This window comes from Halictus rubicundus, unplaced genomic scaffold, assembly GCF_050948215.1.
Source record: "Halictus rubicundus isolate RS-2024b unplaced genomic scaffold, iyHalRubi1_principal scaffold0526, whole genome shotgun sequence".
In the NCBI taxonomy this organism is placed as follows: Eukaryota; Metazoa; Arthropoda; class Insecta; order Hymenoptera; family Halictidae; genus Halictus; species Halictus rubicundus.
The window spans coordinates 48,796-120,884 of NW_027489067.1; the positions used below are offsets into that span (position 1 = coordinate 48,796).

The window sequence follows — 72,089 nt, forward strand, 5'->3', positions numbered from 1 at the left end:
AATCTTCTAATTTCCTTTAAAAAAATTGCAGACTGAGGCCTACAACCTAGTTTGATAGATCACAGCAAAGTAAAATTCTAATACAGGCAAATTTAACTCGTACAATTTTAAGTATTTTGTCTTGGAAAAAATAAGTTTTATGCTCCAAGCAATAGTACAGATGTGTGCAAAATCCTAGACCAATCAATCTTCCAATTTCCTTGAAAAAAATTGCAAACTGAGGCCTACATCCTAGTAAATCGTTTGATGGGTCTCAGGGAAGAAAAAATCTGATATAGGAAAATTTACCTCCTGCAATTTTAAGTATTTTTACTTGGAAAAAATAAGTTTCATGCTCCAAGCAATAGTACAGGTGTGCAAAATCTTAGGAAAACTAGCCTTCTAATTTCTTTTAAAAAAATTCCAGATTGAGGCCTATACACAAGTAAATCGTTTGATAGATCACAGCAAAGTAAAATTCTGATACAGGCAAATTTAACTCGTACAATTTTAAGTATTTTGTCTTGGAAAAAATAAGTTTTGTGCTCCAAGCAGTAGTACACATGTCTGCAAAATCCTAGGAAAACCAGTCGCCTAATTTCTCTTTAAAAAAATTGCAAACTGAAGCCTACATCCTAGTAAATCGTTTCATAGGTTCCAGGTAAGTACAATTCTGATACAAGGAAATTCAACTCGTACAATTTTAAGTATTTTTACTTGGAAAAAATAAGTTTTATGCTCCAAGCAGTGGTACACATGTGTCCAAAATTCTAGACAAATAAATCTTTTAATTTCCTTTAAAAAAATTCCAGACTGAGGCCATCATCCTAGTAAATTGTTTAATGGGTCGCAGGGAAGAAAAATTCTGATATAGGAAAATTTAACTCCTACAACTTTAAGTATTTTTACTTGGAAAAAATAAGTTTTATGCTCCGAGCAGTAGTACAAATATGTGCAAAATCCTAGACAAATCAGTTTTCTAATTTCCTTTAAAAAAATTCCAGACTGAGGCCATCATCCTAGTAAATTGTTTAATGGGTCGCAGGGAAGAAAAATTCTGATATAGGAAAATTTAACTCCTACAACTTTAAGTATTTTTACTTGGAAAAAATAAGTTTTATGCTCCAAGCAGTGGTACACATGTGTGCAAAATCCTAGACAAATCAATCTTCTAATTTCCTTTAAAAAAATTGCAGACTGAGGCCTACAACCTAGTTTGATAGATCACAGCAAAGTAAAATTCTAATACAGGCAAATTTAACTCGTACAATTTTAAGTATTTTGTCTTGGAAAAAATAAGTTTTATGCTCCAAGCAATAGTACAGATGTGTGCAAAATCCTAGACCAATCAATCTTCCAATTTCCTTGAAAAAAATTGCAAACTGAGGCCTACATCCTAGTAAATCGTTTGATGGGTCTCAGGGAAGAAAAAATCTGATATAGGAAAATTTACCTCCTGCAATTTTAAGTATTTTTACTTGGAAAAAATAAGTTTCATGCTCCAAGCAATAGTACAGATGTGTGCAAAATCCTAGGAAAACTAGCCTTCTAATTTCTTTTAAAAAAATTCCAGATTGAGGCCTATACACAAGTAAATCGTTTGATAGGTCGCAGGTAAGAAACATTCTGTTACAGGAAATTTTAACTCGTACAATTTTAAGTATTTTGTCTTGGAAAAAATAAGTTTTGTGCTCCAAGCAGCAGTACACATGTGTGCAAAATCCTAGGAAAACCAGTCGCCTAATTTCCCTTTAAAAAAATTGCAAACTGAAGCCTACATCCTAGTAAATCGTTTCATAGGTTCCAGGTAAGTACAATTCTGATACAAGGAAATTCAACTCGTACAATTTTAAGTATTTTTACTTGGAAAAAATAAGTTTTATGCTCCAAGCAGTGGTACACATGTGTCCAAAATTCTAGACAAATAAATCTTTTAATTTCCTTTAAAAAAATTCCAGACTGAGGCCATCATCCTAGTAAATTGTTTAATGGGTCGCAGGGAAGAAAAATTCTGATATAGGAAAATTTAACTCCTACAACTTTAAGTATTTTTACTTGGAAAAAATAAGTTTTATGCTCCGAGCAATAGTACAAATATGTGCAAAATCCTAGACAAATCAGTTTTCTAATTTCCTTGAAAAAAATTGCAAACTGAGGCCTACATCCTAGTAAATCGTTTGATGGGTCTCAGGGAAGAAAAAATCTGATATAGGAAAATTTACCTCCTGCAATTTTAAGTATTTTTACTTGGAAAAAATAAGTTTCATGCTCCAAGCAATAGTACAGGTGTGCAAAATCTTAGGAAAACTAGCCTTCTAATTTCTTTTAAAAAAATTCCAGATTGAGGCCTATACACAAGTAAATCGTTTGATAGATCACAGCAAAGTAAAATTCTGATACAGGCAAATTTAACTCGTACAATTTTAAGTATTTTGTCTTGGAAAAAATAAGTTTTGTGCTAGAAGCAGTAGTACACATGTCTGCAAAATCCTAGGAAAACCAGTCGCCTAATTTCTCTTTAAAAAAATTGCAAACTGAAGCCTACATCCTAGTAAATCGTTTCATAGGTTCCAGGTAAGTACAATTCTGATACAAGGAAATTCAACTCGTACAATTTTAAGTATTTTTACTTGGAAAAAATAAGTTTTATGCTCCAAGCAGTGGTACACATGTGTCCAAAATTCTAGACAAATAAATCTTTTAATTTCCTTTAAAAAAATTCCAGACTGAGGCCATCATCCTAGTAAATTGTTTAATGGGTCGCAGGGAAGAAAAATTCTGATATAGGAAAATTTAACTCCTACAACTTTAAGTATTTTTACTTGGAAAAAATAAGTTTTATGCTCCGAGCAGTAGTACAAATATGTGCAAAATCCTAGACAAATCAGTTTTCTAATTTCCTTTAAAAAAATTCCAGACTGAGGCCATCATCCTAGTAAATTGTTTAATGGGTCGCAGGGAAGAAAAATTCTGATATAGGAAAATTTACCTCCTGCAATTTTAAGTATTTTTACTTGGAAAAAATAAGTTTCATGCTCCAAGCAATAGTACAGATGTGTGCAAAATGTTAGGAAAACTAGCCTTCTAATTTCTTTTAAAAAAATTCCAGATTGAGGCCTATACACAAGTAAATCGTTTGATAGGTCGCAGGTAAGTAAAATTCTGTTACAGGAAATTTTAACTCGTACAATTTTAAGTATTTTGTCTTGGAAAAAATAAATTTTGTGCTCCAAGCAGTAGTACACATGTCTGCAACATCCTAGGAAAACCAGTCGCCTAATTTCTCTTTAAAAAAATTGCAAACTGAAGCCTACATCCTAGTAAATCGTTTCATAGGTTCCAGGTAAGTACAATTCTGATACAAGGAAATTCAACTCGTACAATTTTGTTGGAATGTTCAAATTATGCGCCATTCCAGAAAATTCGTGGACCTTCTTTCGTTCTAGTTTCTTTTGTTTTTGACCGCTGTATTCAGAGAGTGTGTGTCTTTTTCGTTTGTCTCTTGTACGACGCGCGCGTATTTATTTTTCTTTATATGTATCCAATATGTAAAACTAACATTATTCAAAATAAAACTAACAGGTTATGGGCCCAGGAGACCCTGAAGACTCAAAGTCAGGTAGTACATATGAGTAATTAAATGTGCGAATAGTGACCGAAAAAAAAAAGTAAGGTTATCCTACGTGCCACGTGTTCGACAAAAAGAATCGAAAATGAATATTGCTAAGGTAGACCAAGTTCAGAAATTAAATTCTGCAAATTACGATACATGGAAAATCCAAATGAAGAGCATACTTCGCTACAATGGATTATGGGGGTACGTAGATGGAAGCGTTACAAAACCTGCAGAGAACTACCAGGCATGGACTATAAACGATGAGAAAGCTCTGGATTCGATTATCCTCAGCGTACAACCTGACCAATACAACTATGTCAAAAGGGCAGAAACCTCTGCAGATGCATGGCAAGTATTGAAAGAAAAATATGAATCTAAAAGCCCAATGAGGCAATGCGTTTTGTTTAAGCAGTTGTACCGTCTAAAGAAAGCTTCAAATCAAAGCATGACACAGTTCATAAATGAATTTATGAACATAGCGGAACAACTAGAGGAATGTGAGCTAAAATTGCCAGAAAATCTATTATCTATTTGGTTGTTGAATTCATTGCCTCATGAATATGAAACTTTGTGTATAGCAATTGAATCAAGAGAGCAAATGCCACCCTTAGAAGAATTAAGAAACAAGATACTCGAAGAGGAGTCAAGACGAGCTGAGAATACAAGGGAACACGAAGGAGGCGCAGAAGAAGCACTACTGTCGAGTAGAGGTAATTCATATAAGAAAGGTACACACAAAAGCACTACACACAATGAACAAGGAAAGAAGTTTGAAGTTAAGTGTTTTACATGTGGTAAAGTAGGACACATTGCTAGAAATTGCAGATCAAAAGCAAAATTAGGAAATAAGAGAATGACACAGGATGCATTTACAGCCACTGCTTTCAGCACTACCACACGAAGAGCAGGAGTTTGGTGCTTGGATAGCGGAGCAAGTACACATATGTGCTACGATGAAAAGAAGTTCCACAATCTGGACAACAATGAGAAAACGAGAATTTATACAGCAGCAGAAGATAGCATTAATTCGCAGGGACAGGGAGAAATAAACATAAATATAAAAACTCCCAAAGAAACAAAAAGTATCAAATTACAGCAAGCAATGTATGTTCCAGAATTTAAAAGCAACTTATTATCTGTGTCGAGTATTACAAGCAATGGATATTCTGTGGTGTTTTATGAAAATCATGCACTCGTGAGACGCAAAGATGGATCAACAGTAATGAAAGCAACGATGGAAGATGGCTTGTATGTGATAAAAGAACAGCAAGTGCAATCGGCTATGATCTCTCAACAGTGCAATAAGAATCTAATGAAATGGCATCAAAGAATGGGCCACTTGAATTTCGAGGATTTAAGAAAACTTAAAAAGAAAGAAATTGTAGATGGACTGAGAGACGAATTGTGTTTGAAAAATGAAAACCCAGTATGTGAAGTATGCATGAAGGCAAAAATTCATCAGCAACCTTTCAGGCAATCAACAAGAAGAGAAAACGACGTCTTAGATTTAATACATACCGATATTTGTGGGCCATTTAAAACCTGTTCGCTAGGGGGAGCGAAATACTTTGCAACCTTTATTGACGACAAAAGTAGATACATTGAGGTAGCAATTTTGAAGAAAAAGTCTGACATCTTCGAAGCATTTAAAGAGTATAAAGCTCGCGTTGAAAAGCAGACAGGGCGTCAAATAAAGAAGATTCGAAGTGACAATGCCAAAGAATACCTATCTCGCAATTTCAATGAGTTTTTAAAACAAGAAGGTATTCAAAGAGAGTTGAGTGTGGAATACACACCGCAACAAAACGGCGTGGCTGAGCGCGCAAATCAGACGCTAGTAGAAATGGCGCGTTGTATGTTGTTGCAATCTAATTTACCATACGAGTTGTGGGCTGAGGCGGTGTGCGCAGCCGCATACATTAGGAATAGATGCCCAACCAAGGCGTTAAACGATGCAACTCCTATTGAAATATGGACCAAAAGGAAGCCATACGTAGGATATTTTAGAACATTCGGAAGCCGAACTATTGCACTCAATAAAAATAACAGAGGAAACAAGTTCGCAGCAAGAGGAGAAGAATACATTTTAGTCGGATATTCTCAGGAAGCAAAAGCTTATAGATTATGGAAAAAGGGAACAAACCAAGTAGTGAAACGAAGAGATGTACGTTTCACAGAAGAAATTCCAGAATCAACGAACTTCGAAAAGGAGAAGCAACCAGAATCTGAACTGGAACATTTGACCTACGATATGATTGAGAATTCGAAAGAGCCCATGTATGAGGACCTGGACAAGAAAGAAGAGCAGCATGAAATGATAAATGAAGACAACTATAAAGATGATCCTGAAGATTCTCAAGAAGAAGAGGAAGAAACAGCAAGAGAAGAACAGGAAATTAATCAAATGTTGGAACCTACCCCACGAAACAGAGGTTGCGGACGACCGAAATTGGAAAGAACCGGACGGCGTGGTAGACCGCGAAAATTGTATCATAGCGCTAATGTTGCAAAATGTCACGAATGCAAAGTACCGAAAACGGTTGAGGAGGCGATGCGCTCGTCAGAAAAATCATTCTGACTAGAAGCTATGGAGTCTGAGTTCAACACTCTAAAGGGCAACAATACCTGGAGTTTGGTAAGTAGACCGTCGAATAAAAAGGTTATAAAGAATAAATGGGTTTACAGGATAAAGCGAAACCAGGATGGAAGTATTCAAAAATTTAAAGCCAGGTTAGTTGCACGCGGAGACCAACAAATACCAGGACAGGATTATGACGAGACGTTTGCGCCTGTAGCAAGATTTGAGATGTTGAGAGCACTTTTGGCTATAAGTGTTGAAAATGAAATGTTTGTCCATCATATGGATGTCGTTTCGGCCTATACGCAGGCTGAGTTGTCCGATGAGATATACATGGAACAGCCAATATTATTTGTAAGGAAAGGACAAGAAGATAAAGTATGTAAGTTACAGAAATCATTGTATGGATTAAAACAGGCAGGTCGCGAATGGTATAGTAAATTAAATAAGTATATGATAAGTATTAACTTTATTAAGTCCGAAATAAATCCGTGTGTATACGTTGATAACTCAAATGGAAGTGATGTTATAATAATAATCTACGTAGACGACTTGCTAATAGCCTCTGCTGATTTTAAGAAGTTAAAAGTTGTAAAAGACTTACTAAAGAAGCAATTCGCCATGAATGATTTAGGGCCAGTATCAAATATCTTAGGCATTCGCGTTGAAAGACAAGGTCAAAAGGGTAAGATAAAGTTAAATCAAAGTTTGTATATAGAAGATTTACTTGAGCGATTTAATATGAAAAATTGTAAAACTGCGAATACACCTCTAGAAGCTAATGTGAACCAACAGGTAAAAGATTTGAAACCACCAACAGATTCGGAAATCGACGAAATGAAAGAAAAACCATATCGGCAATTAGTGGGAAGCTTATTGTATTTAGCAAATACAACTAGACCAGATATAATGTTTGCGGTAAATTTTCTATGTCGTTTTTGCGAAAACTCAAGAATTATACACTGGAAAATGGCAAAGCACGTATTAAGATATCTGCGAGGGACATGTGATTATAGTATTAAGTACGAAAAGACAAATAAGTTATTACAAGCGTATGTAGATTCTGATTGGGGTGGAAATCTTGAGGATAGACATTCGAGTTCCGGATTTGTGACGTTTTTGGGTGGAGCACCGATAAGCTGGGCGACGAAAAAGCAAAAATGTGTCGCGCTTTCCACCATGGAATCGGAATACATAGCCCTCTCGGAAGTAACGAAAGAGATTGTATACTTGCGAGAGTTATTGAAGCATATGAAGCAGTCCAAATTTGTTTCCAAAGAGACACAAGTATATTGCGACAATCAAAGTGCAATCGCGTTGTGTACGAATAATATATATCATGCTAGAAGTAAACACATCGACATACGATTTCATTTTTCTAGAGAGGCCCAGGAACAAGGGCATATTAAGGTTGAATATAAACCTACGAATGACATGGCAGCTGATATACTGACGAAATCACTGCCAAAACTGAAACATGTAAAATGCGTTGAATTGTTGAAACTATGTAATTGAGAGCTTAAAGCTTATTTGTAAGACATGTACCTTGCGAATAGAATTATTCTGCGTCGGCCCACGAATTAGGGGGAGTGTTGGAATGTTCAAATTATGCGCCATTCCAGAAAATTCGTGGACCTTCTTTCGTTCTAGTTTCTTTTGTTTTTGACCGCTGTATTCAGAGAGTGTGTGTCTTTTTCGTTTGTCTCTTGTACGACGCGCGCGTATTTATTTTTCTTTATATGTATCCAATATGTAAAACTAACATTATTCAAAATAAAACTAACAAATTTTAAGTATTTTGACTCGGAAAAAATAAGTTTTGTGCTCCAAGAAGTGGTACACATGTGTGCAAAATCCTAGACAAATCAATCTTCTAATTTCCTTTAAAAAAATTGCAAACTGAGGCCTACATCCTAGTAAATCGTTTGATGGGTCGCAGGGAAGAAAAAATCTGATATAGGAAAATTTACCTCCTACAATTTTAAGTATTTTTACGTGGAAAAAATAAGTTTTATGCTCCAAGCAGTGGTACACATGTGTGCAAAATCCTAGACAAATCAATCTTCTAATTTCCTTTAAAAAAATTGCAGACTGAGGCCTACAACCTAGTTTGATAGATCACAGCAAAGTAAAATTCTAATACAGGCAAATTTAACTCGTACAATTTTAAGTATTTTGTCTTGGAAAAAATAAGTTTTATGCTCCAAGCAATAGTACAGATGTGTGCAAAATCCTAGACCAATCAATCTTCCAATTTCCTTGAAAAAAATTGCAAACTGAGGCCTACATCCTAGTAAATCGTTTGATGGGTCTCAGGGAAGAAAAAATCTGATATAGGAAAATTTACCTCCTGCAATTTTAAGTATTTTTACTTGGAAAAAATAAGTTTCATGCTCCAAGCAATAGTACAGATGTGTGCAAAATCCTAGGAAAACTAGCCTTCTAATTTCTTTTAAAAAAATTCCAGATTGAGGCCTATACACAAGTAAATCGTTTGATAGGTCGCAGGTAAGAAACATTCTGTTACAGGAAATTTTAACTCGTACAATTTTAAGTATTTTGTCTTGGAAAAAATAAGTTTTGTGCTCCAAGCAGCAGTACACATGTGTGCAAAATCCTAGGAAAACCAGTCGCCTAATTTCCCTTTAAAAAAATTGCAAACTGAAGCCTACATCCTAGTAAATCGTTTCATAGGTTCCAGGTAAGTACAATTCTGATACAAGGAAATTCAACTCGTACAATTTTAAGTATTTTTACTTGGAAAAAATAAGTTTTATGCTCCAAGCAGTGGTACACATGTGTCCAAAATTCTAGACAAATAAATCTTTTAATTTCCTTTAAAAAAATTCCAGACTGAGGCCATCATCCTAGTAAATTGTTTAATGGGTCGCAGGGAAGAAAAATTCTGATATAGGAAAATTTAACTCCTACAACTTTAAGTATTTTTACTTGGAAAAAATAAGTTTTATGCTCCGAGCAATAGTACAAATATGTGCAAAATCCTAGACAAATCAGTTTTCTAATTTCCTTGAAAAAAATTGCAAACTGAGGCCTACATCCTAGTAAATCGTTTGATGGGTCTCAGGGAAGAAAAAATCTGATATAGGAAAATTTACCTCCTGCAATTTTAAGTATTTTTACTTGGAAAAAATAAGTTTCATGCTCCAAGCAATAGTACAGGTGTGCAAAATCTTAGGAAAACTAGCCTTCTAATTTCTTTTAAAAAAATTCCAGATTGAGGCCTATACACAAGTAAATCGTTTGATAGATCACAGCAAAGTAAAATTCTGATACAGGCAAATTTAACTCGTACAATTTTAAGTATTTTGTCTTGGAAAAAATAAGTTTTGTGCTCCAAGCAGTAGTACACATGTCTGCAAAATCCTAGGAAAACCAGTCGCCTAATTTCTCTTTAAAAAAATTGCAAACTGAAGCCTACATCCTAGTAAATCGTTTCATAGGTTCCAGGTAAGTACAATTCTGATACAAGGAAATTCAACTCGTACAATTTTAAGTATTTTTACTTGGAAAAAATAAGTTTTATGCTCCAAGCAGTGGTACACATGTGTCCAAAATTCTAGACAAATAAATCTTTTAATTTCCTTTAAAAAAATTCCAGACTGAGGCCATCATCCTAGTAAATTGTTTAATGGGTCGCAGGGAAGAAAAATTCTGATATAGGAAAATTTAACTCCTACAACTTTAAGTATTTTTACTTGGGAAAAATAAGTTTTATGCTCCGAGCAGTAGTACAAATATGTGCAAAATCCTAGACAAATCAGTTTTCTAATTTCCTTTAAAAAAATTCCAGACTGAGGCCATCATCCTAGTAAATTGTTTAATGGGTCGCAGGGAAGAAAAATTCTGATATAGGAAAATTTAACTCCTACAACTTTAAGTATTTTTACTTGGAAAAAATAAGTTTTAAGCTCCGAGCAATAGTACAAATATGTGCAAAATCCTAGACAAATCAGTTTTCTAATTTCCTTTAAAAAAATTCCAGACTGAGGCCATCATCCTAGTAAATCGTTTGATGGGTCTCAGGGAAGAAAAAATCTGATATAGGAAAATTTACCTCCTGCAATTTTAAGTATTTTTACTTGGAAAAAATAAGTTTCATGCTCCAAGCAATAGTACAGATGTGTGCAAAATCTTAGGAAAACTAGCCTTCTAATTTCTTTTAAAAAAATTCCAGATTGAGGCCTATACACAAGTAAATCGTTTGATAGGTCGCAGGTAAGTAAAATTCTGTTACAGGAAATTTTAACTCGTACAATTTTAAGTATTTTGTCTTGGAAAAAATAAATTTTGTGCTCCAAGCAGTAGTACACATGTCTGCAACATCCTAGGAAAACCAGTCGCCTAATTTCTCTTTAAAAAAATTGCAAACTGAAGCCTACATCCTAGTAAATCGTTTCATAGGTTCCAGGTAAGTACAATTCTGATACAAGGAAATTCAACTCGTACAATTTTAAGTATTTTGACTCGGAAAAAATAAGTTTTGTGCTCCAAGAAGTGGTACACATGTGTGCAAAATCCTAGACAAATCAATCTTCTAATTTCCTTTAAAAAAATTGCAAACTGAGGCCTACATCCTAGTAAATCGTTTGATGGGTCGCAGGGAAGAAAAAATCTGATATAGGAAAATTTACCTCCTACAATTTTAAGTATTTTTACGTGGAAAAAATAAGTTTTATGCTCCAAGCAGTGGTACACATGTGTGCAAAATCCTAGACAAATCAATCTTCTAATTTCCTTTAAAAAAATTGCAGACTGAGGCCTACAACCTAGTTTGATAGATCACAGCAAAGTAAAATTCTAATACAGGCAAATTTAACTCGTACAATTTTAAGTATTTTGTCTTGGAAAAAATAAGTTTTATGCTCCAAGCAATAGTACAGATGTGTGCAAAATCCTAGACCAATCAATCTTCCAATTTCCTTGAAAAAATTGCAAACTGAGGCCTACATCCTAGTAAATCGTTTGATGGGTCTCAGGGAAGAAAAAATCTGATATAGGAAAATTTACCTCCTGCAATTTTAAGTATTTTTACTTGGAAAAAATAAGTTTCATGCTCCAAGCAATAGTACAGGTGTGCAAAATCTTAGGAAAACTAGCCTTCTAATTTCTTTTAAAAAAATTCCAGATTGAGGCCTATACACAAGTAAATCGTTTGATAGATCACAGCAAAGTAAAATTCTGATACAGGCAAATTTAACTCGTACAATTTTAAGTATTTTGTCTTGGAAAAAATAAGTTTTGTGCTCCAAGCAGTAGTACACATGTCTGCAAAATCCTAGGAAAACCAGTCGCCTAATTTCTCTTTAAAAAAATTGCAAACTGAAGCCTACATCCTAGTAAATCGTTTCATAGGTTCCAGGTAAGTACAATTCTGATACAAGGAAATTCAACTCGTACAATTTTAAGTATTTTTACTTGGAAAAAATAAGTTTTATGCTCCAAGCAGTGGTACACATGTGTCCAAAATTCTAGACAAATAAATCTTTTAATTTCCTTTAAAAAAATTCCAGACTGAGGCCATCATCCTAGTAAATTGTTTAATGGGTCGCAGGTAAGTAAAACTCTGTTACAGCAAAATTTAACTCGTACAATTTTAAGTATTTTGATTTGAAAACAAAAATAAGTTTTATACTCCAAGCAATAGTACAGATGTGTGCAAAATCCTAAAAAAATTAGTCTTCTAATTTCTCTTAAAAAAATTAGTCTTCTAATTCCTCTTAAAAAAATTTCAGAGTGAGGCGTAGACCCTAGTTTGATAGGTCGCAGCTAAATAAAATTTTGACAAAAGGAAGCTCGTACAATTTGAAGTATTTTTGTGCAAATGAAATAGGCAATCAATCAAACATTTCAATAATGGAGGTAGGCGGCGAACGTGTTAATTTCCTTCGAACTGAAACTAGATTCTATTCTGCCGACGTACATAGCCACCGGGGAGCATTACAATAAATATAAACTTTCCTCTCCTTCTAGGAAATTATGCAAGAGGTTAATAAATTCCTATGTCAGTCTTACTGCAATTCAGGTAGGAAATATTGAAGAAATTCGAATCCGCCGTCTGTTAACAATGAACAGGGACCGGTGAATTTTGTCAAGTTTTCTGCGATTCTGGCCCACTGCGCGCAGCATCGGGCTCCTCCCCGGTCGGGAGTAATAAAGGACTAGTTAACGGAATACAACAGGATAATTCAGTGAGCCGAAGCCGGTTTTCCATGGCGGCCTATCACGAAACTCGCGAGGTACGACGAACCAGAAGGATGAGTCACTGCTCTCTTCCCACTCTCCAAGAAGAGGCTGAGGATGAGGAGGCTGGTCGCGCGGCGAACTCGCTAAAAAAGAAAGGGAGTCTGCGGCCAGCAGAACGCGACGAACAGAGACGAGGAGGAAGATGAAGAAGGTGGCGAGGAAACGAGGAGGATTAGTACCGAGGCTGCGGATCGCCTACACGCGCAGCCTAAGCTCGACAGCCGGAGTAACGAGAAACAGTCTCGGCCCGACCCGACCCGGCCCGACTCTGCTACTCGTACGAGCTGTGACGGAAAAATAACAGGGACTCTGTCATTTTTTAACATCTAAACTCGACATTTGGACAGTTTATTTCGAAAGAGGTGCGAGTCCACATTTTTTGTTGACAAAAAAAAAATACAAATATAGAAATTATGTGATATCTCATTTCTTTTAATGGACTGACACCACTGTCAAAATAAACGGTCCATTTTTCTGATCAAAACGAATCCAAACACGGCACAATTCGGAGCACTTTGGCTTGTACGGTGGGACCTCGATTATCCGAACTAAATCAAATTATATCTAAATCAAAAACAGAGTCTGAATCTCCAAAATTCTGAAATCTCCAAAGCGTGTCGTTATTGGAGTCATTTTAATCGGGAAAGAGTTGCAAATACTGTGGAAAAAGTTACTTTGAGAAATAATTCAAGACAAAAAAATTTCTCACAGAGAACTGACAGAGGAAGAACGATCGACAAGGAGAGGGCCGAGAAAAATTGAAAACTAGGAAGCAGTTGAACGGTGTAAGTTGTAATTGACTCGGTCCTCGCACGGATTCGCTCCGGTGTTCGCTTATCATTTTTCTCGAATAAATCTCTGATAACCAGCGGAGGCCGCGGAGAATTTATTGGACGTCTCGAGGCCAATTAAACACCGGCGCGCGGCTCTCGATCCGTGACGGTTATCGCGCGGCCGTTCTCGATTATACTGCTATAGGCAGATTGCTATACCTCGGATCGAGGAGAGCACAAATCACGGCGCAGCTGCCTTCGTCGCCCTCTTGGACTACTTCCATTATTCCTCGATGATGCTAGTCTGTTCTGCTCGACGCGTAGCATCGCCAGGAAGAATGGAGAAGAGTCCCCTTATCACCGATCGTTTCTGTCTCGTATTTCAACAGAAACATTTCGAAAATTAACACACTTCACATTTCAGTGGTTCAAGTACCTAAGAAAAGCAGCTTATGCAATCCTCAATTTTTTTAGGAAAATATGCTCCAATAGTACATATGTGTGCAAAAGGCTGGACAAACCAGTCTCCTAATTACCCTTTAAAAAAATTCCAGACTGAGGCCTACACCCGAGTAAATCATTTTATAGGTCGCAGGGAAGTAAAATTCTGTTACAGGAAAATTTAACTCGTACAATTTCAGGTATTTTGACTTGGAAAAAATAAGTTTCATGCTCCAAGCAATAGTAAAAATGTGTGCAAAATCCTAGACAAATCAATCTTCCAATTTCCTTGAAAAAAATTCCAGACTGAGGCAATCATCCTAGTAAATCGTTTCATAGGTCGCAGGGAAGTAGAATTCTGATACAGAAAAATTTAACTCGTACAGTTTTAAGTATTTTGACTTGGAAAAAATAAGTTTTATGCTCCAAGCCATAGTACAAATGTGTGCAAAAGCCTAGGCCAACCATTTTTCTAATTTCCCTTTAAAAAAATTCCAGACTAAGGCCTACATCCTAGTAGGAAATTCTACAAGAAATTCTCAAACACAAAATTTTAACTTGTACAATTTTAAGTATTTTGACGTGGAAAAAATAGGTTTTATGCTCCAAGCAACATTACACATGTGTGCAAAATCCTAGGAGAACCAGTTTCCTAATTTCCCTTTAAAAAAATTGCAAACTGGAAAGCTTACACCCGAGTAAACCGTTTTATGGTTTGCAGCGAAAAGAAAATGTTGGTACAGGAAATTTTAACTCGTACAATTTTGAGTATTTTGTTTTGGAAAAAATAAGTTTTCTACTCCAAGCAATAGTACAAATGTGTGCAAAAGCCTAGTCGAATCAGTTTTCTAATTTCCCTTAAAAAAATTTCAAAGGCCTACACCCCAGTTTGATGGGTCGCAGCAAAGTAAAATTCTGACAAAGGGAAGATCGTACAATTAGAAGTATTTTGGTTGGAATGACATACGTCTTCGAGCAGCAGTAAACATGTGTGCAAAAGTCAAGGCGAAACGGACTTCGGATTGCTTTCGAAAAAATCCGAGACAAAGAACCGCAGAATACACTCTAGACAAAAATAGCCGGCCGATCCTTATCGTTGTCAATGCACCGGGCGAAAAAATCGTCGGTCGAGTCGGGACCAAGTAAAATTCCACTACCCAAGAGTCCGTAGTGCAAGGGTGAATCGACCCCACACGGGTCACGCGATGAATCAACGGGACGCTGCTCGAAGCAACAGGTGGACGGTCCATTTCTGTGTGTTTCGTGCTTCGAGATTGAAACTTGGCTGTCAGGAGTCCTAAATAAACGAGGGAATCCATAGCTCCTCGACCAACTAGTTTCATTATCTTACAATCGATCCAAGGTCAGCGAGCTTATTACTTATTTAACCCTTAACAATATTTTCTACGATAATCAACGGTGTTGCACGAGGAGAATAGAACGAAGTCTGCTCTACTAGTGATTTCTCTTGAATGTTAATAACAACAACTGTGGATTTTATATATTTATTGTGAGAGGTTACATTCGTTGCAGGTCGCTTTTTTTTCCTTGCTAAAATCGCAAGGAAGGATGAGACATCCGTGGCAAAGGCCATGGAGTATAGCCCCGTAGGGCTGTAAAAGGAACTTTTTGCCCTTGGTTCCGGGAGGGCTCGTGGTACAAGCCCAGGGAAGAAGTCGGGAGTGCATCTATCTATAAGATAGGATAATATAATTGACCTTTTTTAAGAAGCACCGGAATATTGGTGACATTATGTGGATAGCACCCATAAAAAGGGGGGGGGGCATGCAGTGATAGTTGAGCTACGAGCACAGAGCATGGATTTTGTTCGCCGTGCATTGGTAGGAGATTAATTTAAATGAACAATATTACAAATTAATATAATGACAATAATATGAAATATGGTAAAGTAATACCAAAATAGTTTTGGAAGAACGTGGAGCGTAACCACACGGACTATAATATTTAATTCTAGGATGAATAACACCTAGATGTATATACATAAAAGTTATGATAGTGAGAAAAGAAGATAACGTAAAATAAAGATATATATTTTATCAAGAATAACAAAATAAAATAGTAAAAGAAGTATGTTGAGTATTGTATGACTATTACCTATTGTGACGAAGGTTATGTTTCCCACGTATTCAGTGGGATAGCAGGATACATAAATTATCAGTATAACTGAATAATAACGTGATGTTTAATAATGTAGATAGAAACATAAAATAAAGGATAGAAGATAATAAATTTTTGACTCCACCAGTTCGGTAGAAAAGGCACTTCAGCACAATCTTTAAGGTGTGAAAAACACCCGCGATGGAATGAACCTACCCCTTTTAGTCGCCTCTTACGACAAGCAGGGGATACTGTTGGTGAATTCTGTTCCCCACCAACAGGGACGTTGCTGCGTTACAGGTCGCTTTTCAAATGTCGCGCGTTTTTATAGACGAATCGTCGATGTCGGGTATTATCGGGTGTTGTCGGCTCTCGCCGTCGTCATTGTTCTCGTGAACCGTTTTTCTCTGTTCTTAAGTTATGTGTCTTGCAGATTTCTGCAGAGATCTGACTCCTGTCTTTTGCAAACGCTGCAGAAGATTTTTATTTTGCGTTAAAATTCACGGTCTGGTTATTACTGGACTGTGGATGTTAACCTATCCCCTTACGAGAACAACAAGATTGAATTTGTTTAGGCTACATACGATTTTTATGGTACCAGGTACTCCAAAGAAGAGATATATTAACCCTTTGCACTCGAGCGGCGCCGATACGGCGCCCGCCAGATTTGAATCGGATTAAAAATCAAAGAACTTTCGATAAAAATGAGATAGAGTGATGAAATTTTGTTTAAATTAAAGCTGAAACTTTGTAGAATATGGCAAAAATAAGGAGATTATGGTACGAAGGTTTTTTAACCCTTTGTACTGGACAAAATAAAGTACGCACCTCGAATATTTTTACAATTACGTTTATAACTTTGTAGTTTTTACAGATATAATAATTATGTATTTGCACAAAAAGAAGGTTTCTTAGTCTACTTTTAAACTCAATGAGAAATAATTCGAAAAACATGAAACATCGTACATTATTCAAGCCCGTTACGTCTGTTGTCATATTTTCCTCGGACAAAATAAAGTACGCACTGGAGTGTTTATTTACTTTCAGCAATAATGGCATGTAGGATACCTTTTCTTGCCGTTGGAGATACAAGAATGTTTACAAATAAACGTATTAATACAGTTTCAGTTACCCATCAGTGCTCTTAGAGGCAAGATTGTATCATTCAATTGCGAATAACATAGAAATGAAACAAATTTCCGTACAAATTCGAAAATTAATAGTTAACGACCGGAAAAAGGGTCTCTCGAATAGGAAAATCGGTGAAAAGTACAATGTTAGTGAAGCAGCGGTCAGAAAGATCTACAAAAAATTTGTAGAGCTTGGCACAGTAGCCGATAAGATCGGTCGCGGACGGAAGAGGAAGACAAATTCAGTCGAGGATCGTAGAATTATCCGGGAAACGAAGAAAAATCCGACTGTTACTAGTCGTGTAATCAGGGAAAATGTGCAACTCAACATTTCTGAACGAACCGTGCGCAGGAGACTTCGGGAAGCTGGGCTGCGGAGCAGTTTTGCACAGCGTCGCCCTTTAATTCGAAAAGTTAATCAATTGAAACGTCTCCAATTTGCAAAAAAAATACGCCGATAAGCCAGTGGACTTCTGGAAAAAGATTATTTGGAGTGATGAGAGTAAGTATGACTTGTTTGGTCATAAACAACGAACACGGGTTTGGCTGAAGCCCGGCGAGAAGCTTCTGGATAAAAATATCCAAACAACTGTCAAGCATGGAGGAGGCAGTATTATGGTGTGGGGGTGTTTTGCGTGGTCGGGTGTGGGAAATCTCGTCAAAATCGATGGTATTATGACAGCAGACAAATACATTGACATCCTCAACGAGAATTTAGAGGAATCTCTGCTAAAGATTGGTCTGGAAGATGACTTTATCTTCCAACAAGATAACGATCCTAAACATACCGCGCATAAAACTGCTGCTTTCTTCCGTGCTTCGAGGATCAAAGTGCTAGATTGGCCAGCACAATCGCCGGATTTAAATCCAATCGAAAATCTGTGGTCCATTTTGGACCAGAAAGTTGACCACAGTGACGCAACCAATAAATTAAAGTTATTCGAAGCTTTGGAAAAGGCGTGGGGAAACATCGACGAACAGCACATCCGGAATCTCGTCGAGAGCATTCCTCGGCGTTTGCAAGAGGTCATACGAGCAAAGGGCGGCCATACAAAATACTAGTTCTCAAGTAGAACTTAATTTTGACTGTTATTATCACATGCGTACTGTATTTTGTCCAAAGAAAATATCCTTATAAATGTAACGGACCTGTCTATTGAAAAATGTTAAATGTTTTTGAAATTATTTTTGTTAAAACCTAAAAGTAGACTAAGAAACCTTCTTTTTGTGCAAATACATAATTATTATACCTGTCAAAACTACGAAGTTATAAACGTAATTGTAAAAATATTCGAGGTGCGTACTTTATTTTGTCCAGTACTGTAACTCTCAGTACGACTGAGGCAGAGTATGTTGCGGCGGCCACGGCAGCTAAAGAGGCCGTTTGGCTGCGAAAGTTGTTAAAAGATTTGGGGCGGATGGGAGACGATCCTATTGTTTTGTTTTTGGATAATCAGAGCGCGATTAGATAAGTCAAAAACCCGGAGTTCCATAAGAGAACAAAACATATCGACATAAAGTACCATTTCATCCGGGAAAAGGTCGATCAGGGGGATTTGATCGTCAAGTACGTGTGCTCGAATGAACAAAGAGCGGATATATTCACTAAGCCTTTTGCGAAGCAGCGTTTTTCTTTCCTACGACAGAGTCTTGGTATGATTACGCGCGCAGAGTATTCAAGCGGAGAGGCTGTTGGAATGTGAGCTTTTCATACTCTGTGCCGTGACAATAGCCAACGAGAAGGCGCCCACCGATTTGTCTAATCGGTGTGCTCTCTTCGTTGCTTTTTTGTTTTTACGAGGCAACCGATGTTCGTTTTGCGATGCCACCGATGCTCAGTTGAAACTCTGACCGGGCAACCGACACGACGTGTTGCTACCATATTTAACACCTTTTTTGTAAAGCGGAAAATAAACCATATTATTAAAATATAAACGCGTTATTTTCAATAGGGCCAAAAAGGGACTGCAAGGTTTGTTCTGACCGTAACACGCCTGGAGGTAGGCGGGAAATTTCGTATTACTGTGATACGTGTCCTGACAAACCAAGGATGCATCTTGGAACTTGTTTTACAAAATATCACACCAAAACTAATTACAGAGTGTAATATTTATCAAAGTTTGTTGTTTTCGACTTATAAATGAATAAACTGGTGAAATTTTATTATTTGTATACGTTTGTTTGTTTATAAATGTTTTTAAAGTACTTGTAAAGTGTTTGCCGAATTTGGCCGAAATCGTCTCGAGTTGCTGGTTCGCGCAAGCGAAAAAGGCCTCGAGTGCAAAGGGTTAAAAAATTTCTTGTGGATATGTAAAAATCCTATCCTATCACATATCCTACATGTAAAAATTTCAAGTTTTCAAATTTTCATGGATCAGTCGTTTTGACTAGTAATTCTAGTGTCAATGCAATTTTCAATTTCTGTCGACAAATTTGAAGAGACATAAATAAAATCCTATTTTCATTGGCAGTAGTATTTGCAGATCCAAAATAATTAAAAATCGCAATAAATTCTATCGAATTTGATACTCCAGCATTTTTAACAAATTTCCATGAGCCATAAATGCATACAGATCCGCAGTCTAGTTATTACTCCCACGGAAACAATAGTAAATATTCAATCACCGAGATTCCAGCGAACGAGCTGGGAATTACAGTTCCGGACAAGCATAAGCGATAAAAGCTTGAGCACGCGCGATCGGCGTGTTGTCCGCAGATAATCGCGGTCTCGCGGAGAGCTTTTTCTCTCACACCCGGGTGTGCCCGTTGTCGACGATTAATCAACGAGACGGCTCCGTAATTAAAAAACGGACCGCGTTCAAGCGGCCAGGACCGACTACGAAGTCGCCGGAGAGTCTGGGGAACAGGGCCGACCGTCGCGATCGTCTTTATCACGACACCGGGGAGAATCCACCGTGGGGAAAAAATAACGCAAGAAACAAAACAACACAACAACGACCTGGTCAATTAACGGAATATCGTCGGTTTTATTCAGGGCGCGACACGGCTCCCGATAAGGTAAGACACTCCTGACTCACCTCTGCGAGGGTATCCTCCTTGGTGACATCTTCAGGATTCGGCGCTTCTTCGCGCGTTGGTTTATTCTTGTCCTTCTTGCTAAAACTGATGGACCTGAAGGACCATTTCTTCTTCATCTATGAACGAGGAAACGGTATCAATAATGATCGTAAGGACTCTCGTTACGAGGTGCTACTCGCGTCTTCCTCTCCTAAGGGGGTTACACGCGCGATTCACCCGTCAACAGGTCGTGTGGTTCACTTGTCTCCTTGCGCCCCATTGCAGTCTGGAAACCCGTTCTTCAGGGCCAAAACCGAATTTTTCAACTTGCATATTACCAACGAATTTTTCTATACATCCATCGACAACTCTTCCACGACACGAAATCCAAAATACAGTGATTTCTTTATATATGTCGCCAAGGCCTTGACGATAAACGTCGCGAAATTATCCCCACTACCGCAGGGTACACCCCGTGAGGGGCCTCCAGGCTCGAGAGGCCTCGGTCGCCACAGAGGACGATACATGACGCTGACAAGACCCGCATTGTTGACATATATCGAGAATTCACTGTATTAGCCATTTCAGTCAATTCAAATTCAAAGGGAAATTAATTACTCTAATTCGTTATAGGGTAAGGGTGGTCCCAATTACTGTGCGTATATTAATTATTTTTTAAGCATAATGAATATTGAAAAAGAGATATATAACATCTATATTAACTGATTTTAATGAAAACATTTAATATGTGGCGGACCCCTTGGAGAAGGGTTGATCGGACCCAGGTAGGAGCGTCGTCTGCGGGCTGGGACCTTGGACGCACTTGGTCGCCAGGCCCAAGCTCTTCCCGGGCGCACACTTAAGGTCGCCCCAAACAAGACGGGCAAGATGCCGAAGTTGTTCGAACGGCCGAAGTCGCTGTCCATAAGGACCGAGCGTACAGTCGCGTGTTGACGTTCGAAGAGTCAAGACGTCCGTCTTGTTCCACGAGGTACGCGTGTTATGATCTGCTATTGGTTACAGTGAGTGTTGTGTTTCCTTGTACCGATGCTCGTCGCGATTGGAATCGCGAGTTTGTATTCCTAAATTCTAATTGTCGAGAGATATATTCCTGTGTACAGGAATCTCTCCCACAGAAATCATGATCACAGAAAATGTACTGTAAGTTAAGAACGCCACAGTAGCTACATACGCCAGTGTAATGCAAAAAGTTTGTTTTCCTTCGAAAGAATATGCCATAGTTCTAGACGCACATGATGACATCACCATCAAAGAATACATAATTGCAGTGGCAAAGGTCACCGATCCTATCAATATAAGGTTTGGCTCAAGAATCTCTAATAATAGAGTATGTATATAGTTATCTGAGAAATCCTTAGTAGCCGAGATCACGTCAAAAAATGACTGTATAAATATTAAAGGCCGTCTAGTATCTGTTAGACCTTGTATCATGAAATCTAAACGCATTACTCTTTCTAATGTGTGCCCTGGCATCCCACATTCTGTGATATTGGACTCTTTTAAACAAATGGGAATTAGAACAGTTTCACCCATGTCCTTCATCAGAGTGGGGATTCTCCGAACCAGGATTCTCACATATCCTCAGTTTTCGTCGACAAATCTACATCCATCCAGATGATGTAAGCAAACTTACAGAGAAAATACAAGTTAACTTCGAGGATACTTCATACTGGATTTTCATCTCAACGGATAGTCTAACTTGTTTCCTGTGTAAGAAGGAAGGTCATGTGGCTAAACACTGCCCGACCTCTATCTATAATCCAATTCAACGGTATAACGCTCCTTCCTTATTGACTCGTGTAGAGGATCCTGACGTGGACACGATGAACTGTCCTCAATTAATCAGCCAAAAAGACTTGCAAGAAACCTTTCCTGATCCTGGTGAAGCTAAAAATCTTGGATTAACCAAAGGTTTTAGTAAAAGACCTCTCTCCTCTACCATGTCAAATACTTCACACGGCATCTCGGAGAAACCTAAAAAAGTACACTCTACTGTTTTTTTGAACATTACTTCAGGTAATGACTTAGCTGATGCAAACTTCTCAAATCCTATCTCAGCTAAAAGTTCAGTCGTTCCAGTTAAGAAAAAGAAAAAAATTGAGAACTCTAGTGAAATGGTTAGCTCTAAGACAATGGATGAATTGGACCAAGCTTTGGATCCAATTAGGCATATTCTTAGTCAACATCCTGATACATATATCTTACGATACGATCAATACAAAGAATTTCTATCAAAAGCCAAGGGTAATTCAAACATCGTTCAACTGGCCCACTCCTTCACTGACGACCTATCTCAACTTGTGAAGATGCTTCGGGAAACTTACTCTAGTCTCTCTAGTAGATCTATTAAAAATAGAACCTCTAGAATTATCAAGAAATTGGAACTTAACAACAGCTGGTCCGAAGATAAGGAAAAAGATATCTCCAACACATCTCTAGACCTTGGAACCGACTCCGATGTGACCCTCTCTCTCGAAGATCTTGCTCACACTCCACAGAAAACTTAAGCTTATCTACACTATTCATGAATATTAATATTTCGAGCTATCGCATTAACACTAACCTCAAAGCTGTCTTTGGAATTGCAGAGGCATTTCTACTTGCAATGTTAAACTCCAAAAATATTTAGAGGATGTTGACATGTTTATTGGCGTGGAAACTATGCTTAATAGTAACAAAAAATTCGATCTTTCTCATACATTCATTTCTTTAGTCTCACTGTTTATATCCTTAGTGTTATTATTGTATTCGAAAACGTTCATACTATTGTTTCAATCCTAGTTATAAGCCACCTACGTAATATCATCTACGTAAATCTACGTGTATCTACGTAAAATCATATAATAATAATTTCTATGCATAAACAATTTTGCAAGGCAAAAATTAAAAAATTGCGGCCAGGTAAGACCGGCGAAGGACGCGGCGTTCGGCGATTCAGGTAGCTAATTGCAAGTGCACCGACTGATCGGCCGCTATTCACCGGCAGGCTTGGAAAAACCAATGTCCTTTGTACTATGGATGGCATTAACCTTTTCTGTACACTCGGAGTGTACAACACCCTAACAACAGTTTAGGTAAAATATGTAAATGACCTTCCCCGTGCTCTTCATGTCACTACGTGAAAATTTTTATTTTAGGACAGACGCTGTCAACCCTCACTTCAAAATGTCTAAAGAATATCCAGCAACTTAATGGACACAAAACAATAAATAGTTCGGAAAAAAACGGAATTTCAAACAGGAAGAATCGTAAAATGTGGCCATATTTTTTCAAATTTTTTAACACTTGAACCGATGGCAAAATTTGCAAAACAAAGATATTAGTAATATTTTTGCATTAAGAAATCACATTCGAATATGAAATGATAAATTATTTAAAAAGAACAGTCTTTTGCGATGGTGATTAAAAAAAGAAAATGTTTTTTATCTTTAATAATAACTGTGGTATAAAATGTGTTGTGTAGGCAGTTTTCGTAAAACTCATCCCAAATAGCAAACTTTGATGGTCCGTATCCTTTAAACAATTTCGAAGATTACAAAATGATGGCTCAATCTTTCAGTTTCATCCAAATTCGAAACATGGTCCCAAAAAAAAAAAGATTGAATTCACATGGAATGATCCCCTTCCTAATTTGGATATTTCCTTTAAAAAAATGTGTAATTTACGTACAGTGACTCCCATAAATATTCGGACACTAGGTACAACTAACTTTATGATTTAATAATTCGTTTGTTGTTAAAGCAATCGCCCTGGAAATTGTTTTTAGCAATAAAACATTTATTAAGGATGATAAACATGTATGATTTATTTGAAAAATATACATACGTTTCGTAATAAAAATTATTAAACGAAATAATGGACCATTTGTGGCTCACAAAAATATTCGGACACGTATTATATTTCTCTGGCAATCGCCTTCCGGGGACGCGATATTCGAAGATCGGGAAAACGTTTGTTTATAAACAGAATCTCGTTGATGTCCATGCCACCTCACTGCTGTCAGTAGTAAACGTGAATTCGTTCAAAATGGGTCGCAAAGGAAAGAATACGAGTTTCGATGTGCGACAGCTTGTAATTTTTCATCGAGAAAAAGGAAAAACCTATCGCGAAATTAGTGCAATGCTTCGTATAAGTAAGAGTACTGCTGCAGATATCTGTCGACGATTTTATATTGAGAATCGCATTGATTCTATTCCGCAAACTGGAATACCAAGTCTCTTATGTACGAGGGAGAAGAGCAAAATTATTCGGAAAGTGAAAAAAAAATCCGCGCTTAAGTGCTCCAAAACTAGTTAGTGAACTATTAGGAGAAAGCTCCAAAAATGTTTCAGCCGAAACAGTTCGGAAAGTGCTGAGGCAAGCTGGTTACAATGGGAGAGTAGCTAGAAAGAAACCATTTATCAACGAAAAGAATATTGATAAACGAAAAACCCTTGCAAGAGAGCTAATTTCTAAGGATGAGGCATGGTGGAAGGATGTCATATTTGCTGATGAAAGCAAATTCAATCTGTACAATTCCGACGGAAGAACTATGGCGTGGCGGAAAGCGAATAAAGAGTTTAATTTTGAAAATACAAGAGGTACAGTGAAACACGGCGGAGGCAGCGTAATGGTCTGGGGTTGCATTTCGTCATATGGAGTCGGTAACCTAGTGTTTATTGACGGTATCATGGACAAAAATCATTATTTAAATATACTTAAAAATAATTTAATTCAAAGTGCTAAAAAGATGGGGCTTAATAATACTTCTAAGTTTTACCAAGACAACGACCCCAAGCACAAGTCACGTATTGTGCAAGAATTTTTATTATACCGCTGCCCCAAAATTCTTCATTCGCCGCCCCAATCACTGGACCTTAATCCTATCGAGAATTTATGGGATGAATTGGATAGAAAAATTCGAAAAACCCCAATTACATCGATAGCTGAATTAAAACAAAGACTTGCAACTGAGTGGTCGAATATAACTGTTGAATATTTAAAAAAAATTACAAACAATATGCCAAACAGGTTAAGACATGTTCTTAAACAAAATGGTTATGCCACGAAGTATTAAACAAATGTTGTAATGCTAAATTACATTATCTAAATTGAAAAATTAATATTGTCCAAATATTTTTGTGAGCCAAAAATGGTACATTATTTCTTTCACTAATTTTTATTATGGAATTTATGTATATTTTTCAAATAAATTATTTATGTTTATCAACATTAATAGATCTTTTATTGCTAGAAACAATTCCCGGGACGATTGCTTTATTAACAAAGGAATTATTAAGTCGTAAAGTTAGTTACAGCTAGTGTCCGAATATTTTTGGGAGTCACTGTATAACATAAGGATGTGTGATGCTGTTTCCCCAAGCGACAGGGACGATTCCTATCCCCATGATGTTGTAGAGGAGAGAGATACCGATAGTTTACCTAAGGAGCTGTGGAGCCCCTAAAAACATTTTTTTTGTGCCATGCAGAGCAGGGAACGTGTCAACGTGCTCTCGAAAGGCCATCTATACGTTCAAAGTTATGGTCCCAACGACGTCGGGGCGACGCCGGAAAGATTTCGAGCACGAAGACCAATTCCCGACCGGCAAATTTCTAGCCCGTGTTCTTGAATCTGGCCGCCCAAACAACTTCGGCATCTTGCCCGTCTTGTTTGGGGCGACCTTTAGTCGCCGGAAGTCTGTTCCTACCTGGGGTGCACATTTGGCGACCAGGTTCGGGGTTTTTCCTTTGCGTGCGCATTTAGCCGCCAACCCTTGACTTTCCCCAGGACACGGATGTTCGGTGCAAGGATACGAACTTTCTCCAAGGGGGCACGTACAGGAAGCGACATCCCCACTCCAGAAGTTTCCTTGTTCGAAGGAAATTCCTGGAGGCGCGGGGAATAGATATAAGCGCGGATTCTGACGAATGACAGGGTCAGTTCAAGTCAGTCAGTCAGTCAGTTCAAGTCAGTGAGTTGTAGTCAGTCAGTCGTTGTCAGTTATCGTCAGTTGTTCGTAGTCGTCTATCCGAAGTTTTTGTTTCATTGTTATTCCGTTTTCTTTGTTCTTGTTACGTTGTTGAGTTTCGTTTTGTTAATAAATGGTTATCGTTGTATTGGGTGAATCCTTACTTAACACCCAAACCACAACACATACCAAAAATATTTCTTTTTTAATATTCATTATGCTTCAAAAGGAAGTATAGTTAATTAATATACGCACAGTAATTGGGTTCCTTACCCTAGTTTCAGTCATTACACTTTTTTATAGATTCGAAAAATATTTTTGACTTTGGAAGGTCACCCGGATTTTTTGCAATATTTTTGAGTTCGTGCGGGTGTCGAGACGAGTTCAACGACCTACTGTAAACCCCCCAAATAATGTTGAAATAATTTTGGCCCGATGAAAACGGGGTTCCAGGACATTGTGCGCTCTGGAGTCCACGGACGTGGTAACATTAGGGTTGAACGAGAACCTCACCTTTTCCTTCTGTTTGGTCTCCTTGCTGTCTGGGGAGGTGACAGCGTCCGAACTGGTGGGGCTGGTGGCATTTGTGGCTGTCGCGGCCTCAGCCGATTCCGCGGGCGAGTCTTCAGCAGACTCTTGCTTGGTCTCCTCGACTTTCACCTCTTCCGGCTGAAACAATGCGAGGTCAATTTAGTCGGTTGTCAAGCGCACCAGGTCATTTCAGAGGGAGTTATAGGGAACCTACCTCCAATGATTTTTGGATCCACTATAAATCTCAAGATTTTCAGAAACTTTCTCCTCTGCATGACCATTTTAACCTCTTAAGCACTGTACGCCACTATAGTGGCTTTCCGTGGAAAGCATTAGTTTGAACGGTACGCCACTACGTTGTGGACGAGCGCGCCGTGCTTGAGAGGTTAAGATGAATAATAATAATCACAATAACACTAAGTATAATCATTCTGTATGTAACCTTTACTAACACGTTCGCCACATTTTTCCGGTCAAAATGAGTCCAAACATCGCATCGTTCGGAGCATAATTGCTTGTTTAACCCTTTATTTACTGAGGCGACTTATAAGTCCCTTGAGACCGGTTAGGACTTAGAAGTCTACTTCTATGAAGTTTGTTTTTCAATTGTTGAATGGTAGCTAAAGCTTATTTGTCTTTGGAAGCTTACTAGAGACAAGTATATAAGATAATGCAAAGCTTCCAACATGGATGCGACGCTGGAGTCTGGAAAATTGAAAATGGTCCACGTGTTTGCATATACAGTGAGTGTAGAAAGTATTCGTACACCAATAAATTTGACACAAAAGTTCGTAAAACTGTTATTTACTAATTATTTTGTTATGAACAATGAGTATTAACATATTCTAAAATATCTATAGAATAGATGCAGTGCTGAGAAAAATGATTTACTTGTATAACTTACAAAATTAACAAGAAAAAACACAAAATCGACGGAAATACACAAGCAATAACTATTCGTACAGTTCTTAAGTTCCCAGAAATTGACGAAACAAATGCAATTTAAATTAATTTAACATTAGAAAATTATAGAAAAGAATTAATTAATACTTTGTAGGATATCCTTTTGAGTTTATAATTGCTGCAATCCTTTTAAGCATCGAATTAACTAAATTCGATGTTACGTGTGGCGGGATTTTGTTCCACTCCTCTATGAGAGCATTTTTTAGGTCTTCTTTTGCGGAAATTTCATGTTTTTTGATCTGACGATCCAAGTAATCCCACAAGTGTTCTATGGGGTTGATGTCGGGAGATTGCGGAGGAGTTTCCAGCACGCGGGAGTATTATGTAGTATCCACATTCTGGTATTGTACGCAGTGTGCTTGGGATCATTATCTTGCATGAAAACAAAATTATCTTTAATGCCCATTTTTTCTGCACTGAAAAGAAGATTGCACTTTAAAATGTCAACATAAACCCTGTGGTTCATTATTCCGTCGATAAATTGCAATGTGCCAACACCAGCTGCACTCATGCAGCCCCAAACAGTTACGGAACTTCCACCGTGTTTCACTGTAGGCCGTAAGTTTTCTGGATTCAATTCTGTATTTTTTTTTTCTCCAAACAGTACAGTATCCATCTGATCCAAAAATGTTGAATTTTCTTTCATCTGTGAAAATCACTCTATTCCAGTACTCCATTGGCGTGGTGACATTATTATTTGCGAATAGTAATCTCTTCTTTCTGTTCGTTTCACTTACGAAATATTTTATACGGGCTACCCGACCATGATATTCTTGATTTCGTAAAAAACTACGCACAGTACTGACAGATATATCCGTATTTAAATTATTTTTAAGGTGTTCAACTATTTTTATTGCACTTATTTTTGGATTTTGTTTTACCGTTTGAATAATAACTCGGCCAGTATGATCATTAAATTTCCTTGGACGTCCACTTCTTGCGTTATTTTTCAGTGTTTCTCGAAGTCCGTACCTATCAACTATGCTTTGTATCGTAGATCGAGGTCTACTTGCAATGCGTGAAATCTCTGCCAAATTTTTACATTGATTATGCAAATTAACAATAATTTTTCTTCCTGCTATTGTAGTTTCCGCACGCTTTCGTCCCATTTCTAAACTGTAACTGACAATACTACGAAATTTTCAATGCTACTGATATCACCAATGTTGACAAACATACTGACGATCCACGAAGGACCATGATCGACGGTCCACGATCATCGATATTGTATGTTTACATTATAAATACTCCTGTGAGCAGTTCAAATTGAGAACTGTACGAATAGTTATTGCTTGTGTATTTCTGTCGATTTTGTGTTTTTTCTTGTTAATTTTGTAAGTTATACAAGTAAATCCTTTTTTTCTGCACTGCATCTATCCTATAGATATTCTACAATATGTTAATACCGATTGTTCATAAAAAAATAATTAGTAAACAACAGTTTTACGAACTTTTGTGTCAAATTTATTGGTGTACGAATACTTTCCACACCCACTGTATAAAATACTCATTCGTTTTGCATTCTGGTAATTTATTGTTTTTAGTTATTACTATCATTTACATGTAACGTAAAATTTTATACATACATGTAAAATTCTCTATATATGTTGCCAAGGCTTTTTTTTTTTTTTTTTTAGTAAATGTATTTCCTATATTTTAAACTTTCTCTATACGATGCTTAAATTTATTAGTGGCTGTCTATCCTTATTAATTAATCTAAATTTAATCTAAAACGTTTCGCTTATATCTAACTTCGCATCTTAATCTATACTATTGACATTTAAATTATCTTCTATAGTTTGTGGATTGGATTTTTGCCGAGGATGGGTGTCACGGGGCGAAATAACGAACTGCGAAACTTCCCAAAAAATATCTTTACTCGTCGAAGTGCTCGAAACGGAGGTTGCTCGGAATCTGTCGAGTCTACGGTTCTCCTTAATTTTCCTAGAGGCTATGGAGGGGTGAATCCTAGCTTGCCCCGGCTGCCTGCCGGGGTGCTGGAAAAACCCAAGGGTTGTAAACTTCGGGGGCCCCGGGCACTGCTCGCCACATGGCTTGGACCCATCCACATTTGGGTTGCAGATTCCCGGGAGTCCCGCTCCATGAATTGGGCCCGCCGAAGGTCTCCGGTTTACGATCCCGGCGCAATAAAATGTACCCTCGTAGGAAATATGCCCACAAGTTATTACTAAATTATTTGCTTAGTCTATTTCTTTCCTCCTATTTATTATCTTCTTCTTCTCTCTCTCCCTTTCTCTTACTCCTAAGTTTTCTCTGGTTCTCTTATTTTAGTTTTAATTCGGGCCTGTTCGGTCCCACACAGACCGAACGTGAGTTATCATAAACACGGTCGGCTGGACTTGATCCCAGGATTTGGAGTGTCATCGGACACCACTGCGAGACCTCCGTGAGCAAGCCCATTGAAAGGGCAATATAAAAACAGTTCACTTTCCAGACCTCTTTCCCATATCTCTCACACCTAATCCATTCGGATCATCGAAACACAATTCACATAATACATCTAATTTTATTTATTTTACATCTATTTATGCTAACCAGCTACCTAACTTTCTTGTTATTGTGTAGTACGCTAATTAATCCTATCTTCTAAACGCTTTAATTGACTTATCTACCATCTAAGTGTTAAAAATCCGAGAATTTTCCAGTTTATTGGGTGATCTCAAGAGGGAAGTGGGGGTTTTTGTATTACTACCCCCCCCCCTTATTTTGGTGGCTCTGGATAGCCCTGGGGCTACCCAGCAATCGTCCCTTGTTGAGTTTTTTCGAGACTCCACTCCTTCTCGAAGTGGCTGCCGCTATCTCGAAAAAGGGGGGGGGGGGCTAGGGAAAGATTTTTTTACCTGGGGGAACTCCGTTCCCCAATACCAAGTAACTTCTTACACTACCCCACTGAACCTACCCACGTACTCAGAAAAAATTTTTTCCCTGGGTTACTTATGGGTCACCCGTTAGATGTCAAATCTGAAAGTTATCCGAATGTATCGTGCGGCAGCTAGTTGCAAAGCTCTTACCGAGCACCAGACTTTCCTCTAAACACTTTGTCGAAATTCCTAAAAACTGATCAAAAATTTCTTATATATATAAATATATATAAATTTTTTTAGGGGGGAGAATACTTCTCCCAATCTGCCCCTGTACACTCGCCACCCTCTGAAATATAACCCTACCAATTTTCACCTCGATCGGGGTATATGGGTATTCCTTTCTTTCCTCTTCTTTTCCTTTTTCGTCCTTTTTTTCCTTTTCCAAATCCAACCAACTCCTTGTCTTAATCTTTTTTCTTTTTTCTCAGCCTTCGCCTCTGCACCAGCACTTTTTCACTAATTCACTCTATTGTTCACCCGGACTCTAACTGATTAATTGTTGAAATTTATAAGAATGAAAGTAAAAAATGAAACCAAAATTGCAAACTGTTTATAGAATTAATTATTACTATTGAATATCGAAATTGTATTATTGAATTGAATTGAATTGTACTGACTTCAATTGAGCTAAACTGTGTACTATTGTTGAACTTAATCGATTGATTGAAATAAACTGAATTGAAAACTAACTGTTCGAACTGTTCTGTTCTGTTCTGAATTTATTTTCCCTACACTCCGATTCCTAATCTATTAACTACTTGGACTTTTGAAACCGAACTGTTCGCTATCGCTTTCCACGTCTTTCATGTCTTTCATGTCGCCAAGGCCTGGATGATAAACGTCACAGAATTATTCCTTCTACTGCAGCATATACACCGTGAGGGGCCCCAAAGCTCGAGGGGCCTCCTGCTGGCAAGACCTGTGTTATTGACGTATACCGAGAATTCACTGTAATTAATAACCTTGGGGACGACTTACAATGAAAATTGTGCTACAGGGTGTTTAGTTGCGCCCACATTAAGTATTTAAGAAAGTTCGCAGACATTTTAAAATCTTTTAAGACATTCAGTGAATGAACGGTTGATCCACGATTGAACGCTCGTCTGTTGGTTCGGATAATCGAGATTCCACTATATTGGGGATTAAGCGGGTAAAAATGATCGGAATTGTGTCGTGTTTGGTATCGTTTTAAACAGAAAAACGCGACAAATGTGCTAGTGAAGGTTTCGTAGAAAAAAACGGAAAAAAATTTCCACTGAATCAGCATTGTTCGTTTACTCGTGGCGTGTCTACACGCGACACGAGTGACATTTCGGTGGCGAAAAGTTTTCGCGTATATCGGGACATAACTGCGGTGTCAAGTTGCGGAACAGCGTCGAGACTGGTGACCGCTTTCGCATCGGCTTCGATTCGCTCCGCGTCACTCGTAAACCGCGGATCGACGGTTGGGAAAGCTTCTTCTCCGAACGGAGCGTTTGTTCTTTTTATTGTTCTTTTATTGTTCGACGCGCGGCACCGCCCTCTTTCCTCTCGCAGGAAGCGTTTCTGTTGTTCGAGGAGATGAGCGTCCACCGTTGGAAACGACTTCACCGTTGTTTTCAAAGCCGGGGGCAGAGAGAACTGCTCGACAATTTTCCGGGTGAGAAAACGCTCGCGGCCCTTCCGCGTCTCCTTTCCAAAGAAAAGATCGTCTACGTTTCGCGGCGGATGGATCGCCTTTCGAGCTGATATCGAGCAGAACGAAAAACCAACGGAGAACCGCTCGCCGGCGATAACGGTCGAGAGACTTATGCGAATCGGACAACCACGTACGAGAGGAAACCGCGAAACTCTCGGATTACAGAGGACGAACAGTGGTTCTCCGACGGGGACCTGTCTTTGCTCCGCGGTTTCTGCAAGGGAGCCACAACGAAGTCGATGAACAACGTCTACTTTTTTCGATTAATAATTATTTAATGCGAATTTTGTGCATTCATGAGAGAATTGATTAGATAAAATATAAAATTGCCGGGAGATTACAGAAGATTTTGAGCGCAATATATTTTCAATTTATTCAAACGATTAAAGAGAGAATCAATTTTCAAGGAACGACGAAGATAATTTTCTAAAGCTAGCTATACGGAGCATTAAAAGTGTTAAACTAAATAAATAGAAAAATAAATTTATTAAATTTTCAATCTCAGTAAATGAGAAGTATTAGAACGCGTTCCGGTGAAGCTACCGTTAAAAGATTTGAGTTGCTTGTCGCGGACCACCGTGCGCGCGAGGTAGGCGTGGCGCGAGCCGAGTGGGCGTGGCCTCGTGGCCCTCGGTCCTCTCGGAGCGGCTCGCAGAGCGATTCTTCCCTGTCCGGCGAATTATTAAACGATTCCCGGCGTGCGAAAGGAACGCGTTATCATCGTTCGGGCGCACACTGTCATCGGGTCAACGTTAGCGAGAATAAGGAGCGAAAGCTCGCGTCACTCGCTCGATCGGTTAGTAATTCCGAGAGGCGTTCGTCAGAGTCGTGAGCAAACAATCGGCGAACGCGTTATCATCGGATTATGCGGCGACAGCGATCGTCATACTCGCGTCGTCGCGTCGCGTCGGCCAAACAGAGATTCCAGCTAATAAAACATATACACTGACGGACAAAATAATAAGGCACCGTTGTACACATAAGAAATTTCATACGTATTCAGTAATATCTTAAAGTTATTAGCAGTAAACTACGTTATAAGTGAGAAACTTCCTTCCAAGGCCACGTACCAGTGTAAACAAACGAAGCACGGAGCACTGTGGCCTTAAGCTTCATTGTTTCGAAATTTCAAGTGGACAAAATGTTAAGGCACTTGAAGCAGTCTGTTGGAAAACGTTGAAGTGTGCAGTTCTGTGCAAGTTTATCCGATAGAAATTACTTATTAATAGTTAGTTTATAAGTGTTTAAATACTTTTTAACCCAAAATTACATTATGGGACGAGGAAAAACGTTAAGCGAAGATGAGAAGATTAAAATACTCCAGTTAAAGTCCAATGGAGAAAATCAAGTACAGATTGCAAAAAAACTAAAAAGAAGTCGGTGTGTTATACAGAATTTTTTACAAAACCCCGAAAAATATGGGAAACAGAAGTCGAAGGGAAGACCTACAGCCCTTTCTTCAAGGGAAAAAAGATTAATTTTGAGAAAAGCATCGAATTCTGGACTTGCGCCTCGACAAATTGCAGTGGATTGTGGAGTTAACGTATCCATTGAAACAGTAAAAAGAGTAATTCAAAAAACAAGCTACTTAAAACGGAAGAAATTTGCTATAAAGCCGCCGTTAACAGACAAACATAAGAATGTCCGATTAAGTTTTGCAATAGAGCATATTGAATGGAAAAACCAGTGGAAACGAATTATATTCACGGATGAAAAAAAAACTGAATTTGGATGGTCCAGATGGATATAAATACTATTTCCACGATTTAAGAAAGGAGCAAAGGGTATTAAGTCGGCGACAATGTGGTGGTGGTGGAGTAATGATATGGGCAGGTATCGGCTATAGAGCAAAAACGAAAATAGAATTTATTCAAGGCCGTATGAATAGTACTGATTACTTAAATTTAATTAAGAGACACATAGAGACTTAGGCTCGCAGAATTGCTGGGACAAAATATATATTTCAGCAAGATGATGCAGCTGTGCATACCGCTCGCATAGTAAAAAATTATTTTGAAACGGAAAATGTAAAGGTTTTAAATTGGCCAGCAAGGTCTCCTGACCTAAGTATTATCGAGAATGTTTGGGGAAAACTCAGCCGAACATTATATGAAGGTGTAAAGCAGTATAATACAGCGTTCGAATTAAAATCTGCAATTTCAGAAGCTTGGGAAAGCTTGGATCAAAATTATATAAAGGATCTGTACAGAAGTTTACCAAGAAGAATGATTGAAGTGGTACAACGTCAAGGGCAGTCGACACATTACTAAAACGTAAAAAAACTATGTAATCTTATCTCATTTTAATACTTTTGTTCTTTTATATTCAAAGTGCCTTATCATTTTGTCCACACTCAATTTCATTTTCTTTGTATAAATAATATATGGATTGAACGATTTATTTAATTTTTTCACATATTATGTCAAAACTAGTACCTTATTTTACTGTGTATTCATTTTCCACGTATATGTACAAATAGATGTTCGTTCCCAAAAATGTTGAGGTGCCTTATCATTTTGTCCACCAGTGTATATATATATACAGTGACTCCCATAAATATTCGGACACTAGGTACAACTAACTTTATGATTTAATAATTCGTTTGTTGATAAAGCAATAGCCCTGGAAATTGTTTTTAGCAATAAAACATTTATTAAGGATGATAAACATGTATAATTTATTTGAAAAATATACATACGTTTCGTAATAAAAATTATTAAACGAAATAATGGACCATTTGTGGCTCACAAAAATATTCGGACACGTATTATATTTCTCTGGCAATCGCCTTCCGGGGACGCGATATTCGAAGATCGGGAAAACGTTTGTTTATAAACAGAATCTCGTTGATGTCCATGCCACCTCACTGCTGTCAGTAGTAAACGTGAATTCGTTCAAAATGGGTCGCAAAGGAAAGAATACGAGTTTCGATGTGCGACAGCTTGTAATTTTTCATCGAGAAAAAGGAAAAACCTATCGCGAAATTAGTGCAATGCTTCGTATAAGTAAGAGTACTGCTGCAGATATCTGTCGACGATTTTATATTGAGAATCGCATTGATTCTATTCCGCAAACTGGAATACCAAGTCTCTTATGTACGAGGGAGAAAAGCAAAATTATTCGGAAAGTGAAAAAAAAATCCGCGCTTAAGTGCTCCAAAACTAGTTAGTGAACTATTAGGAGAAAGCTCCAAAAATGTTTCAGCCGAAACAGTTCGGAGAGTGCTGAGGCAAGCTGGTTACAATGGGAGATTAGCTAGAAAGAAACCATTTATCAACGAAAAGAATAGGAATAAACGAAAAATCTTTGCAAGAGAGCTAATTTCTAAGGATGAGGCATGGTGGAAGGATGTCATATTTGCTGATGAAAGCAAATTCAATCTGTACAATTCGGACGGAAGAACTATGGCGTGGCGGGAAGCGAATAAAGAGTTTAATTTTGAAAATACAAGAGGTAAAGTGAAACACGGCGGAGGCAGCGTAATGGTCTGGGGTTGCATTTCGTCATATGGAGTCGGTAATAACCTAGTGTTTATTGACGGTATCATGGACAAAAATCATTATTTAAATATACTCAAAAATAATTTAATTCAAAGTGCTGAAAAAATGGGGCTTAATAATACTTTTAAGTTTTACCAAGCCAACGACCCCAAGCACAAGTCACGTATTGTGCAAGAATTTTTATTATACCGCTGCCCCAAAATTCTTCATTCGCCGCCCCAATCACCGGACCTTAATCCTATCAAGAATTTATGGGATGAATTGGATAGAAAAATTCGAAAAACCCCAATTACATCGATAGCTGAATTAAAACAAAGACTTGCAACTGAGTGGTCGAATATAACTGTTGAATATTTTTAAAAAATTACAAACAATATGCCAAACAGGTTAAGACATGTTCTTAAACAAAATGGTTATGCCACGAAGTATTAAACTAATTTTGTAATGCTAAATTACATTATCTAAATTGAAAAATTAATATTGTCCGAATATTTTTGTGAGCCAAAAATGGTACATTATTTCTTTTACTAATTTTTATTATGGAATTTATGAACATTTTTCAAATAAATTATTTATGTTTATCAACATTAATAGATCTTTTATTGCTAGAAACAATTCCCGGGACGATTGCTTTATTAACAAAGGAATTATCAAGTTGTAAAGTTAGTTATAGCTAGTGTCCGAATATTTTTGGGAGTCACTGTATATATATCGGAGACCGAATTACTTCGATGCTGAAACCGCGGTTTCGCTCTCTTCGTAATCGTTTATGCAATCGTCGCGGCAAAATCCATCGATTTCTCGGCTCGATCGCTGTCAAGACAAAGCCGGCTGGTGTGTCGCAGCTGCGACACACGCCTTTCTTTTTCGTCTGGACACGCGAGAGTGTCGAGTGGCCGAGAACGCGCATTATATTATGTAAATATCCGGTTATTTTCGTTCTGCCCGGCCAGACGAGACGTCCGCTCGTCCGTTCGTCTTGGATATCGCGGTATCGCGACCGATACCGTGCAGAAACAAAGAGGAGAGAGAAGAGAGTGCGCGGGAGAGACACGCTCGGCCGTGGCGAAATGAAGAGAACAGGATCGTTCAGACCGCTTCGGGGAAGCCGTTCAATCGGATTACTTGTTTGCAATTCCAAATCGATCGCGGCGAGTCTGCAGGCGAGCACTGGGTCACTCCCGACCCGTGAAAAACGAGACGAGGGATCACTGATATTTTAATACTAGAACTACCGAGTAAGAAGTACAACTGATGAACATTGCTTTGTAATCATGACGAGACTACATCTATTCGAACCTAATACCATTTTTATTCTAACACGTGCTTCAATGAAGAAGTTCATTCAAAAAATTCGGATGAAAACATTTTTATAATTTCAGTAATTGTGAAAGAAAAAATTAGGAACCAGTCATTTTGACTGGTTCGACAGTTCTAGTGTTAAAGATGCGCTCCTAGGACATTACCGATTGTCAAGCTTATACAAATTGTCTATCGAAATTAATTCAATGTTGCTATTTTTCGAAGCCAACGCTGACCAGTTTTAATCACTATACTGCGGATTTTATGCTAAAAAACGACTGAAATGCAGAAAATATTTTAAAAAATCTAGAAATCTTACTGTATTAGTTTCTGCTCACTGAAATTATTGGAAAACGAAACGTTTACGGCAGCCCCTGCGTCTCGTGATTTGTATAATTTGTATTTTGCATAAAAATCTCCGAGTCTGTTAATCGCTATCGATCCTCGGTAGGTCCAGCGTTCGTTGGTTACGATAGAATCTTTCCTTGAAAATCGCTGAACATCGGAATCCACGGTGCAGCGTCGATCGACCAATGATTTATCCCGGGTTTGATATGCGTCGGCGGACCCCGATGAAAAATCTGCGCTCGCCTATCGCACGATATCGGAATACCAAGAAATTCGCGACTCGAAGGACGAGCTCTCGCAGGTGCAGCTGCGACACCGAATTCCCGAGGCTTGAATCACCCGCTCGATCGGACAGTGTTTCCCTCGAATTTCGCGGGAGTGCGAATCCCCAACCCGGAAATAAGGACGGTTCGAAAGTTGTGGAGCAAAGCCAGGTATGTGTCACGCAATTTTATTTGCTGAATGCACCCCTGGTGCCCGGATTAACGGAACGCTAAGAAATGCTCACTGGAAAAGAGGAGCATCTGCGGGAGCAGCGTCTGGGAAAAAGACTATAGCTTGGGCGATTTTCCAGATTTTCCAGTGAAAAAATTCCTAGGGGTAGTAGAATGTATGCAATTTTGAGCAACCTGCTTGTTGAAACGAAACCTCCATCGATTTCTCCGGAAAAAAATTCTTACTCGCGCTCAACGAGGCAGAGACGCATCTATGAGAGCAGTATATGGAAGAAACACTACAACTAGAGCAATTTTCCAGATTTTCTTGTCAAAAAATTCCTGGTGGTAGTACAATATACGTAATTTTTGAGTAACCCGCTCGTTGAAACGAAAGCTCCATCGATGTCACCGGAAAAAATTCTTAATCGCTCTCACTGATGGCAAGGCGCATCCAGAAAAGCAGCGTCTGGGAAATAGACTATAGCTTCGGTAATTTTTCAGATTTTCTTGTGAAAAAATTCCTACAGGTAGTACAATATGCGTAATTTTGAGCAACCTGCTCGTTGAAACGAAAGCTCCATCGATTTCTCCGGAAAAAAAATTCTTAATCGCGCTCAATGAGGCAGAGACGCATCGACGAAAGCAGAGTCTGCTAAAAATACTATAACTGGGGCAACTTTCTAGATTTTCCAGTGAAAAAATTCCTACGGGTAGTAGAATATTTGTAATTTTGAGTAACCCGCTCGTTGAAACGACAGATCCTTCGATATTTCCAGAAAAAATGTCTAGGGAGACGCTGTCGTGTGCTCGCGTGGAATCGGATGGAAGTCGGAGGCCGAGGCAGAGATCTCTGACAAAAGACGCTTCTCGACGTGGAGCGAGAAGGACGGAACAAAACTGACGAAACGGGACGGGAACAAGGACGCGGGATCGTGCGGTTTCGTGCGGATAATCGCGGCGGAACGTTCCGTGATCGATTCCGTTCCCGCGAGCGGATAGCCTTCGTTTCCTCCGCGTCCGAGACCGGCCTTTCGAGAACCATTAACAGGCATTCTACTCGCGTTGCTTTCGTTTCCCCGCCAGATCGCGATGAAGTGAAAGAAAGAGAAAGAGAGGATCCTCCAAGCCGAATCGATCTCTCGCCGGGAAAAAGAGATTCTTTCGGTCGGGAAAGCCTCGCCGATGGAATTCGAGCGGCTGCCAGCTGTAATTAGCGGAGGCAAACAGATGACTCGTGCCTCGGATTAATTAATAAACCGACTCGATCGCGTCCCTCGCGTCCCTCCCATTCGTCGCGCGCGATGATTCATGCGGAAACAACTCGTCTTTTCTTTCTCCATATCTCTCTCTCTCTCTCTCTCTCTCTCTCTCTCTCTCTCTCTCTCATACTAACTCTTGTTATCTCTCTCCCCACCCACTAACTCTTGTTATCTCTCTCTCTCTCTCTCCGCCACTAACTCTTGTTATCTCTCTCTCTCTCTCCCACTAACTCTTGTTCTCTCTCTCTCTCTCTCTCTCTCTCTCTCTCTCCTCGCATGACCGGCTCACGCTGCAAAGCCATGTCTAACACTTTGACCGGCGACGTAGGTCGTTCGCGAATATCCTTTGTCTACGCGTGTAAGCTCGTTTTAACAGCGATATATACATATATACACGCAAGAGTTAGTGGGAGAGAGAGAGAGAGTGGGGGAGAGAGAGAGAGAGAGTCCTCCGAGGTTTTCATTGTGTCGCCGCGACCACGTCACACGCGAATTTTTCAACGTGGTAGCAAGAATGCACTAAACCGGGGATCTCTTCATGCAAAATCAGCATAGTTTACATTAATTGCGCGACACAGCAGCTACGCAGACATTCGTTACTTTTCTTAATCATCGTAGCCGGATGAAAACAACGCATGCGTTCCGTGAAAATTCACGTTTCTTGCGTGTGTAGGAATAATTGATCTGTAGACTGAAATTTCTTATGCAAATTGAATAGTATCAGTAGACTGCGGATTTTATGCATTTAGGACAAAATGCGAGCTGGTGTGATTTAGAACAGCGAAGAGATTAGAGCAATTTTAAAACATTGTCGCATTATTTTCAGTCTGTTGAATATATTAACACTAGAACTGCCAGCGATTTAAAACTATTGTCGCGTTATTTTCAGCCTGTTGAACACATTATCAACAGTAGAACTACCGAAATGACTGGTTCCTGATTATTTATTTCACAATTACTGAAATTATAAAAATGCTTTCATCAGAAATTTTTGAATGAACTTCTTTACCAAGGCGCATGTTAGAATAAAAATAGTATGAGTAGATGTGGAAGAATAGATGTGGTCTTGTCATTATTGCAAAGCAGAATACATCGGTTGTATTTATTATTCGGTAGAGAATAACTATTTATTTCGCTGCAGTTTGTTGGAACTCAGGTAGAAAAGTTTTATTTCGCATAAACATCCGCTGTCTAATTATCCGTATAAATCGCAAGGTAGACGTTCATTTCCTCTCTCGGCGACTTTGTACACTTGATAACAGAGGAGCAATATTTTTAGATTCTTCAAATGTTTCGCATTCGGTCCGCTCATTTTTATATGCATAAAATCGGCGTGCTGTCGCGACCGTGCGTTTATCGCGCATAATTTTTCGAAATTTCGCCGCGGGAAAAGCGGAGGAAAAGAAACCGACCGGCGTTTTACGACCGAGGGAATGGGGTTTTAATTGCAGGCGGCCCGCAAGAGTGCACGCGATGCACGCGCGAGCTTGTGCATCGCATCGTGTTGCGCGCGTGCATCGGCGTCGTTAAATCACACGGTCAAGGCTGCCGAGGTGAGGTCCGACTCTCTCTTCATCGTACGAAAATCACAAGCCCCGATAACTGATCGAGATATCTATGTTCCACCTGTATTTAGCCTCGCCACTGCGTAGCCTGATTTTTCTGGCGCCTGCGCACAGTGCAATTCTAGCGAGGAACAATGCAAAAATTAAATGTCCTTGGAATCGGAAAAATCGTAAATGGAATCGTAAAAATTCATTTATGGAAATTAATGGAGTGGTTACTTTTGTCCAAGCATCTGTTTATATTGTATATTACGGACATTCACAATAAATTTAGTGTTGCCATTTTGACAAGTTGACGTTCACCAAATAATTTTAATGCTTCGTAGGTTTAGTGTTAATTTCGTCTTTCGCGAAAAAATTGCTATGTCGATTTTTACCGAAAAGCAGACTCCGAAGCTTCGAGCTACACACCTGGAAGTATCCGAGGAGATTTTTACAGAATTTTTTTCTACGATTTTCTATTTTTACAGATTTTTTCAACGTGGATTTTTCACGGGGCTCTTGCTAGAGAATTCTTTGGTATCTGCGAGCAACCTGACCGGACCCGCGAGAAAATAAAAGATCACGGACCAAGAGGAGAACCATCGAGAGGCAGGTGTTCGCCGCGAGGAGCGAGAAGACTTGCAAGTGGCTCGCGCACCTGCCGTCTAGAGATTTTGCAAGATCGCAGCCGAGAGAGAGAGAGAGAGAGAGAGAGAGAGAGAGAGAGATCTTCGTCATTCGCTGTCTCTGTTGTCTGGATTCGATCTCTCGACTCAGACAAACGAAATCGTCCGTCTGGGACAGTTAGGTATGAGCGAAGCGCAAGACGGACGCGACTACAGTTAGCCACGGCAACGAGTGACCGGTACGCGGTTCTCTCACCTGTGCAAACTCGCCGGCGAACGGTACACTCGTTCTTTCCCACCGGAGAGACACCACCGTTCCCAAATGTTTCCCTCTGCCTCAATACGTTCAAGAAACGAGAAAGAAATCCTCCGGGCTTCGGTGCCACCAATCTCCGATAATTTTTGCAATTATTGTATGAAAAAATTACTGAAATTACAGCAAACGTTATCAAATCGAATGCGAAAAACTACATGATGATAGCTTGTTCGCCGTTCTGAGAGAAAAATCGCAGATATCGCGAACTTCGAGTGGCAAAAGATTTTCCTCCGCTGGAGAAACGAGACCGGCTTCGACGCGATCGATGAACTGCAATTTTTGCAATTTCTATACCATAAAGAGTACCCTAATTCCATGTTCCTGATACGCCGTTATACAGTACTGGACAAAATAAAGTACGCACCTCGAATATTTTTACAATTACGTTTATAACTTCGTAGTTTTTACAGATATAATAATTATGTATTTGCACAAAAAGAAGGTTTCTTAGTCTACTTTTAAACTCAATGAGAAATAATTCGAAAAACATGAAACATCGTACATTATTCAAGCCCGTTACGTCTGTTGTCATATTTTCCTCGGACAAAATAAAGTACGCACTGGAGTGTTTATTTACTTTCAGCAATAATGGCATGTAGGATACCTTTTCTTGCCGTTGGAGATACAAGAATGTTTACAAATAAACGTATTAATACAGTTTCAGTTACCCATCAGTGCTCTTAGAGGCAAGATTGTATCATTCAATTGCGAATAACATAGAAATGAAACAAATTTCCGTACAAATTCGAAAATTAATAGTTAACGACCGGAAAAAGGGTCTCTCGAATAGGAAAATCGGTGAAAAGTGCAATGTTAGTGAAGCAGCGGTCAGAAAGATCTACAAAAAATTTGTAGAGCTTGGCACAGTAGCCGATAAGATCGGTCGCGGACGGAAGAGGAAGACAAATTCAGTCGAGGATCGTAGAATTATCCGGGAAACGAAGAAAAATCCGACTGTTACTAGTCGTGTAATCAGGGAAAATGTGCAACTAGGGATTGCAATGCCGGTATACCGGTATACCGAATACCGGTATTTCGTGCTATTTTGCAATTTCGTGAAACCGGTATTTGCTAAGCTAAAATACCGGTATTTTCGGTATTAGCTATAAATAATAAATATTTTTTTGGGGCATTTGCTCTTATTTGAAATACGTTCGCCGCTCATGATGTGTGTATCTGTGCTTGCCGATCAAAGCACATTGCCGCGGTGACTGCTGAAGCCACTGCGCTCTTTTCGGTGTGGTACCGATGCCGCTGCGCTCTTTTCGGCGTGGTATCGATGCCGCTGTATTCTTTGCAACATTGTGGCGATGAACGACAACGTTTGAGGCATTTTTCTGCCTGTAAAGGCGCGTATCTCGATGAACACAGTTCAGTTGTCGCTCGACTGCGAACGAATTGTCTCTTCCGTTTGTCCTAGTGAAATTGTGCGCAGTGTTTTAAATATTTATATTATACATTTAGATATTTTTTAAATTGGTGAGTTTCTTTTTCATAGGTAAGGACACATTATATATTATGCTTCATTGTTCAAAATATTTACACGTGTAACGTATGTATATGTTTTTAGTTTCATTTATCCGTAATGAATAATACGAATGACTTCAAAGAACATAGAAAATCTGCCGATAATACTTCGGCTTGGTTTTACTATTTATATGATGAAAAAAGTATGCTGGCGAGATGCAAAACATGTTCGAGGATAATTAAAGTTTTTGGAGGAAGTACAAGCGGACTACATACACATTTAAAAACACTACATAATATTAATTTATTGAAAAGAAAAGAATCCGAGACAAATTCTAACTCACCTAAAAATGATATTACGAAACCAAAGACATCGCAAATTACAGATTTTTTCAATAGAAAAACCGACTGTTTCGATGAAGTTCTGTCTAGAATGACAGCATTAGATGGTTTGCCGTTCAGAGTGTTTTGTACTTCAATTGAATTGAGAAAGTCACTGATTGCAAGAGGTTTCAAAAATATTCCAAGATCTATTAATACTATAAGAAGAACTGTTATAAACTATAGTAACAGTGTTCGCAATTCTCTGAAAAAAGAATTAACAGAATTAAAATTAAATGGTACAAAATTTAGTCTCACATTTGATGAATGGACAAGTGTACGAAATAGACGTTATTTAAATATAAATATTCATTCAGAAAAGAAAATTTGGAATATAGGACTCACACATGTCTCAGGAAGTATGCCAGCTACAAAATGTGTAGAAGTAGTCAACTGCAAATTGGAGGAACATGGATTATCTCTAAAAGAAGATATTGTCTGCATAACTACTGATGGAGCAACGGTGATGAAAAAAGTTGGGAAGTTGATTGATGCAAATCAGCAATTGTGCTATGCTCATGGAATTCAACTTGGAGTAATCAGTGTGCTATATCAACAAAATCAAGAGCAGAAGAAGCAAAATACTCTGGATTTAGAAACTTCTGATTCTGATTTCGAAGAGAGTGACAATGAAGAAAATAGTACTACAATTGTTGAAAGTACCTCATTTGAATATGACGAAGATAATAGTAACGAGGACGAAATATTAACCTACCAAGAATTGCTTCCCATAATTAAGAAAATTCGAAAAGTTGTTAAAATATTTAAACGTTCCCCTACTAAAAGTGCTGTTTTACAAAAATATGTACTTACTGAAATAAAAAAAGAACTTATGCTAATATTAGATTCTAAAACACGCTGGAACAGTTTGTTATTGATGATGGAACGATTTTTGAAATTAAAAAATCCAATTCAGAAAGCATTAATTGACTTAAATTTACAAATTAATTTTCCCGATAATGAATTCGATTTAATATCAAAAACTGTATCAGCTCTGCATCCAATAAAACTGACTGTGGAAGCATTATGTCGGAAGGATTCCAACTTATTAACAGCGAATGCAGCAATAAATTTTATGTTGCAATCACTTAAAGATCAGGACACGCCACTGTCTGAGGAATTATACAGTGCATTGAAAATTCGTATACAGGAAAGGCATAGTGACCTAGAAAATATTTTAAGGTATTTACATAATTATAACGACTTTAAAAAAGAAAACGGAAAGGAAGAAAAGAAACTAACAAGGTCAAATTTAATTAAGTTCGTCGTCAATTTCCACAAAAACATTTATGAAAACCAAACACAAACCTATCCAGAAGAATTCGTTGAAGATGATGTTGATGTTGATATCGAAAAAGAATTATCTCTCGAGAAGAAATTACAATTAGCTATAGATAAAAAAATTGCTACGAACAATAATACAAAAATAATACAAAAAATAGATTTATCCAAAACCATCAGACGAGAGACCGAGTTGTTAGAGGATGAAGGACATCGAGGCAAATATTTAGAGCAAGTATATCGCTCATTATTAACAGTACCACCAACCAGCGTGGATGCGGAAAGAGCATTTTCAACTGCAGGTAATTTGTGCAGAAAAATACGTTCAAGGCTTAATGACAGTTCAATAGATGCATTATGTTTTTTACAATCACATTTCAAAAATATCGAATCAATAAATTAGTTATTTTTTTTTCCTATTAAACAACTGAGTTTTTGTACCTTCATGAAAATTCCTAGTACCGGTATTAATACCGGTATACCGGTACAACGTTTAAAAAAATACCGAATACCGGTATTGCATTTTTGGTCCGGTATTGCAATCCCTATGTGCAACTCAACATTTCTGAACGAACCGTGCGCAGGAGACTTCGGGAAGCTGGGCTGCGGAGCAGTTTTGCACAGCGTCGCCCTTTAATTCGAAAAGTTAATCAATTGAAACGTCTCCAATTTGCAAAAAAATACGTCGATAAGCCAGTGGACTTCTGGAAAAAGATTATTTGGAGTGATGAGAGTAAGTATGACTTGTTTGGTCATAAACAACGAACACGGGTTTGGCTGAAGCCCGGCGAGAAGCTTCTGGATAAAAATGTCCAAACAACTGTCAAGCATGGAGGAGGCAGTATTATGGTGTGGGGGTGTTTTGCGTGGTCGGGTGTGGGAAATCTCGTCAAAATCGATGGTATTATGACAGCAGACAAATACATTGACATCCTCAACGAGAATTTAGAGGAATCTCTGCTAAAGATTGGTCTGGAAGATGACTTTATCTTCCAACAAGATAACGATCCTAAACATACCGCGCATAAAACTGCTGCTTTCTTTCGTGCTTCGAGGATCAAAGTGCTAGATTGGCCAGCACAATCGCCGGATTTAAATCCAATCGAAAATCTGTGGTCCATTTTGGACCAGAAAGTTGACCACAGTGACGCAACCAATAAATTGAAGTTATTCGAAGCTTTGGAGAAGGCGTGGGGAAACATCGACGAACAGCACATCCGGAATCTCGTCGAGAGCATTCCTCGGCGTTTGCAAGAGGTCATACGAGCAAAGGGCGGCCATACAAAATACTAGTTCTCAATTAGAACTTAATTTTGACTGTTATTATCACACGCGTACTTTATTTTGTCCAAAGAAAATATCCTTATAAATGTAACGGACCTGTCTATTGAAAAATGTTAAATGTTTTTGAAATTATTTTTGTTAAAACCTAAAAGTAGACTAAGAAACCTTCTTTTTGTGCAAATACATAATTATTATACCTGTAAAAACTACGAAGTTATAAACGTAATTGTAAAAATATTCGAGGTGCGTACTTTATTTTGTCCAGTACTGTATGTATGGTAGAGTGCAGCTGGAAGTTGGAAGAAGATTTGATCGATCCGGTGTGAATCGTTGCAGCCGAGGGTCCGCGCAGTGGTTTCGGCGAAGATCGTTATCGCGCGGCGAGCAAAGTGGTACAACGGGCGTAATGCGCGTGTAAAAATAGCCTCTTTCCAGGAAACAAAGTGCACGCCGCGTTTTCCCGCTCTAGAAACGCAACGGGGATCGATAAGGCTTGGCTATGTAGGCGCGAACAAGTTCGCGGATCGCGTACCGTGCAGACACCGTGAGTCACCGAGCATATATTTTCTGAAAGCGCTTATTAACTCCGATACACTCGTATTGTTAATCCCTGTATCGTTTTTTATCGCGTAGTGTGGGCGAAATTAGGGGGACTTTGCTTCATAGTTTCGCTGAGTATCTCTATGTTCGCGAAGCACGAGCCTTCGAGTGCAATTCTGCAGTGTTCCCCAACCATCATGAAAGCGGGCCGCGCTCGTTAATTAGAGTGATTCTCGGATTTCTACGAACAATGCTGACCACTCGATGATTCTTATCGCGTAGTGTGGGCCAAATTAGGGGGGGTTTAATTCATCGTTTTGCCGTGTTCCCTGTCGTTCATGTGTTACGAGCGTTGTACAGTGAATTCTCGTTACGAGTCAGTTGCGTTGTTCTGGTGACTGTCTCTTAGACGAACTCGAGGTTGTCGCCGAGCGTCCCATTCGAAATACACAGCCCTAGCTGGAAAACTAAGAGTCATGTCATTAAGTCATAAAATTCATAATGAACGTATGACTAATGAACGACAATGACATGAACACTGCGAGAATGACAGGAAGACTGAGAATATGTCGCAAATACCTGGCTGATAAAAGTCCCAGAACTATCACCACTACCGCGGGGTACACCTCCAATTTCCCGAATTTTTCACTTGCATCAAGGCATTCGTTGTCTTCCATATACAGTGACATCTCTATTTTATATTTCTCTATTCTATTATATATTATACACGGACGGGGCAAGGTATACACGGTGTACACGTATAATACGGGTCAGGTACGACAGTTAGCGTGGATCAAAGTATCTCCTGGACGATGTATGTCGCTGTCAAGACTCGTGTTGTTGACATGTATCGAGAAAAACGCTGTACATGGGACGAGTATCGGATCGAAACGCGACGCAACCGTTGAAAGAAGCGTGGCAGAGCTTCTCTCGGTTTCTTTTCCTCTTTCCGGCCGCTTCCGTCGAACGGAAACGAAAGGAAGAGGCTCTCGCGAGCAAGACCTAGCCACCGAGCTCCGGTCGGCGTTCTCTTTCTCTCCAGTCGACTGTTTTCTCCCGTTCGCGTGCTACTGTGCCGGCGCGGCGTATCTGGTGCATGACAGCTGCCGGGGTTGCTCAATCGAGGAAATATCAAGTTTCGTCTAGCTCGCAGCATTTCACGATAATACGCTGACACGATTACGCGACTCGTCGAGAGCGACAGTTCGAACTTTCGATGCTCGAGACAAGCCTGCGCGCGACCGACCACGTGAGCCGCGAGAACTTGGCCAACGACACGCCGGATCATCCGGGTAAACAGAGTCGTTCAACCTCCGACAATACCGAACTCTCGATTTATGTCAACAACACGGGGGTCTTGCCCGCGACATATATGGAAACCCGTTTCTCCTGGACAAAATTGAATTTTTCAAGTCCGGTAGACGGTCACATAATATTCAAGCACTCTTAAAGAGACGATAACATTTTTAACACGCGAGGTTCATTGATTTCCTTCGTAGAAACGATCAGCGTTATTAAGGACAATTGTTAGTTAGCGAATTTCTCGCCTTATATTGTGATCCAGTTAACTTCGACGGTACTAAGCTGCGGATTTTATGTCAATTGTAATAAACTGGAGCAAAGTACAGTGAATTCTCGATATATGTCAACAACAGGGGTCTTGCCAGTGACGTGTATCGTCCAGGAGACATACCTGAGTTATGTTTCTACTCTTCGGCGTCCGAGGCCCCTCGAGCTTCGTGGCCCTTCACGGGGTATACCCCGCGGTAGTGGGGATATATACGCGACTGTTATCATGCAACTCTTGGCGACATATATCGAGAATGTACTGTTTATGGAAGACAACGATGTCTTGATTCAAGTGAAAAATTTGGGAAACCGGAAACCGTTTCTCGAGAGCGTATCCGTGAGACAATACTGATTCGAAAATGTAAATTGTTGTACGGGCCAAAGGCTGGTTCAAACGGCTGCGTTATCGTGCACTATCTTTAAGTTTCATTTTTTTCGACCATCCTAAACGCGTCAAACACGTAGCATATCTCCTAGGTCAGGCTCAGAATAGTACGCGCACGTGCACGGCCAGCCGATTGTGTAACGCTAAGCTAGACGCGCGGGCCTCATGCTCTTTCTGCGCTCCTTGTACCGGAGCGGTGGTCGGAGATGGCAAAAATCTATATTTTGATATCTTATTGTGACAATATTACAGCCTCTGTCCCGTAATAATAGTAGCGAGTGAATATTGAAACGATAACGTTTGGCGAACACAGCTATGAGTTATGCTGTAGCGCAACATTGGCGAACACAGCTATGAGTTATGTTGTAGCGCAACATTGGCGGACACAGCTATGAGTTATGTTGTAGCGCAACATTGGCGAACACAGCTATGAGTTATGTTGTAGCGCAACATTGGCGAACACAGCTATGAGTTATGTTGTAGCGCAAAATTGCGAAGCCTTCGATCAAAGTCAATGGAAGTATTCAAACGCCCTTTAAAACAGTATAAAGAGTAAAAGTCCTGTCTTTTTTCGAGCAATTAGAAGAATTGGTTTATGATGTGCAAAAAAGATTTTGAAAAAATTGCAACTGGTGAGAATTACACGAGAAAATAAATATGGCACTTTCTACAACTTTTTTTATTTGAGCCTGTAATGAAAATTTTAAATGTGCGTGTTGTAGATCTATGTTGGTTATACAGGTACCTCAACTTTCATCGAAATCGGTTGACGCAGATAAGAATGGCACACATCGGAATGAAAAACTACGATTTTCAGCGCTTTTAATTATTTACAACTCGTGTGTATATTAACCGATTTCGACGAAATTTTCAGCATGTGTCAAAAAGTTGTAAAAAGTGCCATTTTTATTTTCTCATGTAATTCTCACCAATTGCAATTTTTTCAAAATCTTTCTCGCACATTCTTTAGAAAACCAATTCTTCTAATTGCTACAAAAAAATCAGGTCGTTTGAGCTAATTTAAAAAAAGTTGTACTGTTTTAAAGGATAATACTTTTGTGAGCCTGTGTATACAGTGACTCCCACTAATATTCGGACGTTTTTGAAAATCGTATAACCTTGTTAATATTTGACCATACGTCTTGGATTTCTTTAAAGAAGTTAGCACAATTGGTTTGCTACATAAAGTGAAAAAAATTTGTTACAAAAATTGCAATTGGCCGAAATTGCAGAGAAAATACTAATAGTTGTATTTTCCAACTTTTTTCCGTGGACGTACATTGAAAATTTAGAAAGTACGATTTGTAGTCTGTATGAATTATACGTATTCTGAATATTTCATCAAAATCGGTCAACGTTGCAATGAGCTACGGATGTTTCAAAATGATCACATAAGGGCGAAATCCCCTGACCCTTAAGCTTTCATCGTTAAACGTTTGTAGCTCATTGCAACGTTGACCGATTTAGATGAAACATTCAGAGCATGTATAATTGAAACGTACACTTTAAAATTTTTATGTAGCGATTCAATTGTTCTAACTTCTCAAAAAAATTCAAGTAGTAGCGCCCAATATTGACAAAGTTATGCGATTTTTAAAAGCGTCCGAATATTAGTGGGAGTCACTGTATATCATTTCGTCACGCTTCAACATTTTCGGTTTTATGGAGTTAAGGACCCGGGTTAGTCACGTGACTTTTTAATTAATAATTTCCATTCACACCCTTCAGACACAGACTTAACATCCGTCTTGGTCTCTATCCGACGGGTCTTAAGTCTGTGACTAAACTTGTCACACATTTTGCTCTGTATTATCGATATTTTTCGCTTTACTTAGCAGAGTCAATTTTTGGCATACTTCTAACGCTTATACACTCGCCGAAATTTCTATAAAGTCATCGTCATTTTCATAGATATTTTTAAAATATTACAATTTCTGTTGCTTTATCGTATCTGGCCTTGTGCTTTGTTGACACTCGGATAGAAGGACCGCACACTCAAGACCGCATTGTTTACTATTTACGTTGTTTTTAAATTATTTCTGCGTGGTGCAGAACGCAAGTGCGAAGTTTCTATAAAGTCACTTAGTGTTTCTCTGGATTCTGAGCAGAGAACTACGGGAAATTGCAAACATTCTAAAAGTATTAGTTTTAGAACTTATAGAAATCCTGTTTTTTATAATTTGATTCGCGTGTAGTGCAATGCCGAGAGGAAAAGTACTAACAATTGAAGAAAAAGCATCGTGAAAATTACAGAAAAAATCATTTTAAAGGTATAGCCGAAATGGAGGAAGAATTCAGGAAAGGACTGGTGGGAGGAATAAGAGTGGGTGAAGAAAGATTCTGGTCCCTAGCCTATGCAGACGATGTGGTGGCGGTAGCAAGTAAAGAGGGAGATTTGAAATGCATGATGAAGAGGCTGGAAAGGTACTTGGACAAAAAGGAATTGACGCTAAACACGGAGAAGACTAAAATAATGATTTTTAAGAGAGGGAGAGAAAAAAAGAAGAAAACTGCACGGAACTGGAAGAGGGAAACGGTAGAGGAAGTCAAGGAATTCTGTTATTTAGGAATAAAGTTTGAAAGCAACGGAAAGATAGCAGGTCGCGTAAAGGAAAGGATAAAGAGAGCGAACGTGGTCCTAAATCAAGTATGGGGAATCGGCGAAAGGAAACTTAAAAATGATTTTAAAATGAGAATGTTTCTCTTTGATACGTTGGTACTGGGGGTACTCCTATACGGGGTAGAGCTATGGGGCTTTAAGGAGAGAACAGAAGTAGAAAGGATTCAGCTGAAATATATAAAGTGGACACTTGGTTTGGACGTGCGTACCCCAGGATACTTGGTACTGGAAGAAACAAAAAGGGCGAGGCTTAGAGTAAAGGCAGGAATTAGGGCATGGAAATACACGGAAGGAGTAAGAAACAGAGCAGGGAGGAAGATAGTCAAGGAATGTCTGAAGGAAAAGGAATCAGGGAAAGTTCAGGGCGAAAGCGGGAAAGAAAGGGAGGAATACTTAAAGAGAAACGGATGGAGCCAAGCAGGGGTGGAAGAGATGATAAGGCTAGAGATGGAGGTAGCGGAGAAGCTAAAGGAGAGAGACATTGAGGTACAACGGTAAGAACAATATACAAGGATAGAGCAGTCAAAATATAAGAAAAGGTACAAGTTTATAAGAGTGGCAGAGTTACCAGAATACCTAAGTAAGGAGGGAAGAGGGGAAAGTCAAAAGTTAGTAGCCCAAGTAAGATGCGGAAATGCAGAAAACTGGAACAAATACTGGCTGGGAGACGAAGCAAGAGGATGCGACCTGTGTGGGGACAGGTATGGCAATCTGGAGCATCTAACAAGAGAATGCAGGGAAATGGAGGGAAGGATCAGGATGGAGGACATAGTGAGTGGGAGGATAGATACAAATGTTGAAGCGTGGCTTCAAAAGCTCAGAAAGAAGAGAGATAAGCGAGCAGAAATATAAAGGTAATATAAGGAAGCGTAAACCAAAGATAACAGAGTAGGAAATGGTGCAAAAATCGGAATAAGAATAGGAACAGGCAGAATATAGGTAGAGTAGTCAGGGTAGGGATGGGTGAGTCGAAGAGAGAAGGAGAGAGAGAGAGAGAGAGAGAGAGAGAGAGAGAGAGAGAGAATTAATGTGTGGATAAGATAGTTATTTTTTGTAATCATAGGTTATTGTAAACCGAGTCCAATTCTTGGCCGTGAGGCTGAATAAAGCAATGTTATTATTATCATTTTAAAGGTGGTAATAAAAAATTGTCAAAGAAACAACATTCATTATTAATGAGGTCTGCGGCTAAGGAAACGAAAAATGCAGCACAATTGCGAGCTGAATTGGAGCTCCCAGTAACAAGAAGACGTGTGCAACAACTTTTAAATTATTCTGGGCAATTTGTGTGGACAAAAATGCAACGTAAACCAGGCCTTAAAGAAACACATAAACAGGCCCGTCTTGATTTCGCACGGGCACACATGTCCTGGACGAAAGAGTGGGAGTCTGTCATTTTTTCAGATGAGAAAAAATTCAATTTGGATGGGCCTGATGGCTGTAAATATTATTGGCATGATCTGAGAAATGAGAAAAGTGTGACAACGAGTCGTAACTTTGGCGGTGGTTCCCTAATGATATGGGCTGCGTTCAAAGCTGACAAAAGGACTCCAGTGTGTTTCATAAAACACAAAATGAATTCTAGAAATTATACGGATTTGTTAGACATGGTTCTAATACCCTTTACAGAAAATATTGAAGATGCGAATTTTATTTATCAGCATGATAATGCTGCAGTGCACGCGTCGAAGCACACAAAGCAGTGGCTTCTTGAAAGAAATATCAATGTTTTGCCATGGCCTGCTTGTTCTCCGGACATAAATCCTATTGAACATGTTTGGGGTATCATTGCGCGACAAGTTTATAAAAACTGCAAACAATACAACTCCATTAGCGAACTAAGGGATGCGGTGACTGAAGCATGGGCGTCTGTTAAAACAGAAACGCTACAAAAGTTAGTTTCGTCAATGCCCAATCGCATTTTTAATGTAATTCAAAAAAATGTAGGTTACACTAAATATTAAAATAGATATAATAAAAAAACAATTGTTAATTTCAACTTTATCCGTATAAAACGAAACTGACATTATAGAAATTTCGCAGTCTGTTCTGTGTGTAAAATTATATTTTTGTTTTCTTTTATCAATAAATGTTATACTTATGTTTTGAAATCGGCGTGTATGCTTTCTTTATGTAATCCCGAAATGCTACCAAATACAAATTTTTCATCGGTAATGGTATAATTATAAGAATTCATTACAAAACACAGTGACTGTATAGAAATTTCGGCGAGTGTATTACCAAATATCTGCATAATCCTGTAAGCTCATGACCAGCGCGCACTAGATCGAATCTTCCTCTTTCGAACGAGCCCTTTCCCAGCCAAAAATATTCTTCTATAAGGACGAATACTCGAGGCACGTGAAACCATGTTTTGACGGTAACGTAGTCACTCTACCTTATCGCGAATCTACGAAGACCGGGCCCTTAATCGATTTGACAAATGAGCTGCTCAAATGTGCATGTACCGAGGTACTACCGGTGTGTATAAGTTGATCGTGTCTTACCTTTATAGGTTCTCTGGGTCTATGATCCGAGCAATTGGGTTCGTCCCTTTGCCTGGATCGTCCATTTGTTGCATTATTCGGCATTCTTTGAGGCCCTGGTTGATTTTCCGGCACGGTAATATCGACAGACTTTTTGCTCGTTTTGGATCCCATTATTTCTGTAATCACGTAACAAAAAAGTATGCCTCGAGAAAATACGTTCAAGTTATAGTTAGTTTACTCCATGGACCCAAAACGTACCAACTTGCCCCACCGCGGGGGAAGCAATTTGAGAACGTAATATGATAAAATAACAATATTAACACTAGACTTTTCGGGACCTGTCAAACTGACGGAATCTAATATTTTCAATTTACGAACGTTGAGATTGTAAATATTTAACAAATTAATTTCTTTGGGTACATATTATTTTAAAAATGGCTACAAATTTTGATAGATACGTTCATGTTATTTTTATAAAGTAATGTGAAATAGACATTTTTAGTGCATATTTGTTATAAAAATGACGAGATTGAATTTATTTGGCTTTAGGTATCTTTATGTATTGCAATACATGCTCTACTAAATATACTTGTTTAATCGTTTCCCACGAAATGTATATTTATAATTTCAGTAATTTGTAAGATAAAAACTCTGGAACCGGTCATTTCGACCGGCGGTGGTAGGTTTAGTGTTAAGGTATATTAATAAAAAAAGAAATTTCGTGAAATTTTGTGCCTGATTTCAGTTGCATGTGCGACCGACGCGTTCTCCAAGTTAGAACTGGAGCACGCCCGGGCACCGCTCTTTCCTTGACCCGAAATGGCAGCGCATGGGGATCGATTTCAACGATTCTACACCATCCACGGTGGCACCGTAAAAAAACTGTTTACGATCGCTGATAAGCGGCCGCGAGACTTTTACGGAGCCTCTTATCGGATCTTCCAGTCGCCGTTGATACCGTCGCGCTTTGAAAACTTATTCGTCGTGAACACATACGTCGAGTACCTCGTGTCAATGATACGCAGACGTGGAAGAATTCTCCAGAATGTGCATCGCGATACGTAACGTAAACCGAGAATCATTAAAACTAGGTTTACCGAACACTAAAACTGGCCAGATTGGATTATTTTATAAAAATATCAAGAATATATTCAGCCAGATTTTTTGCAAGTAATATATGTTCCAAGGAATAAATGTGTTAAATAAATTTCTTATAAATGCATTTTTACAGTCACAATACAGCGATTTCTCGATATATGTCGTCAAGGTCTGCATGATAAACGTCGCGGATTTATCCCCACTACCGCGAGGTGTACCCAGTGACGGTCCCCGAAGAAGTAAACATAACACGGCTCGGGTATGTCTCCTGCACGATACACGACGCTGACAAGACCCGCGTTGTTGACAAATATCGAGAATTCACTGTAATTGTAAACTAAGGAATGTAGAAACTGTCATTTAAATCTAGTGTTAATCCCTTGCCCTACAATATCAAGTCATGCTCGTGACGAAGATTCTGAACAGAGTCTAATGAATACAGTGTTTTCTCGATATTTGTCACCAAGACGGGTTTGCCAGCGACATATATCGTCCAGGAGATACTATTGTTCTTCGACCCACATGAACGTCGTACTCGACCTCACGATAGTTCTGCGACTTTTATCAGCCAGGTATTTGCGACATATATCGAGAAAAGACGGTATGTACGTTACTAATTTCCTTTAAATCGAAATAAAATTCTATTTTGCCGTTGTTAACACGTTAACTGCCACGTCGGTCACATATGACTGACAGTGATTTTTGACTAGGTCTAGAAATTCATTTTTATTGTGACATATATAAACCGAAATTTGTTAGGATCTTTAGAATTCAAAAGGGTTAAAAGACAGCCTCCCCTGTAATAAAGTAGTCCCATTTTAAATTTCTAGTTTCGTTTTCATTAATTAAATTACACTGATTTCGTAAGAATCTCTGGGACTGATTTCTGGCATTTAACGCGTTCATGTACTGCTACAATAGATACAAATTTTCTCCTTTTTTAAAGGAAATTACGAGTTACAAAAAGGTGCTAATCACTGTGACCGTAAAATAAATCGTAGTGCAAGGGGTTGAGGCTTGTCGGGTCTAAGAATGCTGCAATAGTGATGGCTGATGGCCGGCCATTAGCGGCGGGGATCAGACGCGGCTTTTAAATGACAGTAGAAGGAAAATGTTGTCAAAGCACAGCTGAACTCGGCAAAGCAGTCGATGCATCCACCACGTTCGTTCCACGTCAGAAATTTTCCTATCCGGTCGCGTGCACGTTCCGAACGGAAGTCGCGGTTGCTCGTCCCCGGGTTACGTCACTCCCGAGGAGAGAAATCGTTCGAAGAAAGGACAAAAGAAACGTCGTAGCGGAGGAAAAATCAGATAAAGAGCTGCCTTCATGCAGGCCTGGACTCTCCAATTATCGCCGAGGAAAATGGTCCGCGGACCGTTTAGCGGACGCGAACCGATGGCTAACGGTTCCGAGGTCGGTCCCCCATGCTATTCTCACGGCGAGAAGAGGAAACGACCCGTTGTTCGTGCGGGTTGCGAAAAAAAAAACCGGAACACGGAGGGGGTCGACCTGCGTTCAAAACCACTGACAATCGAATGCGAAAAACCGCGCGACAGCTTTCTCTTTCCCCGCAGAGAAAAATCTCGGGAACCCTGGTGTCGGTGACTGATCATTCTTGATTTGTGAGGATTACTTAGGACATTTTTAGCTTGAGAAACTACCGAAATTTTTAGGAGGTAAAAGTTGTAGAAATAGGGGTGAACAATGAGCAATCGAACGAGGAAAACTGTATAAATGTGAAAATGAAATATTGGGTCCCAATTGAGTTTCGAGTCCAAACTGAATTTCTGGTCCCAATTGAGTTTCGGAAAACGATACCGACTTCGAAGCCACATATTCCCGACAATTTTCGAAATCTTTGCACGAAAAAAATCTCAAAGCAAGCCCAAATAGTGTCTAATCGAATGCAGGAAACTGCGTATCGATAGCTATTACTGTCTCGGCGGAAAAAATCTCAACGTTACGAAGATCAGGTGGAGATAGATTTTTCTCGGTAGAAAACCAGGACCGACTTCGAAGCCAGATATTTTCGAGAATTTTCGAAATCTTTGCACGAGAAAAAACTCAAAGCAAGCGCAAATAGTGCCTAATCGAATGCAGTAAACTGCGTGTCAATACTTCTGTCTGTTTCGGCGGAAAAAATCTCAACGTCACGAGGATCAGGTGGGGATAGATTTTTCTCGGTAGAAAACCAGAACCGACTTCAAAACCAGATACTTCTGAGAATTTTCAAAATCTTTGCACGAAAAAAATCTTTAAAAAAGCCCAAATAGTGTCTAATCGAATGCAAGAAACTGCGTATCGATAGCTGTTTCTGTCTCGGCGAAAAAAAATTTGAAACGTCGCAAAGTTTAGGTGGCAATAGATTTTTCTCAAGTCCTAATTGAGCCTCGCGTTCCAATTGAGCCTCGGATTCCAATTGAATATCGGGTTCTAATTGAGTTACGAATCCCAATTGAGATTCGGATCCCAATTGTGCCTCGAGCTCCAATTGAATATCAGGTCCCAATTGAGTTTCGGATCCCAATTGAGTACCGAGTCCCAATTCAGTATCGGGTCCCAATTGAGCCTCGGGTTCCATTTGAATATCAGGTCCCAATTGAGTTTCGGATCCCAATTGTGCCTCGGATTCCAATTGAATATCGGGTTCTAATTGAGTTACGAATCCCAATTGAGATTCGGATTCCAATTGAATATCGGGTTCTAATTGAGTTACGAATCCCAATTGAGATTCGGATCCCAATTGTGCCTCGAGCTCCAATTGAATATCAGGTCCCAATTGAGTTTCGGATCCCAATTGAGTACCGAGTCCTAATTCAGTATCGGGTCCCAATTGAGCCTCGGGTTCCATTTGAATATCAGGTCCCAATTGAGTCTCGGTTTCCAATTGAATATTGGGTCCCAATTGAGTTTCGGATCCCAATTGAGCCTCGGATCCCAATTGAGCCTCGGGTCCCAATTGAGTTTTGGATCCCAATTGAGCCTCGGGTTCCATTTCAACATCAGGTCCCAATTGAGTTTCGGATCTCAATTGAGTACCGGATCCCAATCGAGTATCGGGTCCCAATTGTGTCTCGGTTTCCAATTGAATATTGGGTCCCAATTGAGTTTCGGATCCCAATTGAGCCTCGGATCCCAATTGAGCCTCGGATCCCAATTGAGCCTCGGGTCCCAATTGAGCCTCGGGTCCCAATTGAGTTTTGGATCCCAATTGAGCCTCGGGTTCCATTTCAACATCAGGTCCCAATTGAGTTTCGGATCTCAATTGAGTTTCGGATCTCAATTGAGTACCGGATCCCAATCGAGTATCGGGTCCCAATTGTGTCTCGGTTTCCAATTGAATATTGGGTCCCAATTGAGTTTCGGATCCCAATTGAGCCTCGGATCCCAATTGAGCCTCGGGTCCCAATTGAGTTTTGGATCCCAATTGAGCCTCGGGTTCCATTTGAACATCAGGTCCCAATTGAGTTTCGGATCTCAATTGAGTACCGGATCCCAATCGAGTATCGGGTCCCAATTGAGTCTCGGTTTCCAATTGAATATCGGGTCCCAGAATCGTCGAATGCTCGAAGAATATGTCGAATCGTCTCGGCGAAAACAATCCGAAACGTCTCAGAGTTCAGGTGGCGATAGATTTTTCTCGGTCGAAAACCGACACCGACTTCAAAGCCAGGTATCACCGACAATTTTCAAAGTATATGTACGAAAAAAATCTCAAAGCAAGCCGAAATAATGTCTAATCGAATGCAGAAAATTGCATATGGATAGCTTTTCCTGTTTCGGCGGGAAAAAATCTGAAATGTCACAAAGTTTAGGTGTAGCGATTTCTCAATGGGGAAGTGCGCCGGTTTCTCTAGTCTCCAGACGATCATGTTGACAATCATGTTGACTGCCGTTTTCCGTCGGCGTTGACGGTCAGCCTAAGGACGCGAGTTGCGCGAGGAAGGCAGCCAACACAATCGTGTGTGTCCGACGATGGGAGTTGCCTGTTTTCCGAAAGAGAAGTTCACGCGGTCGGCCGCGCGTATCACTGTCACCGAATAATAGCGTTCGTCTCTGGCAGCCTATTCACGGTGCATTGCACTTTCGTGTCGGCGGTGCGCAACAGCTTTGCTACGCTCGCGTTAATGCGTTCGACGCGGTCCGCGTTCCACGTACCGGGTGTGCTCGGGTATCCGTCGAATCGATACACGAGGACTCGCGCGCGCGTTTCATTTGCCGAACGGCCGCAGACAATTTCCTGATTTTCCACGGGGGTGGGGAGGGAGAGAGAGAGAGAGAGAGAGAGAGAGAGAGAGAGAGAGAGAGAGAGAGAGTTTTCACAGCGAGAGGACACCGCCCGGAGACACTGGAACACGTACTGTATCCACTCCGGCGTCCATTATCCGTATCGGCGGCTACGAACCAAACACAATGGGAACGTCTCCTCCGACGCCATTATTCTTACGTGACGTAATAGAACGGGACGCGGACGCACTCGGAAACAACCCCCGCAACATCCAACCGAATTTCCCGAACAAATTGGAGCAAATGCTGTGCCCGGACAAAGGATCCCCGCCAGTAAAATGGTTTCGCTTCGTTTCGTACCCCTCGGGTTCGCCGAATTAAGACGAGAGCATTATCGAGAGGTGAGAGGTGGCCTAATCTCCTACCCCCGGCAGTCAATTTCTTCAAAATCGCTGCCGAAAGACTATAAACGAGACTGTGATTAGACTACAAGACACAGAAAATATATGGGCATTCGTTTCTTTGCATCATTGAAATCAAATGAAAATAAATAATACTTTATGTTAGAAATAAGGGTAAAAGCGGTGCCAGGAGGGAAGGATGTTGTTATTATAAGGATTGTAACCCCGATGGGAACGAATAATCTAATCTAATCTTCAAAGAAAATAATACAACCGCGTTTTCAAATTCTTTAAATGCTTCTCCTATTTTGCGTTCGATTCCGTTCCCGGACAATTTTCGAACATACAGCTGCTCGTTCTTTTGTCGCAGATGAAACGCGCTGAATTTTTTTGTGCCGAATAAGAAATTTTTTTAGAGAAGTAGACGTAGGGACATGACGGATTCTAATATTTTTAATTTACAATTATAAACCCTTTGCACTCGAAGCGATTTCACAACTCCAGAACGAAACATTTCTTCCGACCTAAAATATTCTCAATATTTCTAAAATATTTCCTAAAGTATTTCTTCCATATACATATATTTTTTTTAAATGTTCAGTAATTTTTGAAATACAAACAAATTTGATAACGTCAAAAATGTTTAGAACAACGATGCAGCAATTTTCAGCGGCGCCTTACGGTCGCCAATCGAGCGCTAAGGGTTAACCCTTTGCCCTCGAAGCTATTTGAACTCGAAACATTTCTTCCCACCTAGAATATTTCCCTTCTATACATATACAGGGTGGCCCACGTAACTCTGAACAGCTCATATCTCGAAAACTATGCCATCGATTTTAAAGTTCTTAGTCTTAAATTGCATGGAACTGAAGGGCCTTTCTGACTAAATAAACGTGAAGTGGCCTCCCTTCCCCTTTAACGGGGGAGGGAAGGTACCTTTGTAATTTAAAATGGAACCCCCTATAAAATGTTACATATTTAGATTCTACAGGAAAAAACAAGTCAATTTTGTCTGAAACATTTTTTTGTCAGATACTTCCATGATGAGATATAACAGTTTGAAGTTTCGAGTTGTAGGTACTTGAAGCGCTCGGAAATAGCGTTATGGAATTATACGCGCTTCATAATTTAGAAACATTTCATAATTTAGAAAAGCGGCTTACATTAGTAAAGCTGTCACTAATGAAAATAATAGTGCCAGTATTCTTGCTGCAATTACATTAAATCCTCATATTAGTCAACGTACACTTGCACAAACATCACATATTAGTCGTTCATCAATTCAACGAATTTTGAAACGGCAAAAGTATCATCCATATCACATGGTTTTATCACAAGAGCTTTCGATAGCAGATTACGATCACCGCGTAAGATTTTGTGAGTGGCTGCAGGGTGTTGCGGAAAATGACTTTTTGTGCAAAATACTTTTTTCCGATGAGGCCACTTTTATGAATTCAGGGCATGTAAATAGACATAATCTGCATTATTGGCCCGTGGAAAACCCAAATTGGATGCGATGTGTTCCCTTTCAACATCGATGGTCTTTAAATGTTTGGTGTGGCCTAATAGGAGATTTTGTGATTGGACCTTATTTTTTTCAAGAAACTGTAACATCTGCAAGTTATTGTGATTTCTTAAAAAATCATTTGCCTGCGCTTTTGGAAGATGTGCCACTGCACGTTAGAAGAGAAATGTGGTTCCAACAAGACGGCGCTCCTCCACATTTTGCAATCATCACCAGGCAATTTTTGAACGAAAAATTTGGGAACAAATGGATAGGTCGTGGGGGACCTCGTCAATGGCCTCCTCGATCCCCCGATCTAACACCATTAGATTTTTTCTTATGGGGATATGTAAAGGACAAAGTAATGTTTGAACCACCGACGACAAAAGAGGATATGAAACAAAGAATACGTGACGCTTGCGCTTCAGTGACTCCCGAAATGTTAAAAAATGTTAGAACAACTTTGATGTTTCGAGTAAATAAATGTTTACAAGCCCGTGGTGGACATTTTGAACATTTAATTTAAAGTACATTTTATTTCTTCACGAATAAGCAAAGGACTCAAGCGCGTATAATTCCATAACGCTATTTCCGAGCGGTTCAAGTACCTACAACTCGAAACTTCAAACTGTTATATCTCATCATGGAAGTATCTGACAAAAAAATGTTTCAGACAAAATTGACTTGTTTTTTCCTGTAGAATCTAAATATGTAACATTTTATAGGGGGTTCCATTTAAAATTACAAAGGTACCTCCCCTCCCCCGTTAAAGGGGAAGGGAGGCCACTTCACGTTTATGTAGTCAGAAAGGCCCTTCAGTTCCATGCAATTTAAGACTAAGAACTTTAAAATCGATGGCATAGTTTTCGAGATATTGAGCTGTTCAGAGTTATGTGGGCCACCCTGTATATATTTTTCGTGTTATACATATGAAAACGGTGCAATTGACTCGTACAATACTGAAATGTTCAGTAATTTATTAACTACAAACAAATTTGATAACGTCAAAAATATTTAGAACAACGATGCAGCAATTTTCAGCGGCGCCTTACGGTCGCCAAACGAGCGCTGAGGATTAAATTAGTAATTATCCGGAGGGAGGGTGTCTCAGCGGATCCGTTTCGACAACCGAGATCGATATTGCAATAGTTTTTCCAAGCCCCGAGAAAGATTAGACAGGCTTCCAAGGGCCTCGACAAATATTTATGTTAGTGCACGTTCATCGAGAGCGTGCAACCCCAGGAGAGGGTGAAGCAGACAGACACACACGCCGGTAAAAAATAGATTTAGCGTGTCGAACGGAGCGCACAAAGTGGCGAGGAGGAGTAGCCGGGACACACGTGTCGAAGCGCCGTGAGTCTCGTGGGAAGCGTGTGAGCGCATCATCCCGCGGAAAAAAAGTGGCCCTTCCTGTCGTAACTCACTCGCACCTACGATTTATCTCGTCGCCGTAGTTCCTATATTTAGCGTATCAACGTGCAACGCCGGTGTCGATCGCGCATCGTGAGACAAACGCGCGATGAAACCGCTTCTTCCGGTCGGTTCGATGATCCGAGGATCGAGAGTCAGAGGCTCTGAATCGATAGAATCTCTCTCAAAGTCACGGTTGCCAACCCCCGGAACCGCGACGGTCAGCCTTTTTCTTTGCACACTAATAACGCGCCACCGCACCGTGCGGACAAATCGCCTGTTTTCGGCACTTCTCGTAGTTCGGTTATTAATGCATATATAGAGGAAATTGTTTACAGACAATTATATTTACCAATATAGTTTATAATTTTAACAAAAAAAAAATTTATTATTAAAAATTAACAAATTTATTTTTAAAAACTAACAAGTTTAGAATAAAATTAATAATAAATGAACCATATGTAAAGTTAACAATAATAAACTTAAACAAATTATAATATTAGTGAATAAAATGAATAAACTCAACAAAATGCTATCCGAGCATGCTGCTGCTGCTTCGCTATCCGAGTCATTCTCAGTACTTTGATTGCGACTCAAAGTCATTGACTATCGTGATCTTGCACATTTCGATCTATCCTTACATTCTTATTACTTTTTCAATAGTTATAAAACATATATTAAAAACAAATTAAAAAGACATAAAAATGATTGATATATAATTATTGCAAAATTGTATTATGCATAAAAATGGTTATTATATGATTATTATTAACAATTTCCATCCTAATAGGCATGTTTTGCAAAAGAAATGTATTTCATATCGTGATATACACGAATATTGAACTTTCCCAGTAAATTCCCCACTGTAACTGTGGCGAACAAATGGCAAAATTTTTTACAACCAAATTTGTTTACAAATGTATACTTATTGTTAATTATTCACAGAAAATGAAATTTAACAATACAACTAATACATTTAAAAAGAAAATAACAAATTTTCCACGATAAGGAAAGGAAAGGAAAGGTATGGACACTTCTTAAAAAGTTTATAAAATTGAGAGTCGCAAAAAGTCGCAGACAAAACTATGAAATTCTTAAACTATAATAAGTAATGTATAAGAATATGCATGAATCTCAGGATATATTTTGCCGTTTTTATGTTAATTTGAAGTTTTATATGTAATTAACAAATAAAACCACCGTTGAAAATTTGTACAAAAAATAAATCTACTTTATTAAATGTATAAAGAATGCATATTCCTTGGTAAGAACTTCCATTACACAGAATTATTATTGCACACTCATTTACAGTTAATATAACGTTTTTCGATTTTTGGCACTTTAGAGAGTGCCTCCATTGCCAAATTTTTTTACAAAAATCTAAATTTGGTTACTAATGCATATGCAATGGTAATTAGTCACAAAAATTAAATTTAACAATAAAATTAATAAGTTGAAAAAAAAGAAATTATTTTTATGCATAAAAAAAATTGTTAAATGATTTTTAAACGAATAATAATATGCATTTCCTGCTAAATAAAGAGTTCTGCCAAAGGAAATTTTTGTGTATCGTCAAATAAAAATGTAGTGAGATGTGCCGACTTGTCCGCACTGTGCACCGTGGCGAAAATTCCGTTTTCTTCCGAGACGGCCGTTCCCCCGGGAGCGACTTGGCCACGCCCACCGGGCGCCAAGCCACGCCTACTCGGGGCTACGAGCATTCCAAATTCGATGTGTCTTTTGTTCTGTATGATATAACCCGTGAAACTATGACCACTAGACTGCGGATCGACGTAGCCACGCCCACCGGGGCGCCAAGCCACGCCTACTCGGGGCCACGAGCATTCCAAATTCGATGTGTCTTTTGTTCTTTACAATATAAACCCGTGGAACTATGATCACTAGACTGCGGATCTTTAGGGATTTATGGCTTCTGAAAATTTTCAAAAAATACTGTAATTTAAAATTCCACAGAGTTTAGTACGATTTTTATTTATTTCAGATCTACAAATATCACTACCACTGAAAATTAGATTTTATTTGATTCCGATTACCTAAAATTTGCCTAGAAATATTGAAAATTGCATAAACATCCGCAGTCTAATGATAACGCTGAAGCAACAATCAGCAACTTTTTGTCCCCTGCTTTTTTACCGAATCGAAGTGATTCGGGGAATAGTAATGAACTCGTAGAAGAAATTCTAGTTGAACACCAGGTTTACGGAGGAAAATGGTCAGTTTAAATTATTTTATAAAAATATCAAGAATATATTCAGCCAGATTTTTAGCAGCTTTTACTATAATACAGTGAATTCTCGATACATATATCCCGATGTATCATCCAGGAGACCTACCCGAGCCATGTTATGTTTACACTCGCGGTGTATAGCCAGCGGTAGTGGGGATAATCCCGCGACATTTATCATCCAAACCTTGCGACATATACAGAGAAATCGCTGTATACGTTCCAAGGAATAAATGTGTTAAATAAATTTCCTCTAAAAGCAGTTTTACCATCAAAATAATTGTAAATTAAAGAATATAGACGGATAATGGATGCGTTCGTAATTAAAAATGACTAGGCTCACGGAAGCTCGCCGTTTCGCGAATTCCGGTCGAGCTGCTTTCAGGGGCGTGCGATTTCCAGGAAACCGGACCGGAATCGCGTCGACGGTGATTCACAGAACGATCGGCAGCCCGATTAGATTAGCCGGCAATCGGTGGCCGGGAACAATCAGCGATTAACCGGATTGCGAAAAAAAGGTATCTGTTGCGAAACGCGACCACTTTCGCGCAAAACGTGCGGCGACTCGAGTCGCGGAAAGAAAGCAAATTATCTTCGACGAGCGGCCGTGTTGGCTAACCGTGCAAACCTCTGCGATCTCAATCCCGAGAGCATAGCGAGCCACCGACTAATTATCTATTCATCGCAGCCGTACAAACGAGACGCTGCCAGCCAACGGCCCAACAGCTAACAGCCCACAGCCGGCGCGCCACATTTCTTTCTGCAGATCCGCTCAATAGATTAATAAGCGCATTCAGGGGTCACTGCCGTCGAAGACTATTAAGGGTTTAACGACAGTGTCGCGGCAAGATCGCTCGCTGCCAGTCTATGGGAACTGAATTCCGGCGACAACGCCCGCTGGCCACGATCACAAGGTACAGCAAGACCTCGATATAAGCGTCAGAGATGCCCACGATACTTGCAACGAAACTCCGTCCTACCGCAAGAACCTCGAGGGTCGGTGTTTTTCAATTTTTCGACGTGATCTCGAATTTTCCCGCAAACCTAAATGGACCCATCGTTAAGTGCGAGCTTCCAGCTTTAATTTCCGCCCTCGAAGATTCAAAAATTCCTACGGGAACACACTTTAAAATTGACTCGAAGCTGCCCCTAAAAATCGAGTCAATTTCGTCGGAACTATCGATCTTAATTTTTCCACATGTTTTAGAATTCTCCGAAACTCCGCCCTACCGCAAGGACCTCGAGGACATTTTTCAATTTTTCGGCATGATCTCGAATTTTTCTGCAAACCTAAATGGATCTGTCGTTAAGTGCGAGCTTCCAGCTTTAATTTCAGCCATCGAAGATAAAAAATTCTGAATTTCGGCGACAACGCCCGCTGCCACGATCACAAAGTACAGCAAGACCTCGATATAAGCGTCAGAGATGCGCACGATACTTGCAACGAAACTCCGCCCTACCGCAAGGACCTCGGTATTTTTCAGTTTTTCGACGTGATCTCGAATTTTCCCGCAAACCTAAAAGGACCTATCGTTAAATGCGAGCTTCCAGCTTTAATTTCAGCCCTCGAAGATTCAAAAATTCCTACAGGAACACACTTTAAAATTGACTCGAAGCTGCCCCTAAAAATCGAGTCTATTTCGTCCGAACTATCGATCTTAATTTTTCCACATGTTTTAGAATTCTCCGAAACTCCGCCCTACCGCAAGGCCCTCGGTATTTTTCAATTTTTCGACGTGATCTCGAATTTTCCCGCAAACCTAAATGGACCCATCGTCAAGTGCGAGCTTCGAGCTTAAATTTCAGCTCTCGAAGATTCAAAAATTCCTACGGGAACACAATTTAAAATTGACTCGAAGCAACCCCGAAAAATCGAGTCTATTTCGTCCGAACTATTGATCTTAATTTTTCCACATATTTTAGAATTCTCCGAAACTCCGCCCTACCGCAAAGTCCTCGAGGATATTTTTCAATTTTTCGGCATGATTTCGAATTTTCTTGCAAACCCCAATGGACCAATCATTAAGTGCGAGCTTCCAGATTTAATTTCAGCCCTTGAAGATTCAAAAATTTTGAATTCCAGCGACAACGCCCGCTGCCACGATCACAAAGTACAGCAAGACCTCGATATAAGCGTCAGAGATGCGCACGATACTTGCAACGAAACTCCGCCCTACCGCAAGGACCTCGGTATTTTTCAATTTTTCGACGTGATCTCGAATTTTCCCGCAAACCTAAATGGTCCCATCGTCAAGTGCGAGCTTCCAGCTTAAATTTCAGCCCTCGAAGATTCAAAAATTCCTACGGGAACACACTTTAAAATTGACTCGAAGCTGCCCCTAAAAATCGAGTCTATTTCGTCGGAACTATCGATCGTAATTTTTCCACATGTTTTAAAATTCTCCTGCAAACCTAGACACAGCTATCGCGCGAGCATCAATTTGAGCCCTCGAGCGTTCGAAAAATCCCGTTAACGATTCCCGAGGAACGTGGGAATTTATGGAAACTTCAGCGAACGGCGCTCGCTAGGCAGAACGGGTGAAGCGAATCCCAGCGACGAACGACACGCGGATGAATCATCGAAAATTCTTGGCGATTCGTCGAAACGGAAAGTCGGCCGAAATAATAATGGGTTCCGGAGGCGAGCGTGTCGCGGACGTTTTTATGCGACTTTAACGACGTCGCAACGACGAGACCGGACGCGATCGCGGCACGGACGAAAACAGCAGACATTCTCGAGCGTAGAACGATAACGCGCGTAACGCGATTTCCGCGGCGATTATCGCGTGAGTCAGAAAATTCCACGGACTCCTGTCGATCGGCGATCGAGAACGAGCCGGAACGAGACGCTTACTCGCTCGGGAGCGTAACGATCGAAATTTCGCAAGATCCGTGGAAACGCAGCCGACCGGTATTTTTCTAGCAGAAGCCTCGGAGAACCGGTCGCTTTTAGCGCTCGGTTCAGCTGTAGCGTGAAATCAAGGCCGTCCCGCGTTATCGCTCCGGTGTCAGAAACGAGCATGAACGCCGTCCACCGCTGGCACTGGGTCACACAAGCTCGCATAAGCACGCACACACACGCACCCGTTCTGGATCCTTCGACCACAATTTCAATTGTTAACTAACAATTTACGTCCAGTAACGTCATCTAAGAATTTCGTTTCAGATTATAATGTGCAAGAAAATTTCTAAGCTCCCTTTCTCTGTACAGTACAACCTCTGAAAATCCTATTGATAGGATTTGGGGGGGGGGGGGCTGGCTGTTCATAGAGTTGACCATTTTTCAAAAATTCGTGCGCAGATATTGTTCGGTGCAGCTCAATGAAAACGGGATCAGATTCGCTTTTCCCTTATGGTGGTGCCTTATGGTGGAGAAAGGACGTGTGCCGTTCGATTCCCACGCGACACAATGTACACAGAGAACCGATCGCGTCCATTATTTTCACGGGACGAGTCAGTCGACAAACGCGGCCGAATTCGAGGCCTAGGCCAATCGTTGGTCCTCGAAAAAAGGACATCTGCTCCTGGCGGGCCACTGTTCTCCAAATTGAGAGTTACGAGCATTCTGACGGGGCCGCGTGTCCCGCATACTAACTTCCCGAAGCTCGTGGCCACCGTGAGCCGCGCCACGTGCATCCCCCATTTTTTCCCCTCCACTCGTTATATATTCTATTCGTCGAATTGTTAGAGCCTCGAGGAATACACAGAGATTTTTGGGAGAAACAGGGGTGGGATATTTTCACATTTTAATACATGTGAAAATTAAATATAGGGGCTCGAGCGAGTTTCGGGTCCCAATTCAGTTTCCGATCCCAATTGGGATTAGGGTCCCGATTGAGTTTAGGGTCCCAATTGAGTTTCTGGTCTCAATTGAGTTTCGAGGGACCCAATTGAGATTCTGGTCTCGATTGAGTTTCGAGGGTCCCAATTGAGTCTCGGATCTCAATTGAGTTTCAAAAAACTTCGAAAAATTTTGAAAACCTTTGCACGAAAAAAATCTCAAAGCAAGCGCAAGCAGTGTCTAATCGAATGCAAGAAACTGCGTATCGATAGCTGTTTCTGTCTCGGCGGAAAAAAATCTACAACGTCGCAAAGTTTAGGTGGCGATAGATTTTTCTCAATGGGGAAGTCCCAATTGAGTCTCGGGTTCCAATTGTGCCTTGAGCTCCAATTGAATATCAGGTCCCAATTGAGTTTCGGATCCCAATTGTGCCTTGAGTTCCAATTAAATATGAGGTCCCAATTGAGTTTCGGATCCCAATTGAGCCTCGGGTTCCAATTGAGTTTCGGATCCCAATTGTGCCCCGAGTTCCAATTAAATATGAGGTCCCAATTGATTTTCGGATCCCAATTGAGCTTCGGGTTCCAATTGAGTTTCGGATCCCAATTGTGCCTCCAGTTCCAATTGAATATCTGGTCCCAATTGAATCTCGAGTCCCAATTGAGTCTCGAGTCCCAATTGAGTCTCGAGTCCCAATTGAGTCTCGGGTCCCAATTGAGTCTCGGGTCCCAATTGAATTTCGGATCCCAATTGAGTCTCGGGTCCCAATTGAATTTTGGGATCTCAATTGAGCCTCGGGTCCCAATTGAGGCTCGGGTCCCAAATGAGTTTCAGATCCCAACTGACTTTCGGAACCCAATTGAATCTCGGATCCCAAAATCGTCGGATGTTGGAAGATATTTATAGGTCGGCCAAAGTTTCGGGATCGAGCCCGACCCGACCCGACCCGAAAATCATCCAGCCCGACCCGGTCGAAATTTTGGGATCTCGCAACACCTCTAATAAAACTACGTTGAAACTATAAAGTGAAAAATCATGCGAATACTCGCAAGGTAGAAACGACCAAAGCAAAGCAATCGAATTCGCAGGGAAACTGACTAGATCGCATAATAGGGGCGGAGCGAACCTAACAATGATCGCGCTCGATCGTGATCGGGGCCGCGGGACATTCGGGGGTTCCCGTTCCTGGTTGCGAGTCGCACGCGGAAGTTTGTTCCACTTTATCCAGCGTTTGCCATGGTTCTCGTTCCCTATCTCGCGGTGTTTACACGAATCTTTAGGCGGGCAAGGTCCGTTCCCCATGTGTTTACACGGGGTCGAAGGGTGCACGCGTGCTGCACCCGCCGTCCAAGAATAGATCATGCGCTGCGGATGCCTGCGTGTGCTCCGGGTTCTGTCATCTTTCTCTGGACGTTTGTTTCTCCGCAATAAGAGAAATATGTTGCACGAAGCTCGTGTACGCTCGGTAGCCATGTTACAGGCGAACGTCATTCTCATCGCCTACGTCTCTCGACATAACGTGCACAACTCTCATGATTTTTTAATGAAACTTTCAACAAAGTACTCGCCATGTTTCCCCGATTAAAACGAGCCCAAGCACGATACACAGTACGGGTCACGTTTGCTTGTTTCATTCACGATGGAACACCTCGATTATCCGAATTAATCGGTCGAACATGATTTATTCGGATAACAGAACGGCTACCTAGGTACAGCGTTGGATTGAATCTTGCGCTGACCGCGAACCATGTATTGCATGCGGATCGCTTTAGATCGAGTTCATGACAGTTGTTCATAATATTTATAAAACCTTTGTCAACATGTTGGCGATACCATTCCGATCGGAACGAGTCCAAACACGATATCGTTCGCAGCGCATGTGCCTGTTCCGTCCACGATTCGTTGGAACGTTCCACCGTTCGGATAATCGAGGTTCCGCTATATCGTGGATTAAAAGAGCAAGCAAGACCCGAAATGCGTCGTGTTTGGAGTCGTTTCAATCAGAAAAATGTCGCAGATACGTCGCCGAATATGTTTCGTACAAAAATGTCGACGTTTCGTTCGCACGAGGATGTTTTCGCGCGATAAATAATCGAGGAACAGCATGTATCGAGACACTACTGTGATGGTTCGCGTAAAGGAAGACGAAACGTTTTCCAAGAGCAAAGGACCGGCAGGATCGAGGCAGAGGGCACGGGAGAGGAGAGAGAGGGGCAGTTTCCTCGTGAAAAACCGGTCGAGCCTCGAAGCGTTTCGAAGGCGCGCGTCTGCTTCGCACGGAACGGAACGGAACGAAACGAAACGAAACGAAACGAAACGAAACGGCTCCTCTTTTCTTCGTTCCCGTAAACGTGAGAAAGGCAGATGTGGGCAAGTTAACGACCCGTTATCGCGTGGACGGCGCGTACTCGCCGTTCCTGAAACTGGTTGCCGCCGATATTGCAGCAACCGGGGAAAAAGAGGGAAAAAGAGAGGCGGCGGCGAGGCACGGCGAATCGCGAAACGTTGACCAATATGCGAACGCAGGTGCACGAGGCTGCGAAAACGCCGAGACCAGGCTCCAGAAGTCCTCTTTCCCCTCCCACGAGCCGGAGAAACTCGAATTCTGCTCGCGAGAACGCAGCTGCCAGGCTTATTCCCCGTGTCCCGCTACCATATTCCCCTGGCGAGGAAACACGCGTTCGCGGTTTCCAGTCCGGGATAATATTTATGTTCGTCGTGGGCTTCCTTCGAGATAGAGAAGTGTGCGTCTTTCGGGATACAGAAGTGTGCTTCTTTGAAAATAAAGAAGTGTGCTTCTTTCGAAATAGAGAAGTATGCTGCTTCTTTCGAAATACAGAAGTATGCTGCTTCTTTCGATATAGAGAAATGTGCTGCTTCTTTCAGGATAGAGAAGTGTGCTGCTTCCTTCAGGATAGAGAAGTGTGCTGCTTCTTTCGAGATTGAGAAGTGTGCTTCTTTCGAAAATAAAGAAGTGTGCTTCTTTCGAAAATAAAGAAGTGTGCTGCTTCCCCCGAAATAGAGAAGTGTGTTTCTTTCGAAATAAAGAAGTGTGCTTCTTTCAAAATAAAGTAGTGTGCTTCTTTCGAGATAGAGAAGTGTGCTTCTTTCGAAATAGAGAACTGTGCTGCTTCCCTCTAGATGAAGAAGTGTGCTTCTTTCGAAATAAAGAAGTGGGTTTCTTTCGAAATAAAGAAGTGTGCTTCTTTCAAAATAAAGTAGTGTGCTTCTTTCGAGATAGAGAAGTGTGTTTCTTTCGAAATAGAGAAGTGTGCTGCTTCCCTCTAGATGAAGAAGTGTGCTTCTTTCGAAATAAAGAAGTGGGTTTCTTTCGAAATAAAGAAGTGGGTTTCTTTCGAAATAAAGAAGTCTGCTTCTTTCAAAATAAAGTACTGTGCTTCTTTCGAGATAGAGAAGTGTACTTCTTTCGAAATAAAGAAGTGGGTTTCTTTCGAAATAAAGAAGTCTGCTTCTTTCAAAATAAAGTACTGTGCTTCTTTCGAGATAGAGAAGTGTGCTTATTTCGAAATAGAGAAGTGTGTTGCTTCCCTATAGATAAAGAAGTGTGTTTCTTTCGAAATAAAGAAGTATGCTGCTTCTTTCGTGGTAGAGAAGTGTGCTTCTTTCGAAATAGAGAAGTGTGTTTCTTTCGAAATAGAGAACTGTGCTGCTTCCCTCTAGATGAAGAAGTGTGCTTCTTCCGAAATAAAGAAGTGGGTTTCTTTCGAAATAAAGAAGTGTGCTTCTTTCAAAATAAAGTAGTGTGCTTCTTTCGAGATAGAGAAGTGTGCTTCTTTCGAAATAGAGAAGTGTGCTGCTTCCCTCTAGATTAAGAAGTGTGCTTCTTTCGAAATAAAGAAGTGGGTTTCTTTCGAAATAAAGAAGTGTGCTTCTTTCAAAATAAAGTAGTGTGCTTCTTTCGAGATAGAGAAGTGTGTTTCTTTCGAAATAGAGAAGTGTGCTGCTTCCCTCTAGATGAAGAAGTGTGCTTCTTTCGAAATAAAGAAGTGGGTTTCTTTCGAAATAAAGAAGTGGGTTTCTTTCGAAATAAAGAAGTCTGCTTCTTTCAAAATAAAGTACTGTGCTTCTTTCGAGATAGAGAAGTGTGCTTATTTCGAAATAGAGAAG

At 39.8% G+C, this 72,089-nt stretch overlaps 1 protein-coding gene across 1 annotated transcript; it reads right to left on the reverse strand.

The window, feature by feature from the left end:
* Positions 1-19,871: 19,871 nt before the first annotated feature.
* Positions 19,872-53,435, reverse strand: LOC143364417 (uncharacterized). The gene is made up of 3 exons (XM_076804783.1): positions 53,313-53,435; positions 26,400-26,555; positions 19,872-20,054 (listed from the first exon to the last, which is right to left on the reverse strand). The coding sequence occupies exons 1-3, from the start codon at positions 53,394-53,396 to the stop codon at positions 19,887-19,889; spliced, it is 408 nt and encodes a 135-aa protein (XP_076660898.1). The 5' UTR covers positions 53,397-53,435; the 3' UTR covers positions 19,872-19,886.
* Positions 53,436-72,089: the final 18,654 nt, after the last annotated feature.

Excerpts from the sequence above, each read along its gene's own strand:
- LOC143364417 (XM_076804783.1), bottom strand. The coding sequence starts at position 53,396 with ATGCCGAATAATGCAACAAATGGACGATCCAGGCAAAGGGACGAACCC. Across the intron at positions 26,556-53,312 it reads GACCCAGAGAACCTATAAAG|CCGGAAGAGGTGAAAGTCGA; the intron begins GTAAGACACGAT and ends GCATTGTTTCAG. Across the intron at positions 20,055-26,399 it reads AGACCAAACAGAAGGAAAAG|ATGAAGAAGAAATGGTCCTT; the intron begins GTGAGGTTCTCG and ends CCTCGTTCATAG.